At 48.2% G+C, this 71613-nt stretch overlaps 2 protein-coding genes, 1 long non-coding RNA gene and 2 other non-coding genes across 5 annotated transcripts; 2 read left to right on the top strand and 3 right to left on the bottom strand.

Moving 5' to 3' along the window:
• Positions 1-28358: 28358 nt before the first annotated feature.
• On the top strand, positions 28359-29285 carry LOC132251787 (olfactory receptor 14L1-like; the record flags this gene model as incomplete). The annotated part of the gene is made up of 1 exon (XM_059731717.1): positions 28359-29285. A coding segment is annotated over one exon (927 nt), but the record flags the coding sequence as incomplete, so codon positions are not given.
• Positions 29286-42918: 13633 nt separating this feature from the next.
• LOC132251668 (olfactory receptor 14A16-like) lies at positions 42919-43371 on the top strand (the record flags this gene model as incomplete). The annotated part of the gene is made up of 1 exon (XM_059731619.1): positions 42919-43371. A coding segment is annotated over one exon (453 nt), but the record flags the coding sequence as incomplete, so codon positions are not given.
• A 9110-nt stretch (positions 43372-52481) lies between these two features.
• LOC132251380 (uncharacterized) lies at positions 52482-58648 on the bottom strand. Its single transcript, XR_009463351.1, has 5 exons — positions 57824-58648; positions 57657-57732; positions 54249-56796; positions 54068-54152; positions 52482-53445 (listed from the first exon to the last, which is right to left on the bottom strand). It is a non-coding gene; the product is annotated as an uncharacterized LOC132251380 (long non-coding RNA).
• A 9166-nt stretch (positions 58649-67814) lies between these two features.
• Positions 67815-67888, bottom strand: TRNAT-AGU (transfer RNA threonine (anticodon AGU)). Its single transcript has one exon. It is a non-coding gene; the product is annotated as a tRNA-Thr (tRNA).
• A 1414-nt stretch (positions 67889-69302) lies between these two features.
• On the bottom strand, positions 69303-69374 carry TRNAP-AGG (transfer RNA proline (anticodon AGG)). Its single transcript has one exon. It is a non-coding gene; the product is annotated as a tRNA-Pro (tRNA).
• Between the last annotated feature and the right edge of the window lie 2239 nt (positions 69375-71613).

The raw sequence follows: 71613 nt of genomic DNA, 5'->3' as shown, positions 1-71613 counted from the left end.
GGTGGGGGGTGGGGGTCTAGTGGATCATTTTGAATTTTGCTTTTAATGGTCATTGTACTGCTTTCATTCCCAGGGAGTTCATTGAGAAATGCATTTGTATGTCTATTTTATAAATAGTATATCTAGAATAGCTCTGAGTCTCCTAATAACTCTGAAATTATGACTCATCCTCATTCACCACTCACATCACAAGTATCTTTCCCATTCTAAAGCAATAGCTCCTTCCATCCAGTTTCTATTCAAGTTGCTTATGTATCATTTCTTACCCTTTGCTGCCATCTGAGGATCCTTCAAGGCAAGAAAGATATGCTTAATATTATCTATATTTTCTGTCTTTTGTCTGTACTATTTGTCTATGATCAGTTCCCAAAAGCGTCCAGTTGATCTGTCCACATGCCAGACTAGTGGGAGCTCACTACCCACTTGGAGTCGGGAAGGCTTCTTAGTGTTACCGCATCCAAGGGTTTTGCTTTATTCTTATTAATTAATCATCAAACATCGCATGTAGGCCCAAATCCTAGTAACCCTGAACTCAAAGGAAAACTAGCTCTGGTTTCTGTGGGATAAGGTTTTGAAGTCATTGTCTGGGGCTGCAATATTCTCTAAGTATCAAAATGCTTCCCATCACAGGTATCTCTATAAACAGTGATACATTTAACCACACATGATTCATAAGACATGGGAAATATCTTCACTAGGGAGCTACATAGGCTGCATCCCCTGCAATAACTATGAACTCTCTTGTCACAACATTGTGCTATGGTAAAGTGAGGCTACTGTCCCTTTTCATAGATGGAGAAACTGAGGCACAGGCAGATTAAGGGACTCCTGAAAAAGACCAATGGAACTAGAAAGCTTTTAATCAGTTGGTGATCAGGCCTATTGCTTCCACAGAAGCCAAATCTACCTATACCATATGCAGATGTGCCTCCACTGATTGCAGTGCAGCTGGGTCTGATTTACATCCACTGAGGACTTGGCCCATTGATCATAACTTGGCATGGCTAATTTAGACCAGCTGGAGATCTGCCTTGCAGCCATTAAAGCCAAATTTGGTAATCACTACTTAGGAGGTCTGAGTGCATACTTCCTATTAATTTTAATAGGAAAACATCAACCTGTGCATCATGTTCAGAGGTAAATATAATTACTATTGAATTAAAAAGAATAGAGTAAGCTCAGCAGGATGGCATGCTGGCTGAGCAGTTGTGCAGCAAAACAGGATTTCCCAGGTACACATATCATGCTGGGCAGGCCACTAGGGTGAGGAAGGCTATGCAACTATCTAGAAAACATATATGAAATTCTATATAATACTGTTTATGGAGTAATGAGATGCCACAGAAAAAGGAAGCCTTTCACTACCCACAGAGATATAGCAACACCAAAGAATGGACTCCAAAATGGTATCTCACTGATATCAAAGCCCAGATGCACCAGGGATTTGTGCATTGCTACAGAAAAGAAACAACTAGCCGGTGCCGGGGGAGGACCTGGCTATCTTTAAGGCCTAGTGGCTAGGGCATTTTTTGAGAGAATGGGAGACCCAGATTATAGCCCATCCCAAGACATAAAACACTTTAGGAATTAACCTGCCTCATTTTGTACTCTTTGCTTAAAAATGATACCCCCATCCTTCACTCCCTCCCCAGGCAGCCAAGAGGGAGGTACATAGGGCCAGACCAAGCCAAGGGGTATGTGGCTGTGTAGATGGGTATGCTCCCTCCCCCAAAAAGGGGACCTTTGGATCTAGCCTTGGGCATTACTCCAAGTGGACAGAAATGTCTCCACTTTTCTTTCTTTCTTCCCCTTCCCCCAGTCCCCAAATGAACAGGAAAATAGGAAAAGGGCCAGCTGCAAGAATAAGCCTGGAAAGAGGCCTGGGCAGTCAGGACTAGCAAGGGGAACTATCTAGTTTATGATACCCAGTTATACAGACTACGTGGTGATACACTTTTCCTGCCTTACAGCAACCCATAAATACCATAGAAAATGCAACGTGAGATCAAAATATTACTTTTGTAGCATGATGTTTTATCCTGAATAAAAATTGTACCCCTTTGTTTTCCAAAAAAAAACAAATGGCCAATTTTAAGAGGTGCCAAGGTCTTAACTGAGTCATGGCCAAAATGGTAACACTGTAACGCATGTAACAACACTAAGTAAACAGGATGATTTGTCAGATAGATGTTGGAATTTTTTTGAATGTCCCATCCACTCCACTCCTTTCATAACTGTTTGGGGTTTTTTTATGGCAGTCACATACATCTCAAAATGCTCTCTCACTGTTTTACATGTGGGGCACAGAATGGGACAGGTGAGAAATTGCAAAGCTCCTCAAGTCTCAGATAGTCAAAAGTATTTAGGAAGCTAATTTCTGATTTCCCCCAAAATTAGGAGACTAAATACTTTTGACCACCTTGGCCTAAAGCAGTGGTTTTCAGTTTTTCATATGTAGATCCCTAAACCATTTCAAATGGATGTGCTGACCGCTTTGAAAATTTTGAATGGAGGTGCAGAACCCTTTGAATTGTAAGTATAAGTATTCACGTACTTTTGATTGATCAGTCATCTTTAACAGGTTCCTTAGACCCCCAGGGGTCTGCAGACCACAGGCTTAAAACTAGAGTTTTAAGGATTGAATTGTGGTTGAATTATCGAAAGTGACTTAGGACCAGATTTTAAAGATAGGTCGGCACGTAAAGATGCCAAAGGGGGTCGGAGGCACCTCAAGTGAGGTGCCTGACTCCAGTCTGAATGAATAGAAATAGAAGCTTGAGAGCTGTTAGGCCATGAAATGTCTCAATTTGTGCTAGTGATGCAGTACTACAGACCTGATGTTGCTGGGAATGTGCAAGAAGCAAGCAATTTTCTTGGTCTGTAGTTACTTCTCATACCTTCCCTTTGCTCCATGGGTTGATTAACACCTTCCCCTTTTTAAGAGACCACCTCCTTTACCTTATGGGGTTAAATGAAAGTGATTGCCTTACTTCACATTTAGTTTCGCTGTGTCTGTTTTTGAGGAACGGCACTTTGTGCTCAAAATCTTGTCTAATACCTCTCCCAACTATGCAGTTGGTCCAAAAAAAGATAAAACCAAACACATTTTTTATTCTGATTTTTTTCCCCCAAGGATTGTTGGGCAATACTAAAGCCTAAAGACCCCTGTGAGATGCCCAGCATACCTGCCTGTGAGGCCATTTAATTAATAGGAATTTCTACAGCTTCACTCAGATGTCTGAACGTGAGGACATGGGCTCAAGTGATTTGGCTAAAATCACTAAGAATTTCATAGGCAGAGGGAGAAAAATTTGGTGGGAGGGGGCTGAGCATATGTACGTGTCCCCCACCCCACTCTCAGGCAGGAAAGTCTGCAGGGAAAGGAGTGGAGCAATGGCCGGGGGGGGGGGGGAAGGGAGTGGGGCTGGGGCTGGGACCAAGCAGGGATCGGGAAGGAGTGGAGCCCAGCAGAGCCTGGGATCAGGATTGGGGCTGGGGCCCGCTGTGCCCATGTTCCCCCTGTGCCAATGAATCTGCTGCCCCTCGGCCCCACACCAGCCACAGCTGCCTCCCTGCACTAGCCCCGGCCCCTCAGCACCCAGGTGGGGCCCAGAGCTAGGGACCGAATTGGGGCCAGCCTCGGCTGCACCACCGGGCTGGAGGGGATGAAGCCCTTGGAACCCCAGCACCCACCCTGAGTCAAAAGAGGATGGTGTAGCCCTGGCCCCAGCCCGCAGTGGCAGCCTGCCCTGCCCCATCCAGATCTGGGGCCATAGACCCCCCCCCAATGCCTCCCGGGGTGCACATTCCAGCAGGAGCTGCACCCCCCTGGATGAGCCATTCACAGCTCAGTCCTGTGCCCCGTCAGCTGTGCAGTGCCTGCCCCAGCCCCAGCCCCACTTCCTCCCTGCCCCTTCTGCAGCTGCCAGAAGCCCTCACCTGGGCTGCTTTGCGGCCCTACTGCTGCCCCATGTTTGGGGGTCTAAGCCCCATTAGCGCCCCCCCATCCCCCTTCCACCACCTATGGATAGTCTCCTCATTGTGTGCAACTGTTGTTGTTATTACTATTACCATTGAGTACTACTATTACTATTATTAAATCTGAATTTACAAGTATGTAACCAAGCCTAGAAGACCCAGTCCTGCCCCAATTCTGGCCTGTCCAGCCAGCCTAAGGAAGCAGGAACTCAAGAACAATAGCGAAGCTCCTTCGAGGCAGGAGTTTACTGCAGAGCTAATTAGTCTGCTCCGCAGTAAATGCCTTGCATAGACATACCCTGTGCTTGTGCAGTGTGTGTATGCCTGTATGTGTATATGTGTGTGTGTTGCTGCTGCTTGCACCTGGAATAAATTATATCAGTTATATAACGCTGTGTGTGTGTATACATATATTCCTATGTGCACCCAATTCTATTCTGCTGGGGATAACATGGCTAGTTGTGCATTTGTTTCAGGGTACCCAAGAATATGCATGCTATGTCCCTTCAGCATCCTGCTGGAGAAAATGCTGGTGATCTTCAAAAAGCATCTAGATGCCCACCTTCCTGGGGTCATCTGACCCCAGAAGCCTTTCCTGGATGTGCACGGGGGCTGGACCTGATGATCGGTAAGGGGCTGGAAGGGACAACTATGAAAAATGGGATCTTGTATGTGCGCTGTGTATGCATGCATGTGTCTGCTGCCCTCTGTTAGTGGAAAATGTCCAGCTGCATGTGGGTGTGTCACATGAGCACCTAGATAGAGATGCTGAGCCTATTCAGGATGTGCATGTAGGTGACTGCCTCTCTCTGGAAGGAATTATATTGTTCACAATGTGTGATCGAGTGTGCATTGCCTCCTTCTGGAAGGACTGATGCTGCATTTGTAGCACTGTGTGGACATGCACTGTCATTTCCTGGGGGGAATAATACTGCTCACTATGTATATAGGGGTGGGAACAGGCATTCATCCTGACCCATGATGGATGAAGAAAGTTTAGTCCAGCCTCAGTCCTGGATGAGGAGGGCAGCTCCACACAGGCTGGGTATTAGCTGCAACTCTGTCTCTCTGCTCCCCTAGTGTGACTTGCGGATATGCCTGCTATTCCAGGCCTCACGTTACAGGCAGACATGGTAACTCCACTCTTGAACTGACCCAGCACAGCACTTACTAGACCAGACCAGAGTGGTGGTGGGAGGTGGGAGGTGGAAGTGGGGAGTACAGTCTGGGTCCAGGTGAATTATCAGTCACGTGTCCAAGGCAGGAAACATAAGAGAGATGTGACTCCTTACTAAAACACATTAACACAAAAGGGAATCAGGTCCAGGACAGGTGGTTGCTGGTGGCTGCCAACCAGCTGCGACAAGGACCGGGCTTCTGACATTTGGGATGCACAGATTTCAGAAAAAACTGGGCAGGGAAAATCCAGTCCTAAGGTAGCAGAGTGGGCAGAGCAGGATTGAAGGGGATTGTCAAGGCTGGAAAGGCTTGGGGCTAGGCAGAGTAAGTGTGGTAAAGTCAGGAATAAGAGATGTTTTTAGAGCTGGTGATGGGAGAGCCCAGGTCCGGGGAGGAAGAGGGGCTGCAGGTTAGCGGTAAGTAAAATTGCCAGAGCTGTGTGGGGAGAGGGCCTAGGAGCTTTATAGCAGGCTCTGTAGGTTATGTTTAATGCACATTGGCAGAGCTGTGTGTGTATGTGCATGCACAATTGTTTGGGAGCCCAGTGTTGGGTAGCAGGGGGGCCTACAGGTCATGCATGCTGCTCCTGGGCATATATTTATGTCTGGCATGGTGGCACCTTACAGACCAACTGGTTATCTGCCACTGAAGGCTGGAATCCAAGCAGGGTTTTTCGAACGTGACACCTGGGCCTGCCCGCCTGTGCCGACCTCCTGGGAACCTGGGCTGCATTTGTGTGTTGGTGGCACTGCGCCCTGCCCCTCACATTCCTTGCAGACTGTATGAATGGGATTCATTCACAGAATTAATGAATGAAGGCATCACCCTTCCCATGAACTGGCGATCACGGCTTGACACATACTACCTTACCCATCGGGGGCAACTTGACATGCGAGCTGTTCATTTCCTTCCTTCTCAAACTTTAATCTATACTCCCTGACTTCCTTTTCATACCAGCCCCAGAAGACTTCCTCAGACCTGCATTTCCCAAATTACTTTTTATTCTAACAGCTCCCAGTGGGACCCATCAAGAACAATCGATAGCTTTGTTGCTGTCACAGCCCTTAATGCCCAGAGATTTGCCAGATCTCCCTGCAGTGTCCCTGGCTCTTCGTCCCAGCACAGTATTCCTTGGAGCGCCCATTAAAGCGCATGATGTTATAATGATGGATGTGGGCTCCTACAATTCTCTGGAGCAGCAGGTGCTTCACCGTTAATTACAGAGATTTCTTTTTAGAAGGTGTGCTGCTGAGAGAGTTGTTGTTAATGATTATTGGAACTTTTTTTTTTTTAACTGAAAATTTTATTAGTTTTATCCAAATGAAAAAGTAAAGTTAACTTGTTTCAAATGAAATGGACGAGAAAGCTTTCCAAGTAGGGGTCTGTCACTCCAGATCTTTGATTAGATAGATAGAAACAGATGCAACCTGTTGGCCAATATGTTCTTGCCACTTCCCTTGACCAGTGACGAGGGGCTAGGAGTCTTTGCTTGATCTTTAACGCTCTTCTGGGGATGGCTTTGGTAGTGGTTACAGTTGCATTGCAAAACCTGGTTAGGTTCATTTCCCATTTGCTTTGTCTCTAAACAATTAGCTATACCGTCATGAAAACTTTTCTTTACAACTAACAAAACAAACCAACGATATTTAAAAAATGAATGCAGTGCTCCTGACATTGAAAATAGCTGCTCTGCAGCCCCTGCCCAATGAAGTTCACTGTGCATAAAGAATGTGTTCATAAGTCTTGGGTGTAGAGACATGAAGATAGAGAGACAGATAAACAGAGAGAGAGAGAGAGAGAGAGAGAGAGAGAGAGAAAAAGATTTTTTTTTTTACATCATTGCAAACTATTAATAACAAAAAAGTGATGGCCCTCCCAAAGAGCCAAGAATGAAATACTTGTCGGTAATAAAAACACTCATTTGACCAAACATTGAAACCTGAATAGAAACCACTTAATATAGAGAATACAGAATTCTTCAGTATCTGCTTAATGAACTCAAACTGCACAAGAAGTGGGTTTGTTACTTTTCAGAAGATCTATCTATCACTCTTTCTTTCTTCCTCTTTCTGTCTTTTGCTTCCTGGTCTGGGCACATTTGGATCTAAACACTTAGCTTTATAATAAAATGTGGAGTAGTTTGTGTCACGCTGGGCCATGGAAGAGGCACCCTGCAACCTAAGTGGTGCACAGAGGTGCCCATGGCCAAGACCCCATGCAGCAGCTGCCACCTGAAGCCACCGGTTCTCTTGATGATGGTACCCTGCACAGAGTGTGCCAGGGTGTGTTGACTTACCCTGCTCTTGTTGTCACTAGGCATCACTTCCAAGTCATGTCAGGCTATTTTTAATACAATCTCTGCTGCAGTCAGGGCAGGCAGCAAAGACAGGGATGTGGCACACTTTGACCGTGCATGTGAACAGTGCCTTCCCAGACAGGATCTCAAGGCAGATCACCTGAGTTGTAGTTGGGCACAGGGAGGGACAGCAGAGTGCCAGGCCTGCCACTCTCATTGCTGTCCACCACAGGAGAAACAGGCAGTGATAGAGGTGGCCTGTCTAGTGAGCTGCCACTGGGGAGGACTTGTGGTGTGCAGACGTGGGCTTCTAGTAGGGAGGAAGGAGCAGAGTCACCCGTTGCTTTTAGGCAGAATTTGGGGGTGGGTTGGACCCTCCACTGCAGGTCTCTTACTCCCTACCTCTGGCCTGCTTGTGAGAGGTGACAGCCTAGAAATGAGACAGTAAAGCCACTCTGGGGATGTCCTGTCTCTCAGAAATGCTCTTAAGACTGTTTGGAAAGTGGTATGAGCATACACACCATTATAATAACTATGGTATAAGTTCCTACATAAAATAGAGGAGAATGTGGCTCCATTAGGTGTGCGATGGGTGTGAGCCAGTGGTTCTCAGCCCCTACTGTGTGTGTGCAGCTGCCCACTGATAGCTGCTCATCCTTTGCAATTTATATCCATGCCTTGAGTCATGAAGGTTATCACACTGCCTCACGGTGGCTGTTACAAGCCATTTCCCTTGAGGAAATGGTTACCTCTGAACAGACATGGACACACTACACCTTCACCAGTGTAATTACCACTGCTATGTATTTCAACCTGATTGTCCCTGCAGTATTCCTACACAAGATTCAAATAAGTTACACAAATGTAGGGCTGTACATCTTGTGGTTTCTTGTCTACACCAGCATAAGGCAGGGGACTGATCGATGCATCCTACATGTCTGATCCCCATAAAAATTCATCTTTCTAATACACTGCTTCAGGGGTATATGGTAGCACAGTGTGCCAGGCAGAAAGAAGTTATATGTTTCTACAGATCTATGGCTTAATGCAGTAGTTTCCAAACTGTGGTACATGTACCAGTGATAGTGCAAATGGACATGCTGGTTAGATTTTCACCTGAACAAGTCTTATTGTATTTGGTCTAGGGTATAGCAAGGGTTTCCCCTGCCCCCAGCGCCTTTTATTTGTGCTGTTGAGATGCTTGTGCAGAGACTGAGGTGGGAGGGACAAGTCATTAAGAGGGTTCATAGATTTCATAGATTTCTAGGGTCAGAAGGGACCTTGTAGATCATCGAGTCCGACCCCCTGCTCTAGGCAGGAAAGAGCATGGGGGTTGAATAACCCCAGCTAGGTGCCTGTCTAATCTTTTCTTGAACACCTCCAAGGTAGGGGAAAGCACCACCTCCCTTGCAAGCCCATTCCATACTTTGGCAACCCTCACCATAAAGAATTTCTTCCTGATGTCCAATTTAAATCTACTCTCCTTTAGTATGTGGCCATTATTCCTAGTAACCCCCAGGGTCCCAGTGCCAGGTGGGTGAGAGGAAGAAGTGAAAGAAGTATTGTATATGGATGATATCAATGTCATGGTAAGGGACAGACTGTGCTCTACCACTTGTTCTTTGGAACAAGTCTGGAACAGGCCTGGCCATGCCCCCGCGCCTGGCGCTGCAGTAGCAAAGGGGGAGCGCCTGGTGGACCCCAGCTCGGGTCCATGATGGTGAGACAGGGAGGAACGTGTATTTCTTAGCTTGCGGTCGATCTGGTATTCTCATTTCATGAATGAGAAGAGATGATGAGAAGCATGGCACTTTATACCCCTAGGAAAGTGGGTACTTTTTGTCTGTTATCTTGTTTGCATATCATAGTAATATATACCACTTTTCCTCTATAGATCTCTAAGCACCTTACATTCCCATGGGGGACTTCAATCCCCCAGACATCTTCTGGGAGGGCAATACAGCAGTGCACAGGCAATCCAGGACGTTTCTAAAGAGTGCACAACTTGCTACTGCAAGAGTTGGACAGACCAACTAGGGGCCATGCTCTTTTTGACTGGCTGGTCACAAACAGGGAAGAATTGGTGGGGAATGTAGTAGTGCATGGCAACTTGGGCAGCAGCAACCATGATAGGATTGAATTCAGGATCATGAGGAAAGGAAAGGAGAAGAGCAGCACATTAAGGCCCCTAAACTTGAGAAACATAGACTTTGACTACCTCAGGGAACTGATGGACAGGATTCCCTGGGAGGCCAGTCCAAGGCGGGAAAGGAGTATAGGAGAGCTGGCTGTATTTTAAAGAAACCTTATTGAGGGTGCAGGAACAAACCATCCACGTGCACAAGGAGACTAGCAAGTATGGCAGAAGACCAGCTTGGCTTAGCAGAGAACTATTTGGTGAGCTAAGACACAAAAAGAAGGTTATAAGATGTGGAAATGGGGACAAACGACTAGGGAGAAGTATAAGAGCATTGCTCGGGCCTGCAGGGATGAAATCAGAAAGGGCACAATGCCACTGGAGTTGCAGCTAGCTATGAAGATGAAGGATAACAAGAAGGGTTTCTACTAGTACATCAGCAACAAGAAGAAGATCAGGGAAAGTGTGGGCCCACTCCTGAATGGGGGAGGCAACATAGTGACCGATGGTGTGGAAATGGCTGAAATATTCATTGCTTTTTTAACCTCAGTGCTCACAGGCAAGATCAGATCCCAGACTATGGCACCTGGCAGGACAGTTTGGGGAGAAAAAGCAGCTAATAGTGGCAAAAGTACAATTTAGAAACATTTTAGAAAAGCTGGACTTGTACAAGTCCATGGGGCCTGAAACAATGTACCCCAGGGCAGTACCGTAGCAAGGGAGAGGGTGAGTGGGGTGACTGCTCTGGGTGCTGAAGCGAAGGGGAGATAACAAATACTGCCCAGCTGGGGCAAGGCATGGGGTGAAGCTGCAAATGGCTCATTTGGGGCAGCACAAGAAGTGGGGGGACAGCTTCTACCACTGTGCGCTCCCAGGCAAGTCCGGGGGGCATGTGCCCCCTGGATCTGTGCACGGGGTGAGGGCGGGCTGCCTCTGTGGGCTTGCCCAGGTGCCAAATTTCTTTGCTACAGCACTGACCAAGGGTGCTGAGGGAGTTGGCTGATGTGCAGAGCTGTGCAGAGAAACAGTGTTGCCTAGGTATTTGAACATGGCGGCGTCAACCCCAAACTTGTAGTTCTAGAAAGCACTCAACCCACAGGGGTTAGAGGCTGGAGAAGGAGACAGCCCTCCTGAGTTCTCATAGGACCTCTGGATGTCATCTACTCCAGCCCTTTGCTTGACCAGGTTCATTGTTTTCTACAGCAAATCTCTGTCTAGCCTTTTACTCAAAGTGCACAGGCAACACGCATCCTACAAAGGATGGCAAACCCCACTGTGGTCCTTTCCATTTGACCATAACTTGAAATTCCTTTCTGCTTCCTAATATAGGGATCTGTCTGATCCTGACCCTACAGCTAGCGACCTTGGGATATTAGTCCAAGCAGGAGCCATAGCACACTCAGTCAAAATCCAGAGCCTTGGCTGCAGCCAACACCCAGGGTTTCTAAATGTGGAAAAAAAAAAAACAACACAACTGTACCAAAAGGAAGAGAAATGAAAATCTTTCCTGATCCCATGCAGCAAACAGTGAAGACGAGGGGAATGGGAAATAACCAGAGAAGAACATGGATGTAGCTATTCCTAGATCATCCCTGACCAGTGCTTATCCATCCCCTTGAACACCTCCAATGATGGAGATTGCACAACATCCCTAAGCAGTCTAGTCCGCTGCCTCATTGGTCCATCAGTGAAGAAGTTCCTCAGATACCCAATCTAAACTTACTTCACTGGTATTTTGGATTCTCTTTCCTCTCCCCTTCTCTACTCCCCTCTGTCCTGCTTCCCTTCAGCCCTTGCCCCCATGCCTTCAGTTGTCCCATAGTAACATGTCTGTGGACATATTCCCACCTTTCCCCCAATCTGTGGTTGTTATGTGTCACTCTTATCTGTTCATCTACCACATTGTTCCCTCTCTTTCCACACATGCATCCACCTGGGCTTGATGTGCTCTCCTCTATTGCAGTACTTAGTGTATATCTTTACATTTCTGTTTGCTCTTTATTCCTGGCTGACTTCCTGGGGAAGTCTTGGTTAGTCAAAACCCGATAACAAACCAGGGGATTGGCCCCATGTACAAGACAAATGTGATAAATTGTAGACTAATAGAAAATTAGGGCTGGAAGCAGCATCTGGAGGTCTAGCCCCTTGTACAAGGCACGATTATCCCTATCCAAACTACCCTATACAAAACCTTTTCCTAACCTGTTTCTAAAAGTATGCAGTCACCCGGTCACACCACTATAATACATATTGCTCACAGACACCAAAACCACCATAATCTGCCACAGGTAAAACTGGGAGATGAAGACTGTCAGCATCTTGCGGCTGCAAGGGTTTTAAAACACATTTATGAGATGCAAATAAGGCAGCCATGCCCCCTATTCCAGAGGAAGGATCCCCACCCCAACACGCCACTCCAAATCTCTACCAATCTATGCGGTTAGATTCCTTCCTTCTCCCAAATTTGGTGATTGTCACGATGACCCTGAGTGGATAGGGAAAACCCTTTATCCTCGGCTGCAATCAACACCCAGGGCTTCTGAGGAAAGAAGCATCAGGGAAAAGGCGTACCCTGATGTGTAGCAACAGGAGTGGGGGGGAATCCTCCCCAGACCCTTGTTGCAACTATCAATGTCCAGAAACATTGGCCCACTGATAGACACAGCCTGAGTTAGAAGCCAGAGTGAGATCCTCTGACGTGTGGTCAGCAGTAGGTCAAATGAATCATGACGGTAACTTCTGGCTTCACAATCTGTGAATCCAGGGGTGTTTGCCCATGGCCTCTGCTTCTGAGCTGTGCAAGGCTCTAGGGACCGAGTCCCACAAGTCCTTATAAAAGATGCATAGACAGATCACTGCTCTGCAGCTTCAGTCCTTTTATTCCAGTAAAGCTGCAAGTCAGCTACACACAGAGCTCTTCCTCAAGGAGAAATGGTTTTGATCTCCTCCTCTAAGTTCTTTCACAGAGTGAGGGGTGGACAACGCGGTGAAGCCTGTACATCTGGCATCTAGATAGTGCAGTGATGGGGGAACGAGAGACTGGATATAGTAGGATGGTTAGTAAGCAAGCCGTCCTAGCATTCAGGAACCTAATGTAGGAAACTGAAGACAAAACCATTAAGACGAGCACAGTAAGTAATATATTCAAATCAGTATTGTTTGGGTGTTAAGCCAGAGGAACATCTGGAACAGAATTATGAAATATTGTTAAAAATTCTTTAGGAGCTTTATTCTCCATTTAATACAATTTCTACAGTTGGTCAGAAAAGTTAAACAGATATGTACACGTATGAAAAATGGACTATTTCTGTCCTGAAACTATTACCTTTACTACAGTACTATAACTGAGGGGGGCAACCAGGGCAGCAGCCCCAGGCACTGCCTTCGTGGAGGGGAGGAAAATAGCCATGACCACAGGTCGGCAGCGTGGCAGGAAGAGCTGCCCTGTGCATCACAACCTGCCCTGGGCTTGGAGCTGCCCTGCTATCATATCTTCCTTTTCTGAATAACCCCTGAAGTACTAGGAGTAATACAGCTTCTTGGCCACTGTGAATTATTAGCCTCAACAAATGAAAACTGGGTCAATATTTCTGAAGTAGATGCGTTACAAAATGTAGAGCAGAACTAAAGGAACTTGATAGCTCATGCTTGTATATATTTCTGAGATTTGTGGCCAGTTGACAAACAAATGATAAAGCCAAGTGTCAATCTTTGCAGAGTACTTCAATCAAGACTGCTGAAGCGTGGTAATTACCATGCTCCAGCGGACTCCAGCATCACAGGTATCAGTGTCCTGGTGCTGAAAAACATTGGAAGGGTGCCCATTCGATGAGCTTCAGTTCAAAGTCTCTTGGAGCCATTTTTCATCATGGGGATGCTGATACATGTGCTGCTCCAGGTGCTTTTGATTAGAGCAGCCTTTGGAGATGTGCAAATTAGAGTGTCCCCCACCCCGCCTTTGTAGAAGCACATGTATAAATGCCCTATAACACTTGCTGTGTCTATGCTATATGTCCCTGGTAAAATGGAAATACAATGGCGTGGCCTTTTTGCCTTCATAACTTCATGCTCAGCTACTTGTGGGTCAGACTCAGGCACTGACATTCATGAAATGATAGGATTTGAACATCTCCAATGATGGAGATTTCAAAACAGCTCTAATCAATCTAGTCCACTGCCCCATTGGTCCATCAGTGAAGACGTTCTCCTGATACTCAATCTGAACCTACTTCACTGGTGTTTTCGATTTTCTCTCTTCTCCCTTTCTGTACTCCCCTTTGTCCTGCTTCCCTCCAGCCCTTGCCCCCATTCCTTCAGATCTCCAATGTTAGCATGTATGTGGACATCATCCCACTTTTCCCCCAAGCTAAGATCAGTATGTGTCAGCCTCATCTCCTTGTCTCCCACTTGCTACCATGTCACTGGTCCCTCTCTTTCTACCCATGCCTCCAGCTGGGCTTGTGTGCTCTCCTCCACTGCAGTACTTAGGATGAAAGAGCAGACAATCCACTGAAAAATTCTCCATTTTCATAGACGTGGGAAATGCATAAGGTTTAATAAGGGGGCCTAACAAGGTCTCTGCAAAAGCACTAGGACAATAGTTCTACTGCCCACTTTTTTGATGCAATGTGATGATATTCTGAAGTGAGAAAAAAATTTCATGAAAAATGTAGTCACTTTAGAAACCCTTATCTTTCATCAGAAAAATGCCTTTCAATTGAAAATAAGGAGGCCCTCTAAAAATGAAGTTATGCACAATTGCAGACAGAAATAGTGGGGTTTTTCTCTTGCTTCCTCTTCTCCTGACACAGTCATTCCCTTTCCCTCCACAGGCATCCCAAAAGGCACTGTGGATGATGACGTCCAATTGCACTGCGGTGACTGAGTTCCTGCTCCTGGGGTTCTCCGATGCCCTGGGATTGCACATCTTGCACTTGGCCACTTTTCTAACAATATACCTGGCAGCCCTGATTGGCAATCTCCTTGTTATCACGCTCATAGCCGTTGACAGCCACCTCCACACCCCAATGTACTTCTTCCTCCTCAATCTGTCCATCCTCGACATCGGATCCATCTGTCACTGTCCCCAAATCCATGGCCAATGCCATACTTAACACCAGGCTGATTTCCTACTCTGGATGTGTCACCCAAGTTTTTTTCTTCCTCTTCTTCATTACAGCAGACCTTGCCATCCTCACCATCATGGCTTACGACCGATACATCGCCATCTGCAAACCACTGCACTATGCAACAGTGATGAGCAGGAGAGCTTGTCTGCAAATGGCAGCCACAGCCTGGAGCGCTGCTCTTCTGCACTCTGCCCTGCACACAGGGAACACCTTTAGGCTGCCCTTCTACCACTCCAACATTATCAACCAGTTCTTCTGTGAAGTCCCCCAGCTCCTTAGGATCTCTGGCACGGAGGTGTTTACTAGTGAAATTCAGATTATTTTCTCTAGTGCATGTTTAAGTGCTGGTTGTATTGTGTTAATATTTGTGTCTTATATTCAAATATTCACTACTGTACAGAGAATCCCCTCTGAGCAGGGCCAGCATAAAGCAGTTTCCACCTGCCTTCCCCACCTCATTGTTGTCACCTTGCTGGAAAGCACTGGGATGATTGCCTATATGAAGCCCACATCTGGGTCTCCATCAGCTCTGGACCTCATGGTGTCTGTTCTCTATTCCATGATGAATCCGGTCATCTACAGCATGAGAAACAAGGACATCAAAGCAGCACTGTGGAAACTGGTGAGATGGAAGTGGTTTATTCCAAAGAAAAAGTCAGTTATTCTGCAGTGACTGTGGTTTTACAGACCATTTTTATAGGAACAGAATTATTAATACAAACTTACTCCACCAATGTCAGTAGTGGAGCTTTAATAGAAACAATCAACTGTGTTATTCATACAGATTAACTGAACCAATCTCAGTTGTGCTTCTGTAGGTTTACACCATTTAAAATAGTTTATCTAATTTTCAGCTTGTCTCCCTGAACTAGTTGGTCTCTACGATACCACTCTGTCCTAGCTAGTCTTCTTGTATCTGTTCAATTTTATCTTTGATGCTGAGATTGTCATTTGTTAGAGCAGTATTGCAACACCTTGTACATATCTTCAATGTTTGTAAGATTCCCTCATGGAGAAGATCACTGGATCCTTCTCTTTTCTGGATTAAAAAAGTTTTCTTGAGGTTTGACTATTTGGTATCTGGAAGGAGGGTATGAGAAGGTTTACAAGGGAGCAATAATGGTTTTTAGATAGTAGGTGTCAGTCATTACTCAGGTGCTGGGGCTTTCAGTCATGCTTTCCTTGTACGGGTTGTAAAAGAGCGCTAAGGGTTTTACTCCCCACAACGCTGAAGAGATGGAAATGATTTCCTGTAATTGTGTACACACTAGAGCTCCTGTGCACGTCATGACTGCAGTGATGCTGGATTTTGGCTGTCCTTGTATTCCACTATAGGGAAGCTCTAGCTAGTTAAACCTGGGGATTTAGGCAGCTGATTTAAGTATGTCAAGCCCAAATGACGTTCATGCTCCTAGTCCCTAAATCCTTTCAGGACCAGTAGTATCTACTTTAACCTTCCCAACAAGTGGCCTATGCCAGTAACTTCAGTAAAGGAAATAGTGTGGCCTTGTTTAGCATGGATGTGAAAGGAAACCCAATAGAGACCGCAATATGTTACCGTACAACTGCATCAAAACTGGGACTTCTATTCCATGGGAGATCTTGCAAGGTATAAAATGTGTTTTTCTTTCTAATTGGAAAGAATAATCAACATTTCCCAGAATTTCCCAGAAAACAGCATCATCCAAAAGAAAAAGATAGGAGAAAAATATCAGCTCAAGTTATTTACTAATGAGAGTTTAGGAAACTTTCCAGAACTGACACCTAAAAGGGAAATTGTGAAAGTAATGAATAGGGTTATTTTAAGTGATAGTGACTCATACTGTTGAGCAAACATCTTGGACATGCCCCAGTCACCATGAGTTTTCAAAGATCAAGGCCAGTGGCTTTGTAGTCACACAGAGGGATTATTGGGACTCATCCAATACTACTGACTACTACCTCATGCAGCTCATTTGTGTGGACAATCATGATACGGCCGGGGGAGATCCTGAGCAGAACAAATGGGATTACAGGGCTCTGGCTGCAATGGTGAAAGGTTAAGGGTCTCGGGTGGTGTTTTCCTTGATCTTCCCAGTCAAGGGGAAGGGCCCAGGCAGGAGCACATGCATCCTGCAGATGAATGAATGGATGTGCCAATACTGTCTCCAGCAGGGTTTGGATTCAGTGACCATGGGATGTTGCACCTATAAAAAGATTGCAAGGAAGAGATAGGATCTCCCTGACAAAAAGAGGGAAGAGCATCATTGCAGAGAGGCTGCATAACCTAGTGAGGAGGACTTTAAACTAGCTATGCATGGGATGGAAACCAAAGCTATGATGTAAATGTGGAAGTGGGTGAACTGGAGGAAGCACAAACAGAAGGAGACAACAGGGAAAGCCTTCTAATTCCTCTTGAGAAAGTAGGATAATCAGTTATCTCATGTGTCTGTACATGATTGCATGGAGCCTGGGAAAGAAGCAGGAACACCTGGAAGTCTTCACTCAGGTTCATGCTTCACTCAGGTGCCATGCTTCATGGCGCCGTAACATGATTGGAATAACAGAGACTTGGTGGGAGTTCACGTGACTGGAGCACTGTCATGGATGGGTACAAACTGTTCAGGGAGGGCAGGTAGGGGAGAGGAGGAGGAGGAGTTGTGGTATATGGTAAAGAGCCCCATGATTGCTCAGAGCTCCCGTATGAAACTGGAGACCAGGCCTGTTGAAAGTCTCTGCGTTCGAGTTGGCAGGGATCAACAAGGGTGATGTCATGGCAGGGGTCTGCTATAAACCACCAGGCCATGAGCAGGAGGTGCGTGATGTTTTCTTCAGACACTGATCGCAAGCCCTGGTTCTTATGGGGAACTTCTTTCACCCTGACATCTGCTCAGACGGCAATACGGTAGTAAACAGATAATTCAGGTAGTTTTTGGAAAATGTTGCTAAGAACTTCCTGGAGCAAGGGTTGGAGAGACCAAATAGTGTCTCTGTTCTTCTTGATAAGCCGTTCAGACACAGGGAAGAAGTGGTGGGGAATTTGGTAGAGGATGGCAACTGGGGCTGCAGTGCCTACGAGATGATTGCAGGCAGGAACCTGAGGAAAGGAAGGGTGGAGAGAAGTGGAATAGGGAAAACAGACTTTGGCTCCATCAGGGAACTCATGGGCAGGATGCCAGGGGAGGCCAGACAGATGGGGAAGGGGCCCAGGAGAGCTGGCTGTATGTCCTTCCCCTCCTTCCCCCACAAGTCTATCCCCATCTGACTCATCAGTAATCTTCCTTCTGGCTCACAAATGTAGGGACTGGCAGATCCTTGAGAGGACAGGGAAAAAAAAAAAACATTTATCCAGGGCTGCAACCAACACCCAGTGCTGCTTGGAAGGCAGGGTTGTCGGGAGATGGGGGCCCTCACAGTTAGCAAACAGGAAGGGAAAAAAATCCTCTCGTCCCCATGCGGCAACGAGCAAAGCCTAGAAACATCGGCCCACTGATAGACGCAGCCTGTTACAAGCCACAGCGAGATCCTCTGACATGTGGTCAGCAGGAGGTCCAATGGGAGACTACGGACAGTCCTTCTGGCTTCAATATCTGTGAATCCTGCGTGTTTGCCCCTGGGCTCTGCTTCTGAGCTGTGCAGGGCTCTAGGGAAACAGTCCCACAAGACCTCCCAACATATCCATAGACAACTCACTGACTTCGAATTCAGTCCCTCCATTGCAGTACAGCTCCAAGGCAGCTGCACGCCCAGCTCTTCTTCAGGGACTCATCGTTTTGGATCAGCTCCTCTCAGTTCTCCTGCACAGTGAGGAGTGCATGCCCCCGACAAACCTGCACCCCTGGCATCTAGATAGCACAGTGATGGGGGCACAAGAGATTGGAGGTAGGAGTAGATGATCAGTAATCAAGCTGCCCGAGGATTTAACGTAGGAAAATGAAGACAAAAACTTTAAAAAGAGCACAGTAAGTAACATATTGAATTCCATAATGTTTGGGTTTTAATAGAGAGGATCTTTTATACAAATTATAATGAATTATATTTAAAATTATTTCAGAACTTTATTTCCATTTAATAAAATTTTGACAGTTGTCGTAAAATGTATGCATGTCGGTATTCATGTGAAAAATGGCATATTTCTGTTCTGAAATTTTTACCTATTCTACCGTAATGTGAGCGAGCGGGAAAGCAGGACAGCAGACAAAGGAACTGCCTTTGTGGAGGGGGAAAATAGGCATGACCACAGGTCGGCAGCATGGCAGGCAGAGCTGCCCTGTGCATCACAGCCTTCCCTGGCCTTGGAGCTGCCCTGCTAGCAGGTCTCCATCTTTATCAGTAACCCCTGAAGTACCAAGAGTCATCTAGTACGATGACAGCCCATTCTTATATACATTTCTGAGACTTGAAGCCAGTTTGAACACACAGCCTTGTGCACATCCTGCCAGCCATTTGATTGCAATCTTCCCAGGTGACTTGGAGCCCGCACACAGCCAGCATTTTAAGCACTATGACCCTAGGAAAATGAAAACACTATGGGATGACCTTTTTGACTTCTAATTTCTTGCTCAGCTGCTCATGGGTAAGATTCAGGAACCGGCATTCATAAATTGATAGGATCTGGGGTTGTAATGATTCCCTTTTCCCACGTCACATGGACTTGCAATGGACCTGCCCCTGATGTGAACGGACATGGCCCCTTGGACTAGAAAGGAGCTGGAGCGGTTTATGCCAGTGTGACAGTGCACTGACACCTTCTCCACTTTCACAGACGTGGGAAATGTATGAGCATGTATGAGCAATGTGTGAGTGGCAGTGACAAGGTGTCGGCAAACACTCTGATAAAATACTTTTCCTACGCACTTTTTCAATGAAATGCCACAATAATCCAAAAAAATGTTTTAAATTGTGTCATGAAAAATACAGTCACTTTGGGAACACTGATTTCTATCAGAAATCTCCTTTTCAACTGAAAATCAGGTGGACCTCTAAAACAATCAAGTCAAGGAAAATTGTGGCTAGGAAAATGGTGTTCTTTCTCCTATTTCCTCTACTCCTGACAAGAGTTGTTCCCTTTCCCTCCACAGGCATCCCAAAAGGCACTGTGGATGAAGATGTCCAATTGCACCGCGGTGACTGAGTTCCTGCTCCTGGGGTTCTCCGATGCCCTGGGATTGCACATCTTGCACTTGGCCACTTTTCTAATAATATACCTGGCAGCCCTGATTGGCAATCTCCTTGTTATCATGCTCATAGCCGTTGACAGCCACCTCCACACCCCAATGTACTTCTTCCTCCTCAACCTGTCCATCCTCGACATCGGATCGATCTCTGTCGCTGTTCCCAAATCCATGGCCAATGCCATACTGAACACCAGGGTGATTTCCTACCCTGGATGTGTCACCCAAGTTTTTTTCTTCCTCTTCTTCATTATAGCAGACTTCACCATCCTCACCATCATGGCTTACGACCGATACATCGCCATCTGCAAACCACTGCACTATGAGACAGTGATGAACAGGAGAGCTTGTCTGCAAATGGCAGCCACAGCCTGGAGCGCGGCTCTTGTGTACTCTGCCCTGCACACGGGGAACACCTTTAGGCTGCCCTTCTGCCACTCCAACATCGTCAACCAGTTCTTCTGTGAAGTCCCCCAGCTCCTTAGGATCTCTTTCTCAGAGGTGTTTACTAGTGAAATTCAGATAATTATCTTTAGTGCATGTTTAGGTCTTGTTTGCATTGGATTTATATTTGTGTCTTATATTCAGATATTCACTACTGTACTGAGAATCCCCTCTGAGCAGGGCCGGCATAAAGCAGTTTCCACCTGTCTTCCCCACCTCTTGGTTGTCACCTTGATGGCTAGCACTGGGATGATTGCCCATATGAAACCCACATCTGGGTCCCCATCAACTCTGGACCTCATGTTGTCTGTTCTCTATTCTATGATCCCTCCAATGATGAATCCGGTCATCTACAGCATGAGAAACAAGGACATCAAAGCAGCACTGTGGAAACTGGTGCGATGGAAGTAGTTTATTCCAAAGAAACTGTCAGTTATTCTGCAGTAACTGTCATTTCATTGAAAATTTTTATAGAAACTGAGCTGTTTTATAACTAGTCCACTCCACCGGTGTCAGTAGTGGAGATTTATAGAAACAACCAACTGTGTTATTCATACAGATTTAGTTAACTAATGTCATATGTGTTTCTTTAGGTTTACACCATTTTAAATAACGTTTCTATCTAATTTTCACCCTATATCTCACTGAACTAGTTAGTCTCTAAGATACCACCCTGTTCTCAGTAATCTTTTTGTATCTGTTAAATTATATCTTTTTTGCTGATATTGTCATTTCTTAGTGCACTGTTGCAACAGCTTTCATGTACCTTAAACATTTATTAGGTGCCTTGGTGGAGAATATCACTGGATCTTTCTCTCTTCTGGGTTTCAAATCATAAAGAATAATCCGCATTTCCCAGAATGCCCCGGAGGACACCATTCTCCAAAAGACAAAAAAAAGAAGAAGAAAAATATCAGGTCCAGTTAATTACTTCTGAGACTTTAGGTAACTGTCCAGAATGGACACCCAAAAGGGAATTTTGAAAGGTATGAATCAGTTAGTTTGACTCCTACTGTTGGGCAATTTGAAGCTAGTTCAGGCAACATGGTTTTCATACAAGAAACAGAAGCAAGGAGAAGTCTTTATCCTTCTGAAAGGCAGAGAGGTGGCACAATCTCCTTCTTTGGAGGGTCTTAAGACTTGCCTGGACCAAGCCATGGTTGGCATGACCCAACCGGAGACAGTCTTTCTTTGACTGCAGGTATAGAGATTTGTCTGACCCAGAGTGGTAGGGCAAGAGTCTCTAGCTCATGATCTTGGGGCTTTAGTTTGAGCAGGAGCTGCAGCATATCATTCAAAATCCCCAACCTTGATTTCAGCCAACACCCCATGCTGGACTAGATGACACCCTGAAGTCCCATCCATCCCTACTTTTCTATGCTTCTATCATTATATGAGAGGAGTGGTGTTGTAACACTCTGAGGGATGTTTTCCTGTAGCTAACGCTGCTCTAAACCAATGACTAATCATTGGGAAGGGCCCAGATGGGAGCAGATGCATCCTGCAGATCACTGCATGCTATGCAGATACTGTCTCCAGCAGGGTTTGGATTCAGTGACCATGGTATATTTCACCAATAAAAAGATAGCAAGGCAGAGATGGGATCTCCCTGAGAAAAAGAGGGAGTTATTTACTTCTGAAGGATTAGGTAACTGTCCAGAATTGACACCCAAAAGGGAAATTTTGAAAGTAATGAATTGGTTTATTTTGACTGACAATGACTCCTACTGTTGGGCAATTTGAAGCTAGTTCAGGAAATGTGCTTCTCACACAAGAAACTCAAGCAAGGGGAAGTCTGCATTGAGCTGAAAGGCAGAGAGGTAGAACAATCTCCTTCCTTGGAGGTTCTTAAGCCTGGGCTAGACCAAACTGTGGTTGGCATAATCCAAGTGGAGATTTTGCTTTAAGTTTTGCTTTTAGTCGGGGTTGGACTAGATGACCTCCCTAGGTCCCATCCATCCCTAATTTTCTATGCTTCTATTATTGTATGAGAGGAGTGGTGTTGTAAAACTCTGAGGGATGTTTTCCCTGTAGCTAACGCTGCTCTAAACCAATGACTAATCTTCGGGTCATAGAAAATTAGGGTTGGAATGGACCTCAAGAGATCACCTTGTCCAACACACTCCTCAAATCAGGGCCACTCGCATCTTGGTCATCTCACTCAAGACTTTGTATAGCGGGGTCTTAAAAACCACCAAGGATGGAGCTTCCACGACCTCTCTGGGTAGCCTCTTCCAGTGCTTTACTACCCTCCGGATAAGATTTTTTTTCCTAATATCTAAACTGAACCAGAGACCACTTCTCCTTGTTCATTCATCTGCCAGCACTGAGAAAAATTGGGCTCCATCCTCTTTGTAACCACCTTTGAGGGAGTTGAAGGCTGCTCTTAAACATCATCTTGGTCTTCTCTTTCCAAAATAAATAAGCCCTTTTCCTTCAGCCTCTCCTTTTACCTCATGTAACCTGACCCCTTATCCATTTTTCCTGCCCTCCAGTAGACTCTCTCCAGTCTGTCTAAATCCTTTCCATAGTGGGAGGCCCAAAGCTGGACACCGTACTCGAGATGTGCTCTCACCAGTGCCAAACATGGGGGAAGAATCACTTCCTTTGATCTTGTGGTTATGCTCCTGGTAAAGCAGCACAATTGCCATTGGCCTTCTTTGCAACAAGGGCACAGCATTGGCTCATATTCACTTTCTGATCCACTTTAACCCCTAGGTCCTGCTACTTAGCCAGTCAGTCCCCAGTCTGTACCAGTGCATAGGATTGTTCCATGGTACGTGCAGGATGTTGCACTTGTCGTTACTGAACCTCATGAAACTGTGTTTGGTCCAATCCTCCAATTTGTTGAGGTATCTCTGAATCATAGCCCTGCCCTCAAGCATATCTATTACTGCCCCCAGCTTGGTGTTACCTGCAGACTTGCTCAGGGTGCACTCTCTGCCATCTTCCCAGTTGTCGGCAATGACATTGAACACAACTGGTTCCAGACCCAACCACTGGAGCACTCCACTTAATTCTGGCTGCCAGATAGACATTGAGCCATTGATTATTATCCCTTCACTTGTATCCTCAAGCCAGTTTTCTATCTACCTCACAGTCCATTCATCACCCCCATACTTCCTTGGCTTGCTTGTTAGAATACTGTAGTACACCGAACTGTCATAGACTGTTATAAAAGGCCTTGTGAAGGAGACAATATATCATGTCCAGTGCTCTCTTTGCATGCACAGTGGCACTCATGTTGGTCATGCAAGACTTGTCCTTGGTGTACGCATGCTGACTGTTCCTAATCACATTTGTCTCCTCCAAGTCCTTAGATATTGATTCCTTGAGGACCTGCTTCATGACTGTTTTACAGACTGAGGTGTGGCTGACCTGTGTGTAACTTCCCAGATCCTCCTTCTCCCCTTCTTCACTTTCTTCAAGTTGGGCAGTAGTTTTGCCCTTTTCAAATACCTTGGACATGCCCCAGTCACCATGAGTTTTCAAAGATAAAGGCCAGTGGCTCTGTAGTCACACAGAGGGATTACTGGGACTCATCAAGCCCTCTGACTACTACCTCATGCAGCTCATTTATGTGGACAAGAATGGTACGGCCAGGGGTGATCCTGAGCAGAACAAATGGGATTACAGGGCTCTGGGTGCAATGGTGAAGGGTTAAAGGTCTCGGGTGGTGTTTTCCTTCATCTTCCCAGTCAAAGGGAAGGGCCCAGGCAGGAGAAGATACATCCTGCAGATCAATGCATGGCTGTGCAGATACTGTCTCCAGCAGGTTTTGGATTCAGTGACCATGGCATGTTACACCAATAAAAAGATAGCAAGGCAGAGATGGGATCTCCCTGACAAAAAGAGGGAAGAGCATCATTGCAGACAGACTACCTAACCTAGTGAGGAGGGCTTGAAACTAGCTATGCCCTGGGATGGGAACCAAAGCTATGATGTAAATGTGGAAGTGGGTGAACTGGAGGAAGCAGAAGCGGAAGGGGACAACAGGAGAAGCCTTCTAATTCTTCTTGAGAAAGTAGGATAATCAGATAGTTATCTCACGTATCTGTACATGACTGCATGGAGGCTGGGAAAGAAGCAAGATGAACTGGAAGTCTTCACTCGGTCATGGCACCATGACATGATTGGAATAACAGAGACTTGGTGGGAGTTCACATGACTGGAGCACTGCCATGGACGGGTATAAACTGTTCAGGAAGGGCAGGCAGGGGAGAAGAGGAAGAGGATTTGTGCTATATTGTAAAGAGCCCCATGATTGTTCTGAGCTCCAGTATGCAACTGGAGACCAGGCCTGTTGAAAGTCTCTGTGTTCGGGTTTGCAGGGGTCAAGAAGGGAGATGTCACGGCGGGGGTCTGCTATAAACCACCAGGCCATGACCCAGGAGGTGCATGATGTTTTCTTCAGACACCTAAGAGAAGTTTCCTGATCACAAGCCCTGGTTCTCATGGGGAACTTCTTTCACCCTGACATCTGCTCAGAGGGCAATATGGTCGTACACAGGCAATTCTGGAAGTATTTGGAAAACGTTGCTGACAACTTCCTGGAGCAAGGGTTGGAGAGACCAACTAGGGGCTGTGTTCTTCCTGATATGCCACTCAGACACCGGGAAGAAGTGGTGGGGAATTTAGAAGAGGATGGCAACTGGGGTAGCAGTGCCTATGAGGTGATCGTGGGCAGGATCCTGAGGAAAGAAAGGTTGGAGAGGAGTGGAATAGGGAAAACAGACTTTGACTCTATCAGGGAACTCCTGGCTGGATGCCCTGGGAGGCCAGTCTGAGGGGGAAGGGTCCCAGAGAGCTGGCTTTGTTTTAAGGAAACCTTACTGAGGACACCAAGACAAATCACCCCAATGAACATGGAAGCAAGCAGGCATGGCAGAAGACCAGCATGGCTCAGCAGGGAACTCTTCAGTGACCACCAAAGGAAGCTGCAAGAAGAGGACACTTAGATCAATGACTAGGGAGGAGTATGAGAGTATTTCTCAGGCCTGCAGGGATGAAATCAGGAAGGGCAAAGAGAGCTGAAGTTTCTGCTAGTTCGGGACATGAGGGGTAACAAGAAGGCTTGTCCAAGTATGTCACCAACAAGAGGAAGATGAAGGGAAGTATGGGTTCCTAGCTGAATGGGGGAGGCAAGCTTGTGACGGATGATGTGGAAATGGCTGAAGTGCTCAATGCCTTTTCTACCTCAGTCTTCACAGGGAAGGTCAGCTCCCAGACTACTGCACCGGGCAGCGCAGTTTGGAGAGCAAGTGAGCAGCCAACACTGGCAAGAGATCAGTTTAAGAGCTACTTAGAAAAGCTGCATGTGTACAAGTCCGAGGGGCAGGACACAATGCACCTGAAGTGCGGAGGGGCACTGGCTGATATCCAGAGGTGTGCAGAAAAGAGCAGGCTTCCTCAGGTATATGAATGAGGTGGGGGAAGTCCCAAACTTGTAGTTGTAGAAAGCACTCAGACCACAAATGTTAGAAGCTGGAGAAGGAGACGGCCCTCCTCCCTTCTCACAGAATCAGGGGAAGTAGACCTAGAAGGGACACTGGGATGTCATCTACTCTAGGGCTAAGGGCATAAATGATGGCCTACAATCAGTGGAAGTAAGGGGCTGTCATCAAGGGGGATGACACCTCCGTTGCTCGGGACTGCAGGGAGGTGGTTTGGAAGGCCAAGGCAGAGATGGAGCGAGGGCTGGTGACCAGAATTAAGGATAACAAAAAGTACTTTTTCAAGTCCATAGGGAGTGAGAAGAAGGCACCGGATAACGTGGGGCTCCTACAGGACTGGCTTGGCAATCGAAACCTGGACAAGGACCAGGGGATGGCCCCTTGCACAACACAAATGTAATAAATTGTAGACTAATAGAAAATTAGCGCTGGAATGAGCGTCTGGAGGTCTAGCCCCCTGTACAAGGCACGATTATCCCTATCCAAACTACCCCACACAAACCCTTTTTCTAACCTGATTCTGAAAGCATGCAGTCACCCTGTCACACCACTAGAACACAGGTTGTACAAAGAAGGCAGCACCCCCGCCCCATTACAGAGAAAGGCCCTTCATCCCCCACGGGTCTCTACCCATGTGTCTCTACAGTAAACTTCCTTCCTGCTCCCAAATGTGGTGATTGGCAGGTCCCTGGGCAAACAAGGAAAACCCTTTATCCTGGGCTGCAGCCAAACCCCCGTGCTGCTGAGGAAGGCAGGGTTGTCGGGGGAGGGGGGCCCTGCCAGCATGAGCAACAGAAGAGAGGGAAAAATTATTCCCGTCCCCACGCTGTAATTAGCAAAGCCTAGACACATCGGCCCACTGATAGATGTGCCTGTTACAAGCCACAGTGAGATCCTCTGACACGTGGTCAGCAGTAGGTCCAATGAGAGACTCTGGACAGTCCTTCTGGCTTCAAGATCTCTGAATCTCACATGTTTGCCCATGGGCTCTGCTTCGGAGCTGTGCAGGGCTCTAGGGAAACAGTCCCACGAGACCTCCCAACATATCCATAGACAACTCACTGACTGCGACTTCAGTCCCTTCATTGCAGTACAACTCCAAGTCAGCTGCACGCCCAGCTCTTCATCAGGGACTCATCATTTTGAATCAAGTCCTCTCGGTTCTCCCGCACAGTGAGGAGTGCACGCCCCCGACAAACCTGCACCCCTGGCATCTAGATAGCACAGTGATGGGGGCACAAGAGATTGGAGGTAGGAGTAGATGATCAGTAATCAATCTGCCCTAGGATTTAGTATAGGAAACTGAAGACAAAACCATTAAAAAGAGCACAGTAAGTAATATATTCAATTCCATAATGTTTGGGTTTTACAAGACAGGATCATTTATACAAATTATAATGAATTAAATTTAAAATTATTTAAGAATTTATTTTCCATTTAATAAAATTTTGACAGTGGTCATAAAAAGTATGCATATCGGTATTCATGTGAAAAAGGGATATTTCTGTCGTGAAATTTTTACCTATTCTACCATAATGTAACTGAGTGGGGAACCAGGACAGCAGCCCAGGACATTGCCTTTGTGGAGGGGGGAAATAGCCATGACCACAGGTCGGCAGCATGGCAGGCAGAGCTGCCCTGTGCATTGCAACCTGCCCTGGGCTTGGAGCTGCCCTGCTAGCATGTCTCCATCTTTATCAATAACCACGAGTGCCAAGTGCCAAAAGTCATCTAGTTTGCTGGCCACTGAAGATTTTCAAACTAAAGAAATAAAGAAAAGGTCAAATATCAATGAAGCAGATGAGTTACAAAATGTTAGGGAACATTAAGGGACGATGATAGCCCATGCTTATATATATTTCTGAGACTTGAAGCCAGTTCGAACACACAGCCTTGTGCACATCGTGCCAGCCATTAGATTGCAAACTTCCCAGGTGTCTTAGAGCCCACACACAGCCAGCATCTTAAGCTCTATGTCCCTAGGAAAATGGAAATACTATGGGATGACCTTTTTGACTTCTAATTTCTTGCTCAGCTGCCCATGGGTAAGATTCAGGAACTGGCATTCATAAGTTGATAGGATCTGGGGTTGTAATGATTCCCTTTTCCCATGTCACATGGACATGCAATGGATCTGCACTTCTTGTGAACAGACATGGCCCCATGGACTAGAAAGGAGCTGGAGCAGTTTATGCCAGTGTGACAATGCACTGACACCTTCTCCACTTTCACAGACATGGGAAATGTATGAGCACTAGTGAGTGGCAGTGACAGGGTGTGACAGGGTGACAGGGCAAAAGCTCTGATAAAATACTTTTCCTGCCCACTTTTTCAATAAAATGCCACAATTATACAATTTTTCTTTTTAATGTATCATGAAAAACATTGTCCTTTGGGAACCCTGATTTCTATCAGAAAACTCCTTTTCAACTGAAAATCAGGTGGACCTCTAAAACAATCAAGTCAAGGAGAATAATGGCCAGGAAAATGGTGTTTTTTTTTCTGACACAGTCATTCCCTTTCCCTCCACAGGCATCCAAAGTGGCAAAGTGGATGATGACGTCCAATTGCACCGCGGTGACTGAGTTCCTGCTCCTGGGGTTCTCCGATGCCCTGGGATTGCACATCTTGCACTTGGCCACTTTTCTAACAATATACCTGGCAGCCCTGATTGGCAATCTCCTTGTTATCACGCTCATAGCCGTTGATAGCCACCTCCACACCCCGATGTACTTCTTCCTCCTCAATCTGTCCATCCTCGACATTGGATCCATCTCTGTCATTGTCCCCAAATCCACGGCCAATGCCATTCTGAACACCAGGCTGACTTCCTATTCTGGATGTGTCACCCAAGTTTTTTTTGTCGCCTTTTTCATTCCAGCAGACCTCGCCATCCTCACCGTCATGGCTTACGACCGATACATCGCCATCTGCAAACCACTGCACTATGCAACAGTGATGAACAGGAGAGCTTGTCTGCAAATGGCAGCCATGGGCTGGAGTGCTGCTCTTCTGAACTCTGCCCTGCACACGGGGAACACCTTTAGGCTGCCATTCTGCCACTCCAACATCGTCAACCAGTTCTTCTGTGAAGTCCCCCAGCTCCTTAGGATCTCTGGCTCGGAGGTGTTTACTAGTGAAATTCAGATCCTTATCTTTGGTGCATGTTTAGTTCTTGTTTGCATTGCGTTTATATTTGTGTCTTATATTCAGATATTCACTACTGTACTGAGAATCCCCTCTGAGCAGGGCCGGCACAAAGCAGTTTCCACCTGCCTTCCCCACCTCATTGTTGTCACCTTGATGGCTAGCACTGGTGTGATTGCTTATATGAAGCCTACATCTGGGTCCCCATCAGCTCTGGACCTCATGCTGTCTGTTCTCTATTCTGTGATCCCACCGGTGATGAATCCGGTCATCTACAGCATGAGAAACAAGGACATCAAAGCACCACTGTGGAAACTGCTGAGATGGAAGTGGTTTATTGTGACAAAGATGTCACTTATTCTCCAGTGATTGTGGTTCCACTGAACATCTTAATAGAAACTGAGCTGTTTTAATACTAATTAACTCCACCAGTGTCTATAGTGGAGTTATTATAGAAACAATCAGCTGTGTTATTCATACAGATCTAGTTAACTAATCTCATTTGTGTTTCATTAGGTTTACACCATTTTAAATAACCTCTCTATCTAATTTTTCCCTATATCTCACTGAACTAGTTAGTCTCTAAGGTACCACTCTGTTCTCAGTAATCTTTTTGTATTTGTTAAATTTTATCTTTGATGCTGATATTGTCATTTGTTAGTGCACTGTTGCAACGGTTTTTATATACCTTAAATATTTATAAGATGCCTTGGTGGAGAAAATCACTGGATGTTTGTCTTGTCTGGGTTAAGAAGTTTTCTTGAGGTTTGATTTTTTGAGATCTGGAAGGAGTGTATGAGAAGGTTTAAAAGGGAGTGATAATGGTTTTTAGATAGTAGGTGTCAGTCATTACTTAGGGGCTGGTTCTTTCAGTCATGCTTTCCTTGTACGGGTTTTGTAAGAGTGCTAATGGTTTTCTTCCCCACAAGACTGAAGAGATGGAAACGATTTCCTGTAGGTGTGTACACACTAGAGCTCCTGTGCACGTCATGACTGTACTGATACTGCATTTTGGCTGTCCTTGTATTCCACTATAGGGAACCTGTAGATAGGTAAATCTAGGGATTTAGGCAGCTGATTTAAGTATATCAAGCCCAAATGATGTTCTCACTACTAGTCCCTTAATCCTTTCAGGACCAGTAGCATCTACTTTCACCTTCCCAAGAAGCAGCCTATGCCAAGAATTTCAATAATGCAAATAGTCTGACTTTGTTTAGAATGGATGTGAAAGGAAACTCAGTAGAGACCCCTATCTGTTGCTGTAGAACTGTATTGAAATTGGGACTTGTATTCCTTGGGAGATCCTGTCACGGTATGAAATGTGTTTTTTTTTTTCAAATCAGAGAGAATAATCCACATTTCCCAGAATGCCCCGGAGGACAGCATCCTCCAAAAGAAAAAAAAAATAGCTGAAGTTTAGGTAACTGTCCAGAATTGACACCCAAAAGGGAATTTTGAAAGGTATGAATCAGTTAGTTTGACTGATAGAGACTCCTACTGTTGGGCAATTTGAAGCTAGTTCTGGCAACGTGGTGTTCATACAAGAAACAGAAGCAAGGAGAAGTCTGCGTCGAGCTGAAAGGCAGAGAGGTGGCACAATCTCCATCTTTGGAGGGTCTTAAGACTGGGCTAGACCAAGCCATGGTTGGCATGAGCCAACTGGAGACAGTCTTTCTTTGACTGCAGGTATAGGGATTTGTCTGACCCAGACTGGTGGGGCAAGACTCCCTAGCTCATGATCTCGGGGCTTTAGTTTGAGCAGGAGCTTTGGCATATCATTCAAAATCCCCAAACTTGATTTCAGCCAACACCCAATGCTGGACTAGATGACACCCTGAAGTCCCATCCACCCCTAATTTTCTATGCTTCTATCATTATATGAGAGCAGTGGTGTTGTAAAACTCTGAGGGATGTTTTCCCTGTAGCTAACACTGCTCTAAACCAATGACTGATCTTAGGGTCATAGAAAATTAGGATTGGAACGGACCTCAGGAGATCACCTTGTCCAACACACTCCTCAAAGCAGGGCTGCTCTAAATGTCATCATGTCACTCAAGGCTTTGTCTATCTGGGTGTTCAAAACCTCCAAGGATGGAGCTTCTACCACCCCTCTGGGTAGCCTGTTCCAGTGCTTTACCACCCTCCTAATAAGATTTTTTTTTCCCTAATATCTAAACTGAACTCAAGACCATTGCTCCTTGTTCAATCATCTGCTATCATGGAAAACAACGGCGCTCCATCCTCTTTGTAACCACCCCTGAGGGAGATGCAGGCTGCTATTAAACACCATGTTGGTCTTCTCTTCACCAAACTAAATGAGCCCAGTTCCTTCAGCCTCTCCTCATAACTCATGTAACCTGGTCCCTTAATGATTTTTCCTGCCCTCCAATAGACTCTCTCCTGTCTGTCTACATCCTTTCAGTAGTGGGAGGCACAAAGCTGGACACAGTCCTCCAGATGTGCTCTCACCAGTGCCAAACATGGGGAAGAATCACTTCCTTTGATCTTGTGGTTATGCTCCTGCTAATGCAGCACAATTGCCATTGGCCTTCTTTGCAACAAGGGCACAGTGTTGGCTCATATTCACCTTCTGATCCACTTTAACCCCTAGGTCCTGCTACTTAGCCAGTCAGTCCCCAGTTTGTACCAATGCATAGGATTGTTCCATGCTACATGCAGGATTTTGCTCTTGTTGTTACTGAAGCTCATGAGATTGCATTTCGTTCAATCCTCCAATTTGTCGAGGTCTCTCTGAATCATCGCCCTGCCCTCAAACATATCTATTACTCCTCCCAGCTTGGTGTCATCAGCAGACTTGCTGAGGGTGTGCTGTATGCCATCTTCCCAGTTGTCAACAACAGTATTGAAAATAAACTGGTTCTGGACCCAAACCCTGTAGCCACTCCACTTGATACTGGATGCCAGATAGACGTGGAGGAAGGGGTTGGGGGTGGGGGGAAACCTGGTTCTTACCTATGTAACCATGAGTTGAAATTCCTTCCTGATCCCAATTGTGGGGTTTTGTCTGACCTAGACTGGTGGGGCAGACTGTCTAGCTCATGATCTTGGGGGTTTAGTCTGACAGGAGCTTTGGCATATCAGTCAAAATCCCAAACTTTGATTTCAGTTACCACCCAATGCTTCTAAAGGTAGAAGAAACCCCCCACCCCATGACACATGTAGCAAAAAGAGTGGGGAGAAAATCCTTCCTTATCTCGGGCAGAAAACAGCAAAGACCAGAGGAATTGGAAATAACCAGAGACAAACATGGATGTAGCAATTCCTAGATAATGCCTGACCAATGCTAATCCATCCCCTTGAACACCTCCAATGATTGAGATTGTACAACATCCTTAATCAGTCTAGTCCACTGCCCCATTGGTCCATCAGTGAAGACATTCTCCTGATAACGAATCTGAACCTACTTTATTGGTGTTTTGGATTTTCTCTCTTCTCCCCGTATCTACTCCCCTTTGTCCTGCTTCCCTCTGGCCCTTGCCCCCATTTCTTCACATCTCCAATGTTAACATGTATGTGGACATCATTGCACTTTTCCCCCAAGCTAAGGTCAGTATGTGTCAGCCTCATCTGTTCATCTACCACTTGCTCCCATGTCCTTGGTCCCTCTCTTTCTACCCATGCACCCACCTAGGCTGGTGTGCTCTCCTCCGTGGCAGTACTTAGGAAGAAAGAGCAGACGGGTCTCTAAAGAGGAACACCATCTCACTTCCTAGGGAAGTCTTAGTTAGAGTCCAAACCTGGGAGCTGAGCAGTGGACGGTCCCATGTACAAAGCAAGTGTGATAAATAACAGACTAATACAAAAGTAGGACTGGAAGCAGCTCTGGAGGTCAGCCCCCTAGTCAATGCATCATCTTACCTATGCAAGCTATCCCTTATGAAACCTTGTTTAAACTGTTTCTAAAACGATGCAGACACCCTGTCACACCACTAGAAGGGATATTGCCCACAGTCACTAAAACTACCAAAATTTCCTGCAGGGAAAAGAGGGAGATGAAGACTGTCAGCATCCTGCTCCTGCAAGTGTTTTTAATCACATTCAAGATATAGAAATAAGCCACCAGCCCACTCCACCCCATTACAGAGAAAGGACCCTCATCCCCCATAAGTCTCTACCCATGTGTCTCTACAGTAAACTTCCTTCCTGCTCCCAAATGTGGTGATTGGCAGGTCCCTGGGCGGACACGGAAAACCCTTTATGCTGGGCTGCAGCCCACACCCCATGCTGCTGAGGAAGGCAGGGTTGTCAGGAGAGGGGGGTCCTGACACTGTTAGCAACAGGAGAGGGGAAAAATTATTCCCAACCCAATGTTGCAAAGCCTAGCCACATTGGCCCACTGATAGATGCAGCCTGTTACAAGCCACAGCGAGATCCTCTGACATGTGGTCAGCGCTAGGTCCAATGGGAGACTAAAGACAGTCCTTCTGGCTTCAATATCTGTGAATCCCGCGTGTTTGCCCCTGGGCTCTGCTTCTGAGCTGTGCAGGGCTCTAGGGAAACAGTCCCACAAGACCTCCCAACATACACATAGACAACTCACTGACTGCGACTTCAGTCCCTTCATTACCGTACAGCTTCAAGGCAGCTGGACGCCCAGCTCTTCTTCAGGGACTCATCGTTTTGCATCAACTCCTCTCAGTTGTCCTTCTCAGCGAGGAGTGCACGCCGCCAAGAACTGTGTATCCCTGGCATCTAGATAGCACAGTGATGGGGGGCGAGAGATTGGAGGCAGGAGTTAAATGGTCAGTAATCAAGCTGCCCTAGGATTTAATGTGGGAAACTGAAGACAAAATCATTAAAACAAACACAGTAAGTAATTTATTCAACTCCATAATGTTTGGATTTTAATAGAGAAGATCTTTTATAGAAATTATAATGAATTATTTAAAATCATTTCAGAACTTTATTCTCCATTTGATAACATCTCTACAGTTCTTAGAAAAAGTAAGCAAAGAACTAGTCTCATGAAAAATAGCAGACTTCTGTCCTGAAATGTTTCCCATTTCTACAGTAATGTATGTGAGCGGGGAAGCAGGACAGCAGCCATGCCCTGTGCATCACAACCTGCCCTGGGCGTGGAGCTGCCCTGCTAGCATGTCTCCCTCTTTATCAGTAACCCCTGAAGTGCCAAGAGTCATCTACTTTGCTGGCCACTGAAGATTTTCAGAATAAACTAATAAAGAAAAGGTCAAATAAATTTGAAATACCTGACTTATAAAATATAGAGACCATGCAGGGATTTTGACAGCCCATGCTTATATATATTTCTGAAACTTGAAGCCAGTTTGAACACACAGCCTTGTGCACATCCTGCCAGCCATTTGATTGCAATCTTTCCAGATGACTTAGACCATAAGATGCTGGCTGTGTCTAGGCTCTATGTCCCTAGGAAAATGGAAATACTATGGGATGACCTTTTTGATTTCATAATTAAATGCTCAGCTGCCCATGGGTAAGATTCAGGCACCGACATTCATATAATGATAGGATCTGGGGTTGTAATTATTCCCTTTTCCCACATCACATGGACTTGCAATGGACCTTCACCTCACGTGAACTGACATGGCCCCTTGGACTAGAAAGGAGCTGGAGCGGTTTATGTCAGTGTGATAATCCACTGACAACTACTCCATTTTCACAGACGTGGGAAATGTCACTGACACTCACTAGTGCTCATACAAGGTGTCTACAAAAGCTCTGATAAAATATTTTACCTGTTTGCTTTTTGGCTGCAATGTCTCTATAATCTGATTTTTTTTTTTAAAGTATCATGAAAAACTTTGTCACTTTGGGAACCCTGATTGTTATCACATAACTCCCTTTGAACTGAAAATAAAGCAGAACTCTAAAAAAATCAAGTCATAGACAATTATGCATAAGAAATATGGGTTTATTTGTCTTTCTTCCTCTTCTCCTGACACAGTCATTCCCTTTCCCTCCACAGGCATCCAAAGTGGCAAAGTGGATGATGACGTCCAATTGCACCGCGGTGACTGAGTTCCTACTCCTGGGGTTCTCCGATGCCCTGGGATTGCACGTCTTGCACTTGGTCACTTTTCTAACAATATACCTGGCAGCCCTGATTGGCAATCTCCTTGTTATCACGCTCATAGCCGTGGACAGCCACCTCCACACCCCGATGTACTTCTTCCTCCTCAATCTGTCCATCCTCGACATCGGATCCATCTCTGTCATTGTCCCCAAATCCATGGCCAATGCCATACTGAACACCAGGCTGATTTCCTATTCTGGATGTGTCACCCAAGTGTTTTTCTTCCTCTTCTTCCTTCCAGCAGACCTCGCCATCCTCACCATCATGGCTTACGACCGATACATCGCCATCTGCAAACCACTGCACTATGAGACAGTGATGAACAGGAGAGCTTGTCTGCGAATGGCAGCCATGGGCTGGAGCACTGCTCTTCTGTACTCTGCCCTGCACACGGGGAACACCTTTAGGCTGCCCTTCTGCCACTCCAACATCGTCAACCAGTTCTTCTGTGAAGTCCCCCAGCTCCTTAGGATCTCTGGCTCGGAGGTGTTTACCAGTGAAATTCAGATCCTTATCTTTGGTGTATGTTTAGGTCTTGTTTGCATCGCGTTTATATTTGTGTCTTATATTCAGATATTCACTACTGTACTGAGAATCCCCTCTGAGCAGGGCCGGCATAAAGCAGTTTCCACCTGCCTTCCCCACATCTTTGTTGTCACCTTGCTGGTTAGCACTGGGACGATTGCCCATATGAAGCCCACATCTGGGTCCCCATCAGCTCTGGACCTCGTGGTGTCTGTTCTCTATTCCATGATCCCACCAATGATGAATCCGGTCATCTACAGCATGAGAAACAAGGACATCAAAGCAGCTCTGTGGAAACTGGTGCGATGGAGGTGGTTTATTCCAACAAAGATGTCAGTTATTCTCTAGTGACTGTGGTTCCACTGAACATCTTTATAGAAACAACCAACTGTGTTATTATTACAAATTAATTCCACCGATTCCCATTTTGTTGCTTTAGCACTACACTATATAAAATAATCTCTGTATTTAATTTGAAGCTTATGTCTCCCTGAACTAGTTAGTCTGTAAGATGCTGCTCAGCCCTAGTTACTGTCTTGGTGTCTGTTGAAATTCAGCTTTGATGCTGATAGTGTCATTTGTTACTGCACTGTTGCAACAGCTTGTACATAACTTCTGTATCTCAAAAAATCCCTCTTGGAGAATATCGTGAGATCTTTCTCCTTTTTGTGTTACAATATTTTCTTGAGGTTCGCCTATCTGGGATCTGGAAGGAGGGTCGGAGAAGGTTTAAAGTGGATTGATAATAGTTTTTAGATAGGATGTGTCAGTGAGCACACTGGTGCTGGGAGTCTTAATCATGATTTCCTTGTACAGGTTTTGCAAGGGAGCTAATGGTCTTCCACACCATGCTGAAGGGTTGGAAATGATTTCTTCTAAGTGTCTTCTCACTTGAGCTTCTATACAAATCATGACTGTCGTGATGCTGGATTTAGGTTGCTTTCTATTTCACCCCCTGAAACAGTAGATAGGTGAGCCTGGGGATTTTGGGAGGTGATTTAACTATGTCAAGCCAAAATGGCTTTCGAGCCGCCAGTCCCTCAATCCATTATCCCTTCCAACAAGCAGCCTATCCTATGAAGTCCACTAATTCCAGGAGCATGGCCTTTCTTAGAAATGATGAAGCAGCAAACTCAGTGGAGACCTGAATCTGGTACTGTACAACTCCATGGAAATTGGGATTGCTGTTCCACCCCAAATCCTGCAAAATATGAACTGTGTTTTGCTTTCAAATCAGATAGAATAATCAACATTCCCCAGTGAAAAAAGAGTTTCTACCAAAAAAAAAAAGTAGAATAAAAAGTTTCTCCTCCAAGACAATACTGCTAGCAATTTAGAAAGCTGTCCAGAATTGACACTCAAAAGGGCAATTTTCAGAGTAAGGAATTGGATTGTTTTGACTGATATGGACACACAGTTTCAGTTTCCTAGTAGCTCGGGTCAGGAGGGACCTGAACAGATCATCTCGCCTGACACCCTGCCACAGGCAGGAATGAATGCTGGGTTCACAAGACCCCAGACAGGTCATCATCCAACCTCCTCTTGAATTTGTCCAAGGTAGGGGCGAGGACCACTTCCCTGGGAAGTTGGTTCCAGATTGTGACCACCCTTTTGATCTCCAACCTAAACCTGTTTTCCATCAGCTTATGACCATTGTTCCTCGTCAACTCAGGTGGTGCTGGGGAGAACAGGGCTCTGCCTATTTGCTGTTGATCCCCCCTGATGAGCTTGTAGGCAGCCACCAGGTGCCCCCTCGGCCTCCTCTTGCTGAGGCTGAACAGGTTCAGGTCCCTCAGCCTCTCCTCGTAGGGCCTGTCCTGCTGCCCTCTCACCAAGTGGGTGGCCCTCCTCTGAACCCTCTCCAGGCTGGCCTGAAGTATGGCGCCCAGTACTGGACGCAGTACTCCACCTGTGGCCTGACCAAAGGCGCATAGAGGGGGAGCATCCCCTCTCTGGACCGGCTTGAGATGCACCTTTGGATGCATGACAAGGTATGGCTGTCCTTGCTGGCTGTGGTCTGGCATCGGTGGCTCATGTTCGTCTTGGAGTCAATAATGACTCCAAGATCCCTTTCCACCTCTGTGCTTTCAAGAAGGAAATTCCCCAGCCTGTGTGTATGCTGTGGACTCCTTTCTCCCCAGGTGCAGCACCCTGCATGTGTCTACGTTGAACCCCATCCTATTCTCACCTGCCCACTTTTGTAGTCTGTCTAAATCTAGTTGCAGCCTCTCTCTCCCTTCGAAGTGTGTCCACCTCGCCCCACATCTTAGTGTCATCAGCAAACTTGGAGAGCGTGCTTTCCACCCCCTCGTCCAATTTGGGCAATTTGCAGCTAGTTTTGGCAATGTAGTTTACATACAAGAAATAGAAGAAAGGGAAATCCTATTGAGAGCTGAAATGGAGAGAGGCTGTGGAATTGCCAACCTTGAAGGTTTTTAACACCTGGATGGACAAAGTCATGGTTGGCACGATCCAATTGGAGATGGTCCTTCTTTCAGCAAGGGGTTGAACTAGAAGACCTCCTTAAATTCCTTCTAAGTGTAATTGTCTACGTTGTCTTTCTATGCACTTGTCCTTACTGAACCTCATGATATTTCTTTTGGTCCAATCATCCAGTTTGTTGAGGTGTCTCTGAATCCTAGCCCTACCCTCCAGCATATCTACTACTCCCCCCAGCTTGGTGTCACCTTCAAACTTGATGAGGAGTGACTCCATCACATCTTTCAGGTCTTTGATGAAAATATTGAAATAGGCCCCAGGCCCAACCCTAGGGACAGTCCACTGGATATCACCTGTCACCTAGACAGTGACCCATTGATTCCTACCCTCTGAGCTGAACCAATCAGCCATTTTCAATCCACCTCACAGTCCATTCAATCCATACTTCCTTGGCTTGCTTGTAACAATATTGTTGGAGACTGTATCCAAAGGCTTGCTGAAGTCCAGGTATAGAGCATTCAGAGCTCTCCCTACATCCATAGGGGCAGTCATCTCTTCCCTCAGATTGGTCAGGCATGATTTGCCCTTAGTGACTCCATGCTGACTGTTCCTCATTACCTTTGTCTCCTCCAAGTGCTTCCAAACAGATTTCTGGAGGACCCACTCCATGATTTCTCCAGGAATGAGGTGAGGACAACTGTTCTGTAGTTCCCCAGATCCTTCTTCTTCCCTTTCTTAAAGATGGGCACTATCCCTGCCCTTTTCCAAATATCCAGGACTAAAACCCAAAAACAAACGTAAAAGAAGTGGAAATGTGGAGAAATGGCAAGGGAGGAGGGTAAGAGTATTACTCATTCCAGCTGGGATGAAATCAGGAAGGGCAAAGTGCTGTTGGAGTTGCAGGTAGCCAGGGATGAGGAAGGAAACAAGATGAATTTTGACAAGTATGTCAGCAACCAGAGGAAGATCAGGGAAAGCGTTGGTGCCCTGTTGAGTGGTGGAAGCAACAGAGTGACTGATGATGTGGAAATGGCTGAAGTGCTCAACGCCTTTTTTGACTTCAGTCTTCACACGCAAGGTCAGCCCCCAGACTGTTGCACTTGGCAGCACATTTTGAGGGAGAAGATGAGCAGCCAATACTGGCAAAAGTTCAGTTGAGGGTCTATTTAGAAAAGCTGGACCTGTACAAGTCCATGGGGCCAGAAACAAATGCACCTGAGGGTGCAGAGGGGGTTGGCTGATGTGCAGAGCTGTGCAAAGAAACAGGCTTCCTCAGGTGTTTGAATGGAGAGGTGGCAGTCCTAAACGTGTAGTTGTAGAAAGTGCCCAAACCGCAGGTGTTGGAAGCTGGAGAAGGAGATGGCCCTCCTGAGTTCCCCTACAATCAGAGAAAAATAGAGCTAGAAGGGGCCCCTGGATGTCATCTACTCCAACCCTCTGCTTGAAGAAGGACCATTGCTATCCAAAGGCAAAACCTGTCTAAAATGTTACTAAAAGTGCACAGCAACCCCCTTCCATTGGAGGATGGGAAACCCTGCCATGGTCCTCGCCATCTGACCATAAATTGAAATTACTCCCTGATCCCAAATACAGGGATTCATCTGACCCTGAGTGGAGGGTCCTGATACCCAATCTAAACCTACTTTTACTGGTGTTTTGGATTCACTCGCTTCCCCCCTTCTCTTCTCCCCTCTGTCCTGCTTCCCCCAGCCCTTGACCCCATTCCTTCACATCTCCCATAGTACCATGTAAATGGACATCATCCCACCTTTCCCCCCAGCTCCAGTCATTTTGTGCCACCCTCATCTGCTTGTCTACCACATGCTGCCATGCCATTGTACCCTCTCTTTCCACACCTGCATCCTCCTGGGCTTGTGGGCTCTCCTCCATTATAATCCTTAGGAAGAAAAAGCAAAGAGAACTGGAAAGATGAACACCATCTCACTCCCAGGAGACGTCTTAGTTAGAGTCCACATTGGACAATAGACCCAGGGATGGTCCCATGTACAAGTCAAATGTGATAAATCACAGAGTAGCACAAATGTAGGACTGGAAGCAGCTCTGGAGGGTGGTCCAGCCTCCTGCTCAAGGCAGCATCTTCCCTATCCAAACTATCACATATGTAACCTTATTTAAACTGGTTTTAAAACCATGCAGACACCCTGTCACACCACTACAATGTATATTGCCCACAGACACTATAACCACTGAAATCTGCCACAGGTAAAAGAGGGAGATGAAGACTGTCCGTGTCCAGCTGCTGCAAGGGGTTTAAAACACCTTCAGGAGATGCACATAAAGCAGGCATGCCCTGTAGTACAGAGCAAGGACCCCCATCTCCCCACAAGTCTCCACCCATGCCACTCTGCAGTAAAATGCCCTCCTGCTCCCAAACGTGGTGACTGGCATGACTATGAGTGGCCCAGGGGCAGGGAGGGTAGACCTTTTAGGTGTGGCTAAATACTGCCAATTAGCAGCCAGTACTGACTGCTTGTGAGAAAAGCAGGGCTGTGGGGTGAGGTGAAGCTCGACACTTGTAGCAACGGGAGGGAGGAAAAATCCTTACCAGCCCCATGCGGCTATTAGCAAAGCCCAGAAACATTGGCCCACGGATAGAAACGGCCTAAGTTAGAAGCCAGAGTGAAGTCCTCTGACGTGTGATCAGCAATAGGTCAAATGAGAGAATCATGACAGTCTTTCTTGGCTTCAAAATTACAGATTTCATAGACGTTAGGGCTGGAAGGGACCTTGTCAGATCATTGGGTCCAGCCCCTTGCCCAAGGGGCAAAGGTAGGGGCAAAGGATCCCAGCTTGGTAAGCATCCAAATGTTTCTTAAAGGTGATCAGAGCTGGTGCTTGCACCACCTCGGGGGGAGTCTATTCCAGTGACTCGGTGAATCCGTGTCTAATCAGTGAATCCAGGGGTGTTTGTCCCTGGCCTCTGCTTGTGAGCTGTGCAAGGCTCTAGGGACCGAGTCCCATGAGCTCTTAGGAAAGATGCATAGAGAAAACACTGCGCTGATGCTTCGGTCCTTTTATTCCAGCAAGGCTCCATGTGAGCTACACCCAGAGCTCTTTCTCAGAGAGAAATCATTTCGATCTCCCCCTCTCCGTTCTCTCGTGGAGTGAGGGGTGGATGACTGCGAAACCCATGCCCCTGGCATCTCGATAGTGCAGTGATAGGGGGACAAGGGATTAGATACAGTAGAAGACAGTCAGTAACCAAACCGTCCTGGCGTTCAAGGATCTAATGTAGGAAACCGAAGACAAAACCATTAAGATGAGCACAGTAAGTAAAATATTCAATTCAACAAAGTTTGGGTATTGAGGCAGAGGAACATTTGGAACAGAAATATAAATTACAATTAAGAATTGTTTGAGAGTCTTATTCTCCATGTAATAAAATTTCTTCAGTTTGTCAGACAAGTAAATATGTTTAAAAAAAAATGCAGATTTTCCATTTTCTACACTAGTATAACTGAGGTGAGCGACCAGGGCAGGAGCCCCAGGCAATGCCTTTGCAGAAGGGTGCAGAATTAGAGCTCTCATCTGCATCTCAACGTCCCTGGGCTTGGAGCAGCCCTGCTAACATGTCTTCCTTTTTATCAATAATCCCAGAAGTACTAAGGATAATTTAGTTTCTTGCCCACAGAGGGATTTCAGCTTCAGCAAATAAAGAAAAGATGATCTTTTCAGATGATCAATCATGATCAATTTTTTTTTTAAATAGATGAGTTACAATACTTGAAGCAAAACTGGGGTCTTGATAGCCCATGCATATACATATTTGTGAGACTGGTTTGCAATCAAGTGGCTGGCAGGACGTGAACAAAGCTGTGTGAAATCTTCCCAGATGACTCAGAGCTTAAGACATTGGCTGTGTCCATACTATATGTGTCTAGGAAAATGGAAATACAATGGCGTGGCCTTTTTGACTTCATACCTTCATGAGCAGCTCCTTGTGGGTCAGACTCAGGCACCAGCATTCATGAAATGGGCTTGTAATTGTTCTCTTTTCCGAAGCTTTCTCATGGATCGGACCTGAACCTGATGGCGACTGACAGCTCCTTGGACTGCGGAGGACCTAGGCCAGTTTATGCCAGTGTGACAGTGTGTCAGTGCACTGACCAATGCCAGTGTGACAGTTTATGCCAGTGTGTCAGTGCACTGACCAATGCCAGTGTGAAAGTTTATGCCAGCTTATGCCAGTGCACTGACAAATTCTGCATTTTCACAGACATGAGAAATGTGTCCGCTCTAGTCGGTGCCAGTGACAGGGTCTCCACAACAGCACTGGCAAAATAACTTTGCTGCCCACTTTTGGATGAAATGCCACAATATTCGGAAGTGACAAAAACAGTTTCTTAACAATTTTGTTACTTTAGGGGCCTTAATTTTTCATTTAACCTCCCCCCCCCCCGCCCAAACTGCCTTTCAACTGAAAATCAAGTGGCACTATTAAAAAAAATAAGACATGCATGACTGTGGACAGGAAAGCTGGGGTTATTCTCTTGTCTGCTTGTGTCCTCACCACAGTCATTCCCTTTCCCTCCACAGGCATCCCAAAAGGCACTGTGGATGATGACGTCCAATTGCACCGCCGTGACTGAGTTCCTACTGCTGGGGTTCTCCGATGCCCTGGGATTGCACATCTTGCACTTGGCCACTTTTCTAATAATATACCTGGCAGCCCTGGTTGGCAATCTCCTTGTTATCATGCTCATAGCCATTGACAGCCACCTCCACACCCCGATGTACTTCTTCCTCCTCAATCTGTCCATCCTCGACATCGGATCCATTTCTGTCATTGTCCCCAAATCCATGGCCAATGCCATACTGAACACCAGGCTGATTTCCTATTCTGGATGTGTCACCCAAGTTTTTTTTGTTGCCTTTTTCATTCCAGCAGACCTCGCCATCCTCACCGTCATGGCTTACGACCGATACATCGCCATCTGCAAACCACTGCACTACGCGACAGTGATGAACAGGAACGCTTGTCTGCAAATGGCAGCCACGGCCTGGAGCGCTGTTCTTCTGTACTCTGCCCTGCACACGGGGAACACCTTTAGGCTGCCCTTCTGCCACTCCAACATCGTCAACCAGTTCTTCTGTGAAATCCCTCAGCTCCTTAGGATCTCTTTCTCAGAGGTGTTTAGTAGTGAAATTCAGATTCTTATTTTTAGTGCATGTTTAGGTCTTGTTTGCATTGCGTTTATATTTGTGTCTTATATTCAGATATTCACTACTGTACTGAGAATCCCCTCTGAGCAGGGCCGGCATAAAGCGGTTTCCACCTGTCTTCCCCACCTCATTGTTGTCGCCTTGATGGTTAGCACTAGTATGATTGCTTATATGAAGCCCACATCTGGGTCCCCATCAGCTCTGGACCTCATGCTGTCTGTTCTCTATTCCATGATCCCTCCAATGATGAATCCGGTCATCTACAGCATGAGAAACAAGGACATCAAAGCAGCTTTGTGGAAACTGGTGAGATAGAAGTGGTTTATTGTGACAAAGATGTCAGTTATTCTCCAGTGACTGTGCTTCTATGGAACAACTTTATAGAAACAATCAACTGTGTTATTAATACAAATTAATTGAACCAATGCCAGTTGTGTTCCTTTAGTTTTAAATAGCTTCTGTATCTAATTTTAAGCTTGTGTCTCCCTGAGCTAGTTGGTCTCTAAATGCTGCTCTGCCCTAGTTATTGTATTTGTATCTGTTGAATTTTAGCTTTGATGCTGATCCTGTCATTTGTTACTGCACTGTTGCAACATCTTTTACATACCTCCTATATCTCCTTTAATCCCTAGTGGAGAATGTGACTGTTTCTTTCTCTGTTTGGGGTTAAAAAGTAGGGCCTGGATGATTGGACTGTGAGGTGGATAGAAAACTGGCTGTATGGTTCAGGTGAAGGAGTAATAATCAATGGCTCAATGTAGCTGGCAGCCAGTATCAAGTGGAGTTCCCCAGATGTTGGGCCTTGAACCAGTTTTGTTCAATATCATGATTGACGACTGGGAAGATGGCATAAAATGCACCCACAGCAAGTTTGCAGAGGACACCGTGCTGCGGGGAGCAGTAGACACGCTGCAGTGTAGTGCTAGTGTTCAGAGTGAACTAGAGCAATTGGAGGATTGGACCAAAAGAAATCTCATGAGGTTCAACAAGGACAAGTGCAAACTCCTTCGGACGGAGCAGGCTGGTGCTGCTTTGAGCAGGGGGTTGGACTAGATGTGACCTCCTGAGGTCCCTGCCAACTCTAACTTTCTATGACTCCATGATTCTGTGACATCATCTTGTGGTAGGACACTGGGTGCCTGCCACTTTAAGGGCCGAGCCAAGCAGCCAGCAGGTGCTTAATTGTGGCAGCCATTTTAGATCCTTGGCTGCCTATATAAACAGGGCAGTTTGCTGCCAGCAGGCAAGGCAGTAACATTGCCTGGCTGCAAGGCTGCTTGGAGCATCTTGGAGATAAGGGAGGAGCTGTAGGGGATGGTTTGGAGGCTCCTGGTCCTGGGTGTGATCTTAAACTGCACCCTGCCGGGTGTGGGTGGCCTGGTGGGGCTCTGAGTGGTGTGGGAGCCCCCAGGAGATACCAGGCTAGTTGCCCTTCACTGGGGAGGTGAGTAGGCGTGCCTAAGCCCCAGCCTTCACCTTCAGTTGGGCCATATGGCATCAATGTAGGGTAGGCCAGGGCAGCCTCCTACGTTAATTAAGGATTTAATTAATTAGCAACAAGGCATGGCGGGTGAGACAGGTGGGCAGCGTGCCCAGAGGCAGGTGGGAAACTAGCCCTGTGGCTAGCTAGGCACTCCCACTTTGCCACACATCTATATACACTACCACATGACTCTGGGGCACAGATACTTGATCCGTAAGGTGCTGGAACATAATGGCTGCCTATGGAGCCCAGATGGCATGTGTTTTAAACTTAAAGCATCCCTAGGATGTGGCAAAATGTTCTCTTGAGCCTTTCCTCCTAAGGTACTTACCAATAGCCCTTAGAAGAAGGTTAGAGAAAATTGAATAGGACCAGTACATAGCCACTTTAGATTGATCTAACATGTTCTGACACCTTCAGCCCAGGTCACTGGATACAAGTTAAACTTTTTCCAAATATTGCTATTTCATTTTCCCATCTGAAGCCTTAAAATAGTATCAGTAAGGGAAGTAGTATGGAAAACTGTGAGGCACAGGTGAGAGAACATTTTGGGAACGGCCAGCTCAGTTAGTCTTCCTTATGCTGACTCAACCTAACTTAACACCATTAAAGGCCTGCTAAAATGACTGTGATGCAGGATAAAAGGATTCAAACTTAACAGGAGGTCTACACTGTGTATGGTACCACTATGGGGCCAACCCAAGGTTTTTGGGTTGCCTAACTGGTTATTTTTGTGTGTAACCAAATGAAATATTTCCGTTGATCTCTAATGCTAATACTTGTTTTCTCAAGTATGTCATGATTGGTTTTGAGGAAATGAAAACATCCCTTGATGGTTGCTGTTTCTCTAATCACTAAGCCATTGTAGAGGTGTCATACATGACAATATAATTATTTTGGAGTTGAGCCTCGTTTTTGGAGCAGGGTTTCAGTCTTTGAACTGCGCATGAGGAGTGAATTGTGCCCCCCCCCCCCCCGGCCAGACCTTTTTTCTGAGTACAAGATTGGTTATCTTTAAACATTTCAAACAATTAAACTGAATTTAGGAGTCAAAAAGGAATGGCGTGTACTACCGCCTCCCAGAGATCATACAACAACCACGCAAGTGTCATTGTGGCAGGTTACTGCATGTTTGTAATTGCCCCTTGGTTGCCCTTTTCTTTCTCCTCCTTTTTCTGGCAGAAAGCTAACCTTTTTAGGAGCCCTCTCTAACAGGAAGCCTGATCAGTTGTTAAATGAAGTGCTCCTACTAAAACTATACATGCTTCCTGATTTCCTGAGTTATAAATATAGAAAAGAGGGTGAGAAAAAAGGAAAGGAAAAAACAAAGAAGGAAATGAATGGAGTAATCACATTGAATACGATGTTGGAATTTTTGTGATTAATATGACAAATAATGATGAGTAGAAAAAAGAGTGCACAAAAGACTAGCTCAACTACAGTCACTGAGGGTGAACTTCTTTTCCCTTCCTGGGTATGTAGGCAACCTGATTTGGTGATATAAATGACAGATGGGGCTGTCTAAGGGCAAAAAATGCTGCTCAGACACAGGTTGGCATTTATTCGTGGATGTGTAGCTCTCCATGCATGGCCAAATAGTGGTGCAGATTGGACAGGTGCAAGAGTAGCTCAGGCCTATGTGCACACCCCTTGTGCACGCATAACGGCTTCAGACACTTGTCTGTCTTTGAGTCCGTAGAGGAGAGGCTCTGGCACTCATACAGGGAGCTTGAGTTCCTGGTTTCTAGGCCTTCCTTGGTCATGGGGGATTTGGACCCTGGTTTCACCAGTCTCTCATTGCACTACTATAACTATTATAAAAGCCATTCCCAATGCTACTTTTCAAGATGAGCTGCTAATACAGTGATTGATAAAGATGGATAGCGGGCACAATATGGGATAAAGCTTCCACCTCAGTTGGAGCAAAGTTGTCAGCTATAATCTAGGGCCTTCCCCACTCAGGCTAGCGGCCATCTCTCCAGATCACGCACTCTGGCTTGTTCTCTTTCTTCTTACTCGAGGTATTTCCTACATGGCTGCCCAAGGGGCCATATTTAAAAAGGAGTACTGGGGAAAGGGCTGGACAGTGTCTGGCCCTTGGTGTAGTGGTTAGACTACTGTTGTAGGGGGTCAGTGATGCCCAGATCCGAACACCCTCTTCTTGAGGAGGACCCAAGATCTCTGGCTGCCCTTGTAAGTGCCCTAGCCACTCAAGTATTTAAGTGTAATGATGGGGGCTCTTGCACACGTTTTGTTGCTGGTTCATATGCCCAGTTTGTGAGTATATAGTCATGCATAGTCGTCCACACACCCCAGGTACAGCATGCCAGCTTGCACATAAGTGGCATTTTTGGCCTTAGGTGCCCATGTAGGCAACCCAGTTGGTCCTGTGCAAAGTTGATGACATTTCACGCTGAAACATTGAGAAAAGTGGCCATTACTTCACCTCCATACGTAGATTCTAGTTCAGCCTGCCCGAGTCCCTGAAAAAACAGCAATTGCAAAAGGTGAGTGACGCTTCCTCCTCCTCATGTGTTTTTGGTCACAGAGTACCATTTGACTGGAAGACTGAGTCACAAAAAAACCCATGTAATATGGCTTATCAGGTACTTGAGGAGGATGTCTTAGAATCATACTTAGACACCCAGGCTAGGGACAAAAGTTGCACACAAACCGGTATACGTGATCAGAAACTGGTTCAGATCTGTAACTCGGTAGATGTTCAGTGCACATCAGCTGCTTTCAGCATGGCTGAACCCAATTTAAGATGAAACTGGATGGATGCAGACTTAATTGTCTTGCTTACCAGGTCAATCTTAGACTAACTTGCAAAGATTGAATGGATTTGGCCTTGGGCTTTTTGACTGTCTGTACTTTGTCCCAGGCACATTAGATAGACTAGGCACCCGATAGGTGAACTAGAAACTACCCTGGGTGCTTTCGCATTCAGAGATCTGATTTGGTTTCCAGTGACATGATTCTCTTACATTTCAGGACAAAGGGAGTTCGACATTTCAAGTGTGTTTCTGTTGGGGCCTTAACTCTGAATAAAATCGCCCTCTCCAATGACTAGGGACTTCATAAGGACTGTTACACACATTTCCTGTGCAGTTATAACTGTAATTATGATTGTTAACTCCCTTTCAAAACAATACTATTATTGTCAAACTCCAGATCACTAATTCTAATGTCCCTGATGCATTGCATTCCAGGAGATCTTGCTCTTTCACATAACTGATTCAGTTCGAAGGAAAGTGAGACCTTTCTTTTCTTTCTGACGGATACCAGACAGATGGGACCTGGAACTCAGGACGGGAGCCCATCCTTTACATTTCACTTTGTAATTTTTAGCTTCTGTTACCAAGAAGGTGGAAGAGTGCTTGGGGGGGGGGGGAAAACGAGTGCGAGTTCGATTGTATGTCGAGCCTTGAACATGTGGGTGTCTGAACAGGGTTTCAGTGTGGATTTTACTTGGCAATCTCTGCCTAAGTTTTGTTTTCACTTGCATGAATGGAAAAACTGAATCTACTGCCATGGCTTTCATGTGGCTTGCTTAGGAGTTGCAACTCTTCAACTAGGATAAAGTCTATCCATGTAGGAGGGCAAGCTGACAGAGGGATCTTGTTGATTTTATGTGATGTTGAGATCTTCTCTGTTTCCAGATGTTGGTGATGGATTTGCTTGTGCAAGAAGAACTCGCATCTAACAAATAATTTTTGGAAGCGAGCTTGTGGAATAGAGGGAAAACTGTTTTATTTTGTGGGAACTTTTTCAAACTATCCCCCTTCCCCCTGCCAATAAAGACAGTAGCAAATAGATATTTGAAAACATTTAGCTGCATATGAATGCTCACAATTCCCTTAAAAAAGCGCTGAAATCTGTGTGGACACTGCAGTCTCTTAGAATTGAACCCCGCCATGTTATTTTTAAAGTGGATATTTTAGGGAACAAAGGGATGTTTCTTGACAATGTAACTCGGACACAGCTCCTGTTCTTTGTATTGCTTTTTCTCTTGTATCTTGCTTGTGGAATAAAGGGAAAACTGTTTTATTTTGTGGGAACTTTCTCAAACTATCCCCCTTCCCCCTGCCAATAAAGAAAGTAGCAAATAAATATTTGAAAACATTTAGTCATATATGAATGCTCACAATTCCCTTAAAAAAGCGCTGAAATCTGTGTGGACACAACCCCTGTTCTTTGTATTGTTTTTTCTCTTGTATCTTGCCATCCTGGCTAGGAGCGCCCTCCTCCTGCTCACAATTTTTGCTGACCAGAGCCTTCTCACCCCCATGCACTTCTTTTCTTGGAAATCTACCTTTCCTTGAAATTTGCTATGCAGCCAGTATAGTGCCCAAGACGTTAGCCAGATAATTCTTCCAGCGGTGCTCCTGACAGCCTGCTTGATGCACCTGTAGCCGCACACATGGCATGATGTCTCCATCGCGTAGGGAAAGCAATGCTGCAGCTGGAATCATGTCTAGAGGCCCCAGAGAAATTCAGATGCCTTGACTTGCAGATCTAATAGCAGGATTGAAGGATAAATCTTTTGTTCATAGATTGTTTCAAGGCAACCATGACCATCAGCTCCCTGCTTAACAAAGATCAGATGATTCCACTGAGCAAATTCTGCGTACTGTAAAAAAACATATTTATTGTGTATTGCATAGAAATTGGTTGTATACGTGTTAACAACTCTTATACAGCTGTTTGGAGGTCCATTAGTAATGAAAGGAAATGAAACACATTTTTTTTTATAATTATGTAGATGCTATTACTGAGTTATGTGATAAAAAGTTGAAACTCTTCTGTGACTTTAAAAAAAGTAGATAAATATTGCTCTGATGGTCCACCTATTTCCTTGCACATGTATGATCGAATGTCATTTGAAACCTCTGTGTCTAGCTGAACACGTCCATGTATGTCAAGACTGCAGGAACATTTTGATGTGAACTTGGAGAAAAGCATGAAACCATGTACAGAGCAGCCTGAAGAGCAGGGTGTTACCCTGGGAGCGGGAGCCTCCAGAAAGGAGTCTTTATTTCCTTCCTTCTGGCCCCAGACTCCACCAGGGAAGGGGCAGACGAACCCACAACTCCAAGTGCCTGGAGAAGTCCCATAAGCACCAGGTGATGCGCTGGACAGGCCTGGGGAGATCTTCATCGCTCCTGGTGAAGCTCGTTCAGTAGCTAGAAAGGACTGCAAGAGTCCAAGCGCCTTGCGTTCATCTGATTCAACAGAAAAGCAACAAAAAAAAAATAGACAACCCTTATTGATAATGATGAAACTGCTTATTTGGGCCCGTCCAAATGATAGAGTTAAAGAAAAAGGGGGGGGGGCGGGGCTTGGAGCACATTGAAGTGTGAAAGAAAAGTTGCTTTTCATGAAAGTTTTTTTTTTCCATTTTCTTGTACCATCTACACGTTTCCCGGAGCCTGACAAAGGGACTTTGATCCCAAAAGCCTGCAGAAAAGGACGATTTTCTTACCATTTTCCAGTTGGTCTAATAAAAGGTTTCATTTTGGAACCACGAGTTCTGGTTTTTGTAGTTCTTTTTCTATTGGCATTTTGTCCTACCTTTCTGAATGAAAAGTAAGTCTCATTAGTATTTTAACCTTTCCTCTCCCATCAACCTGGAAACAAAGTTTGAAATACTGGAATTTACAGTGAGATGTCTATTCCATTTCCTAATCAGCTTTACATTTACTTTTCAGCGGTTGGATGCATGTGGATATCTGGTTTCCAAAGGAGATCTGTAGGAGACACAATTATCAGTGGGGATGCAGCCCACTGTACCCAGAATTAAATATGCACCTCTGTCTTCAACTCATTTATAAGCCTCAGTGTGGAGAGTGTTGTATTTCCTTGGTTCCTATTTAATTTTCTTTCAGTCTGCACATGATCAGCTGGGTGTCATGGGTTCAAATCCCACCCTTGCATGGTGAGCGGGTCTCTGGGGCCAGTTCTTTACTCGCAGGGCTCCCTGACTCTTCCATTGCTGTGGCCAGAGGCGCTGAGTCAAGAGGCCACATGCACCCTCTGGAAGATGCTCTCCGCTTTCCCCAATATCTCCCACCCCCATCTTTCATACCACGAGGCCAGAATGACTCGCAGCTGTTTGAACTCCACTGGTCCGCTCCGAATCAGGCCCAGAAAATACTCTTATTTGCTATCACGTGGAATTTGCTCCAGGACAGTGGCATCCTCCAGCACTAAATAAAATGGAACTGGAAACCTTGGCTAGTTTGTGAGGATTTATTTCATGGTTCCCCCAATTTTTTACCTTGTTTCCTGTCTCCTGTGCTGTTGGCGGGTCTAGCAGAGGAGCAGGAAGACGGCAACTTCACTGATGAATGCAGCAAAGGAGAGGCAGGGAAGTGCATCAGCCCAAATGCAGAGCCCCTCAAAGCCCTTGCTCCTAACCAGAGCCAGCTGTATCCAACCAGCACGGTTACAAGCCTCTGAAAGAGCCGTTGTCCCTCTTTGGCTCTGACCACAAGTGTCCTGCTTGGCCGGATGCAAACCCAGTTAGCTACCAGCTCTTGGGGGCCCCCAGCACTTCCCTTCCTCCTGCTGGGCATCCCCTAGACCCAAACTGCAGCTGTGCAGCTCATATGAAACCAGCAGAAATTGCTGCAAGCCCTTCTCCCGCTCAGCGCACAGGATTGGACTCACTCGGGGGCAAAGCTCACCTTGATGTCAGGGTGCAGCTGAGCCTGGTTCTGGGGGGCTCGCACAGAGCTTCAGCAGCACCGATCCCGACCCAGAGCCTTTCCGGTGTTGATGTCTCACCTGGCCGCTGCCGGGTCACAGCTTGGCCTGAGCCCCCAAATCGAAGCACCCTGCCCATGGCACCAGTAGAGAACGCAGCACTGATGGTTTGCACTGGGCTGAATGCTTGCAGCAGGGATTGGGGCTCCCGGCCTGCGGCACTGTGGCTGGCCCTGCACCCCTCACCCTCGACAAGAGTAGGAGGCGTTCTGAGCCCAGCTGGAGGGGACTAGTAGCCGCCCACAGCCTTGGTGTTGGAGGGGCTGAGCTTGGGGGAGTTGTGAACTCTGCACTGGCAGAGACCCAGACATCTCTAGGCCATGTCCTTGCCCCAATAGTCCTCAGTCCCAGTGGTCCTAAAAGGGGGCACAGCACCCTGTTAGACTATCACCCCTTCAATACCCTGTGCATCCAGTCCTGGGGCATGTTGCAGAAGCAGTTTTTGAAGGTAACAGCACTGAACTGCTCCTTGCCTCACTCCCTTCTTGTCCTTAAGGAAACATCCCAAAAGGGATACTGCACCACCCCCCATCCCACAGAGCCAGGACTGATCATGCCCCAAGTGCAGGTCATAGCTGTGGAGGATGCTGAGCCCTACAAACCCCCAGTGCCTGCTTGGCAGCTGCATCTCTGCCTTAGCATCCTACGGCAGCATAATCCAAACCCAGCCAGTTAGTTGGTAGCTCAGGGAGAGCTGGGACCTTGGTCCTTAAGATGCATCCTCAGGCCCATTTTGTTCTGTATTGAAAAGCACCCACACCATGCCATTAGAAATAAAGAGCAGGACGTGTACTCAAGGCATTCAGAGAAAATGGTCTGAAGCAAATGGACTAAAAGAACACCAAGAAGCTCACACAGTTTTCTAAGCATTTTCTTTTTATTGGGACCATTTTTTTCTTTGGAGACAAGGGACAGCTGAACTTCAACAGATCGCACCCAAGCACCACAATTTCACCGTACATTACTTTTTATTTTCTCAAATAAATCAGGACTGATTTCCTACAGTGCATTTACAGTTGTCAATTGGTGACTAGGCATCACCTGTCATATTATTTGACCATTTTTAAATCAGAACAGGACATATTTTTATTCAACAAGACAGATCAGATCGGTAGACAAAATGAAAAAGTTTATTATTCCTCCAGCCAGCTCACAACAGGAAAGGGTAATGGCCAAGTCCTCTCAGTGTAGAAGAGCACCAGGCACAAGGTGAAAAGGTTTTTTATACTGTTTATTCTTCGATTGTGCACATCCGGTTTGACACTAAGCACGCCAACTACCGCTAGGATCATTTGGACACAGATCTTCATGTATGGGGATGGAGATGAACCCTTTCAAACACGCATGGAGCTTCAATTTACAGACGCAACCAAATTGCACCACAAACAGCCTCAAACTGGCCCCACAACCTACGGCTAAAGCAAGCTACCGCCAAGCCATTAACCGAACTGAGCGCACACCTGCATTTCCACACCAACACTGACAACCCAACCCAGAAAACCCTACACGCTACCTTCGGTCACATCTATTTTGATCAACTCCTAAACTAGCAACAGCAAACAACCTGCAAAAACCTAGACCGCCACATATCAATACGCACAACTAGCACACCTCCTCAACCTCACTGCCTACAAATCGCGGCCAACCAAATACGCACAACGCCTCGACCTCACTGCCTACAAATCGCGGCCAACCAAATACGCACAACGCCTCAACCTCACTGCCTACAAATCGCAGCCAACCAAATACGCACAACGCCTCAACCTCGCTGCCTACAAATCGCGGCCAACCAAATACGCACAATGCCTCAACCTCACTGCCTACAAATAGGGCCAACCCAAGACCGAGTCCATGGTGCAACTTGAAGAATGCAGCAGCTTGCTCCTACTGAGTGTTTGAAAGTGTAGAGATGCACATGACAGTCTCCATCTGTACTTATCTAAGCATATATTAAACATGTGCCTCTCTTCCTCCTGCCCACACCAACCCACACTTGTTGTTTCTGAGCTTTCTTGTCCTGCTTTCTGTTCCTTCTTCTCCAGCTGCTCTTCAGGGACCTGCAATAGTACACAAGACAGAAGTGGAGTTGGCTGGCAATGAACTGCACACACCACTAAAAATATACACGAACGTAGCTCACGGTGCCCATTATACTCTTGAGCTTGGTGACCTTTTGAAAGAAGCAGGGTGTGACCGGCTTCCTGCTTACAGGGAGGTCCCACTGCTCCAAGGCTCCCTCAGCCACATTTTGGCTCTTACGTGACTGCGAGCTAGTGGCAGGGCGGTCACTGTGTCCAGAGTCCCTTTCCTTCGCACCCTTTTCCCTAGCTGGCTTTCCTCCCACCTCACCCAGTCCCAGTCCCAGTCCTCCACCCTGTCCCAGTCTTTGTCCTTGCAGTGCTGGAAAGACTTGGTGGTGCAGGGGGAATTCAATGCAGCCTGAGTGCATATCGAGCAGCTGCAGCTTCTCTCTTTTCAGCCCTGCTGTGAAGGGGTTCCTGCAGCCTCCCTGCAATCCCTAGGTAACCCCTCTGCCCAACCGCACAAAGTAGCCTAAGATTTGGAGAAAGCAGGGCAGGAGACCTGTGCCTTGCTTAGAAGCCAACAGACCCTGGACGTCCTGGCACTCCAAGCTTTCCACGGCTCACATACCCCAAGTCTTTACCCAAACTCTCTCACCTCTGTCTCCCGGTGGGCTGGCACTGTTTTCTGTCCTGGTTACAGGTTAACTGCTATTTGTCTGTTGTCTTCTCTGCTTCTTCCTCTAGAGGCAAAAAGGACAAGACAGAAACGGGGTGTCAATCAGCACGATGGAAGATGGGTCTGCAGGCCCCAATTTCTCTCCCTCTCTTATCCTTACCTGGGCCTGTGGCCACTGTCCTCTATCCGTGGAAAGTGGGGAAGGCAGACATCTGTGGTCTGGGCTGCCGACACCTGGGCCAGCCAGGAGCAGAGCGCGAAGGGCCAGGACTCTGGACAGAAGTGCTAGGACGGCACCATGAAGGTTACCACAGACACCGGCAACCCTGCTTACAGGGCGGTGCTCCCTGCACACAGCTGGCTGCGGGGCATGAAGCCCAGAGAAAACCTGTAAAGCCCTGAATGCCAGCTGACGGGTGCCCCAATCAGGGCTCAAAGCAGCCTCGTGTCTGGGGACACAAAGGCCATTACTTCAGCCACCCAACGTGGCTGCTACAGAGCCCAAAGGGCTAAAGGAGGCCTCCTCCTGCAAGGTCAGAGGGGTTGGGGGGGCACAGCCCTGTTTACAGGGTGCGAGAGGAGACCATCTCAATGGTGCCAGGAGCAGCAGAGCAGAGACCTGGACCCGAGTTACAGGAAGGTCACAAAGCCTCACGGGTCCCAGTGCACCCAGTATCCTCCACAAGCCTGCAACCTTCCCTGCAGTCTGTGGGGATCATCTGTGGCCAACCTCACCGAGTGGGACGAGACCCAACCCGGAGAAGCAAGGGGGCCTGGACCCTGCTTACAGGCTGCAGGCCGGGGGCGGGGGCGCAGAGCAAGGGCTGGCCAAGTGCCAGGGCACTCGTCCCCAGGGACTCGGCTGGGGAACACGTGGCTGTCTCTCAAGGAGGGCAGGAACTGCAATCGAGCTACCAAGTGCCCAAAGGACCCCAAAAAGAGGGGGCCTAAGGCCTGTACCCCGAACTACAGGGAGGCCATGTGCCCAAAAGTATTAGAGAGGGGGCCTAATGCTCCCTGAGACCAAAAGGCCTGGATATCCGTCCCCCTAGGTATGGAGGTGGGAGGAGAAGGCTACGAGGACGCATCTCGCCCCTTTTCCAGCACTGGGAAGAAAACAAAGTACGCTGCAGCGATTTTAACAACAAAAAGAAAATAACAAACGCTTTCACTCCCAGGCGCTCCTCTCTCTCGTTCTCCACACTCTCACAAGGGTAAAAAGTGTTCCCAGGCTGGAAAGGAGCTCGATGCTGCAAACTGCTTGACCTCGAGCCTTACACTGAAAATCCTCCTCCGCTCCCAGGGGGCGACAAGGCTGAGACCGGCGCCCTCGTTACAGGGCCCGGCCCGCCTGGCTAGTCAGGCTGCCCACGGCGGGCAAAAGGGAGAGGACCACAGCCCTGCTTACAGGAGGGGCCGTCAGGCCTGGCAAAAGACAGGACTGTCCCCAAAGGCATGTAGAGACCTGAACCCTGCTTACAGGGCAGGCCACAGCTCTGCAGAACCTAAGTGTCCAACAGGATGCACAGGACTCGTACCCTCATTACAGGGCACAGTCCGTGTGACTAGCCACACTGCCCAAGAGGGGCAAAAGGGAAAGGCCCATAGCCCTGGTTACAAGGAGGGCCACAGCCAGCCAAAAGACGGAGCTGTCCCCAAAGGCACATTGAGACCTGGACCCTGCTTACAGGGTGGTCCACTGCTCTGCGCAATCTAGCCGTCCACCAAGAGACACGGGACTCACACCCTCGTTACAGGGCATGGTCCGTCTCACTTGCCACACTGCCCAAAACAGGCAAAAGGGAAAGGCCCACAGCCCTGCTTACAGAGGGGGCGGTCAGGCCTGGCAAAGGACAGGGCTGTGCCCAAAGGCACATAGAGACCTGGGCCCTGTTTACAGGGTGGTGCACAGCTCTGCACAATTTAGCCCTCCACCAAGAAACGTGGGACTCGCACCCTCCTTACAGGGTGGCCCAGCTGTCTGGATGTGGAGTGCCAGGCATAGATGCATGAAAAAGGACAGGTGCCTGGACACAAGGATCAGAGAGGAGGCCACAGGCTTCAACCCAGACCACGGGAAGGTCATCAAGCTCTGGGGTCTAAGGAGTTTGCCGTCACCCCACGAGACTCGGCTCCAGTATGCGAGGCTGCCCTGCAGCACAGCGCTGCAGACTGCTCCGGCTGTCTATGCCAGTGGAAAGAGGCTATGTCCATCCTGCTTACAGGGGCTCCTCTCCGACTGGCTGGGAACAGCAGTGGACTTTGACTCCCAATTACAGGACGTCCAATGCTAGGAACATTCAAACTGCCTGTCATTCTTACACGGTAAGACGCACCATGCACCCTACTCACAGGAGGCTGCTCCCCTGGCAGTCATGTCTGGCAGCTGGCCCGGGCCCCGCTTACAGGGCAGCCCCACTGCGCAAGACCACTGACTAGATCCACACTCTTTACAAAGGAGGTGGCGGTGACACACGCCTTGCTTACAGGGTTGTCCACTTCCACCCAACTGCCGCACAAGCGCAACAGGATCAAACGCACAAGCTCGTTACTGCGTTACAGAGAGCTCATGCAGACAAAATTTGACTAATACATGACTGATACTTAAAGGCAGGGAGATCACTCTGTCCAGAGTCCTTTCCCTTCGCATCCCATTTTCCTGGCTTTCCGCCCTGGTGTGGTTCGCCCGCTGCTCGTCCATCTGGCACCTGCAAAAAGGAAAAAGCAAAGAAATAAGGACTCACCCCCGACAAAGAAACAGAGACACAGTCTGGGTGTAAAGCATGGGGTCAGAGACTGAGACAGGGAGTTGTAATGTCTGTTTGGTCCTTCCCTGCCACCCCTGTGCAGCCGTCTTCTGTTTGACAGCGGGGTGAGAAGGAATCTCCTTGTTCAGCTCCCAAAGACTAGCTCAGCTGGAAATGGAAAGCCATGGGCCACAAGCCGACAGGCCCAACTCGTACCACATCACAAGACTGGCACAGCACAAGGCACCTGCAATCCTACTTACAGGATGGTGCCCCCCCGCTCCCCGCAAACACCAGCTGCCATGGCACAAGGCTGACCAAACGCTGGTTGCTCAGGCGGTGCGGTTCAAGGAAACAAGCATCCGCACACGTGGAGGACAATGGGCAGAAACTACAACTTCCTCGACAGCAAAGTCAAACCCCTGAAAGGACCAAAAAAACATTCAAAACACCTGCATTCAAGTTGGGGACGTAACCAAACCCCAGGTAACAGCAGTGAGTGGGGGAAGGAACGACTGCCCGCTTTCAGCTACCAGACCGAACCCAAGTGACAGCAAGCTCACAACGCCCAGTGTCCTAAAGAGCTTGCTGCCTTGGAAAAGCAAAGCGGACATGACATGCCTCTGGTTTACAAGATCCTCAGTACTTCACCTAAAACTTATCCGCGTATGACAACATCAGGAGCTAAGATACGAATCCTGCTCCTAAGAAGGTGCCAACAAACCAGACTTCCAAGGCCCCCCCAATCCCAAGGCCTATGGCTTGGCAAAGGGACCAAAAATAAATGAAGAAAAAAAGGGGCCGCATCAGAACTCCCTTACCTTTGCATGGTTTTCCTCCCTCCTTGTCCGCTGACTCCTGCTTGTGCGCCATCTTTCCAGCTGCTCCTATCAGGGCCTATAGTAAACACAGGCAGACACTGCATTTAACTCGCCATGTTGAAAAACACGTCTATGGGCTGCAACTTCTCTCCCACTTTAAGCCATACCTGAATCTGGTGCCGATCTGTCCTCTATCCGTGGAGATGGGGGACGTCAGATGTCTGTGGTCTGGGCTGCCGACATCTGGGCCAGCCAGGAGCAGAGCGCAATGGGCCAGGACTCTGGACAGAAGTGCTAGGACGGCACCATGAAGGTGGCCACAGACACCGGCAACCCTGCTTACAGGGCGGTGCTCGCTGCACACAGCTGGCTGCGGGGCATGAAGCCCAGAGAAAACCTGTAAAGCCCTGAATGCCAGCTGACGGGTGCCTCAGGTGGTCTCAATCAGGGCTCAAAGCAGCCCTGTGTCTGGGGACACAAAGGTTATGGCTTCAGCCACCTATCATGATGGGCACAGAGCCCAAAGGGCTAAAGGAGGCCTCCTCCCACAAGGTCAGAGGGGTTGGGCGGGGCGCAGCCCTGTTTACAGGGTGTGAGAGGAGACCATCTCAATGGTGCCAGGAGCAGCAGAGCAGAGACCTGGACCCGAGTTACAGGAAGGTCACGAAGCGTCAGGGGTCCCAGCGCACCCAGTTTCCTCCACAAGCCTGCAACCTTCCCTGCAGTCTGTGGGGATCATCTGTGGCCAACCTCACCGAGTGGGACGAGACCCAACCCGGAGAAGCAAGGGGGCCTGGACCCTGCTTACAGGCTGCAGGCCGGGGGCGGGGGCGCAGAGCAAGGGCTGGCCAAGTGCCAGGGTACTCGTCCCCAGGGACTCAGCTGGGGAACACGTGGCTGTCTCTCAAGGAGGGCAGGAACTGCAATCGAGCTACCAAGTGCCCAAAGGACCCCAAAAAGAGGGGGCCTAAGGCCTGTACCACAAACTACAGGGAGGCTGTGTGCCCAAAATTATTAGAGAGGGGGCCTAATGCTCCCCAAGACCAAAAGGCCTGGAAATCCGTCCCCCTAGGTATGGAGGTGGGAGGAGAAGGCTACGAGGACGCATCTCGCCCCTTTTCCAGCACTGGGAAGAAAACAAAGTACGCTGCAGCGATTTTAACAACAAAAAGAAAATAACAAACGCTTTCGCTCCCAGGCGCTCCTCTCTCTAGCTCTCCACACTCTCACAAGGGTAAAAAGTGTTCCCAGGCTGGAAAGGAGCTCGATGCTGCAAACTGCTTGACCTCGAGCCTTACACTGAAAATCCTCCTCCGCTCCCAGGGGGCGACAAGGCTGAGACCGGCGCCCTCGTTACAGGGCCCGGCCCGCCTGGCTAGTCAGGCTGCCCACGGCAGGCAAAAGGGAGAGGACCACAGCCCTACTTACAGGGGGGGCCACCAGGCCAGGCAAAGGACAGGGCTGTCCCCAAAGGGACATAGAGAGCTGGACCCTGCTTACAGGGATGTCCACTGCTCTGCGCTATTTAGCCTTCCACCAGGGGCACGGGACTTGCACCCTTGTTACAGGGCGGCCCAGGGGTCCAGACGTGGAGTCAGACACAGATGCATGAAAAAGGACAGGTGCCTGGACACAGGGGGAGAGGAGGCCACAGATTTCAACCCAGACCATGGGAAAGTCATCAAGTTCTGGGGTCTAAAGAGTTGGCTGTCACCCCATGAGGCTCAGCTCTGGTGTGCAAGGCCGCCCTGCGGCACAACAGTGCAAACTGCTCCGGCTACCTAAGGCCAGTGGAAGGAGGCTACGTCCACTCTGCTTACAGGGGCTCCTCTTCGACTGGCCAGGAATAGCAGTGGATTTTGACTCCCAATTACAGGATGTCCAGCGCTAGACATTTTTTCTCATGTTAGAAAGCAGCACGCACCCCACTTACGGGTTGCTGTGCAACTGGCAGCCAAGTCTGACAGCTGGCCTCGACTCTGATGACAGGGTGGGGCTGTGCTGTGCAAGACCAGTAACCAGATCCGCGGCCTTTACAAACATGGTGGTGGTGACACACCTCGATTACAGGGTTGTCCGCCTTCCACCTGACTGCTGCAAAAATGCAACAACATCAAGGGCAGAGAGTCGTTTCTGAGTTACAAAGAGCTCGCCCAAAGGCTCACAAAGCCGAAATTTGGCTAAGACATGATCGAGACCTGAAGGCAGGGATGCCACTCTGTCCAGAGTCCCTTTCCTTCACATCCTGTTTCTCTGACTGGCTTTTCTCCTACCTCGCCTCTTCCCCGCTGCTTTCCCCATCCGCGTCTCCTTCCCGTTCTTCCGAGGCCTGCAAGAACAGAGACCGAGATGGGCTATAAGTGAACAGAGCCAGAGCATACATCTAGCAACCGTAACCCTTAATGCGCTTAGTATCCTCTGGAAACTTGCAACCTCCCCCATAATGCACAGGCAATACAATACCTCTGGCCAACCTCAGAAAGTAGCCTCAGACAAGCAATAAAGGCAGGGTACCTGAACCTTGCTCCCAGACTAGGGGCACAGGAAATCCCACCCCAAACCTTCCAAATCCCAGGGTGTGCAACTTAGCAATGAAACCTGGGGAATGGACACTCCCCGTGTCCAATTTCTCTTACCTTTACCTCCTGTTTGGCTGGCCTGGCCTTCTTCCCTCCTGGTCAGCTCACTGCTGCTCGCCTGCCATCCCGTCTGCTTGTCTTTCCTGGGGCGATGTGCATCGACCCTCAAAGGGGACCGGTCTCGCAGGATTCGGGGCTGCAGCCTCAGGTGGCCGGTCCAGGCAAGTGATGTCTTCCATCAATCCCTTTTCAGCAAGGGATTCAGCATCCTGGACGACCAGCTCCGACACACTCAGCACACACTCAGGACACACACAGTGGTTACAAGGGAACCACTGCAGAAATTAAAGGGGGCAGTGGGCGGGGAAACTTGGATGCGAAATAACAGGAGAGAAGAGGAGAGAAACAGCGCAGCGGGGAAGGATGAACTTGGAGGTGAAAGGCACCAGACACCAAGGAGGTGCCTGGCAGATCAATTTTATTTGTCCATTAAATAGCAGGCCGGCTCACACCTGCTTTTGCGTTGTCTTCTCTGCTGGTTTTCTTCGGCGGCACCCCCTGTGCTCTTGCTTCCCCATGGGATGGCCTTGAGAGGGCACAAGCCCCCTCAAGTGACCACCAGTGCTTGACCGCCCACAGAGCTAGGCAGCACCACACCGTAGCTCGGGCTTGGGGGTGTGAAAGACTGTCAGTGCTTGACCCGTTTGCGAGCAGGGCAGCACCACACCACAGCTCGGCAAGATGACCCCGAGAGCAGACAGCGGCGACCTCCAGGCCCTCGCCCACTGCAGCCCCAAGTGGTGCCTTAAGGAGGGGCCGCGGGCCAAGCCTTTTGGACAGAGAAGACCATTTGGCTGTGGGGCCGGTGTTACTCCAATCTCCAGGCAAGACTACAGGCTGGTTTATTTTAGGTGCTGATGGATGGGCCCACTTTAGTGATCAAGTGCTCCCATCTCAGCTCATTTCCGGCTTGTGGCACTCTCTGTAGGTAGATGGCTGAATACTCCCAGTTGGACCGGGATAGCACAGCACCTCCCCTTGCAGGCGGAGGGGAAAATGTGCCACGTCCTATTGAATTCTCATCGTGCTTTCTCTTTTCTGGCCACAAAGAGGCAGCAAAGGCTCATGTGAAACTCCACTGCTCCTTGTTCTGTTATCTGCCCCCACTGGGAACAGCCCAGCTCCATCCTCATTGCAACCCCCTGCAGGGAGCTGAAGCTGAGCGGCAAGGACAATTCTGCTGCTGCTTGAAGGCACCTTGCAAAGAGAACAGGTTTGTGCATGCACCAGTTGAGAAGGGAATTGTTCTTGGGGAAAAAATTCACCAGAAGCCTTTATTTTATTGCTTTTACTCTCAGTTGCAGGAAGGGATCTTGCTGCCGCTTTGGCTGTGCATACTTATGTCCAGGAGAATACCCACAGGCCCTCCTCACCCAGTACAGAGGTAACGAGGGTCCTTCATCCGTTCTTCTCCCAGCTGCCAATGCAATTGGTGCATCCGAGGCAGGCTGTGGGCAAGTTGGGGGTCAGGGGGATGGTGGGAAAATGTGCCACCATGGCTAATTTCTGCTTCCAAACCCCTGAGATGTCTCTGCCCACGTTGGGGGCCAGACAGACCAGTCTCCATGTCCCAGAGTCTGATCAGCACCAGGTCAAGAGCTGCAGCCGAGAGCGGTGTCATCAAAAGAGTTTGCTAGCCTGGTGGGGAGAGTGCTGGCTTGGAGGCTAGGAATCATGGGTTCAATTCCCACCTTGGTATAATGAGCAAGTATCCTTTGTAAATTGGTGTCTGGGGTGAGTTCTTTACTCCTGGAGCCCCTGACTCTTTCATTGCTGTGGCCAGAGGCATCGAGATAAGAGGCGCACCCGACAGGTGTCCAGGAAGGAGAGCTTGCTGGCCTTGTGGCTGAGGTGCTGCCTTGAGACACTGGTGGCATGGGTTCTAGTCCTGTGTGTGTCTGGGCCTGGTGAGTGAGCCCAAGACCCATGGCCTGGGTGCCCCCCTAGCTGTGCTGTTTGAGCACACAGCAGCTGGGGTTGGCTGCTGCTCAGCATGACTTTGTTGTTGCAGGACCTTTTGGAGGTCACAGAGAGGTCGCCCAGGTCTGGGGGGCGTCTGGTTTTGGCACTCCAAATGTACATGTCCAGTGTACAGTCGTCCACTTCCGCATTACTGATTACGTATATGTCTTTTAGTCTCAAAAAACCAGGAGTCTCAAAACCAGACTAGTAGTACTTCTACAGTCACATGGACAACTGTACACTGGACATGTACACCGGGAGTGCCAAAACCAGACGCCCCCAGACACCCCCCCCCCCCCGGGCGACCTCTCCGTGACCTCCAAAAGGTCCTGCGACAACAAAATCATGCTGAGCAGCAGCATGGAGCCAACCCCAGCTGCTGTGCGCTCAAACAGCACAGCTAGGGGGCACCCAGGCCATGGGTCTTGGGCTCACTCAGGATCACTCACCAGCCCAGACACACACAGGACTAGAACCCATACCTCCAGTGTCTCAAGGCAGCGCCTCACCCACAAGGCCAGCAAGCTCTCCTTCCTAGAGACCTGTCGGGTGCGCCTCTTATCTCGATGCCTCTGGCCGCAGCAATGAAAGAGTCAGAGGCCCTGAGTGTAAAGAACTGGCCCCATAGATGGGCTTACAAAGGGTACTCAATCACAATGACAGGGTGGGATTTGAACCCATAACACCAAGCTTCTAAACCAGCACCTCACCCACAAGGACAACAAGCTCTCCTTCAAGGAGACCTGTCGGGTGCGCCTCTTGACTTGGTGCCTCTGGCCACAGCAATGAAAGAGTCTGGGCCCCAGTAGTAAAGAACTGGCCCCAGAGACCAGCTTATCCATTCCAGGGTGGGATTTGAACCCATGACACCAAGCCTTTAAACCAGCACTCTCCCCACCACACTAGCAACCTCTCCTAGCCAGCAAGCTCTGGGCCGCACCTCTTGACCCTGTGCCTCCGGCCCCAGCAATTAAAGGGACAGCAAGCTGGCTGCGCTGCAGTACTCACAGTGCCAGGGCTCGGGCAGAGGTGCAAGTGCAGCCAAATCAGGTGGAGAGAGAGAGAGAGAGAGAGAAATAGTGCAGGGTTTTTTTTATCTCTATATTGCGCTCTCTCTCTCTCTCTCTCTCTGTGACACAGGAGGGAGACAGCTGGAGAGACCAAGGGTGCGCCACAGGCCTTGCGCCCCGGCCCTCCCCGGGAGCTGGTTAAATACAGGGTTGTGTTCCTGTATTAATGCGGACCCTAGGACCATCTTAGACTCCTCTCAAACTTCCCTTGCTTTACGTAGCCAAGGGGTCATCATCACTGCACCCGCTTGAAGCGGGGACCTGTTACATGGAGCACCTGGTGCGTGGAAGAGGGGTGCAGACTGAGACTCAGGGCAGAGCCACAACAAAAAAGGACCTTGGGCAGGTAAAGTGGGGCTTCGGTTGCAAGCCGGGAGCCTGAATCCAATACTGTTACCCAAAAACTTCGACTCGGCTGGTGCCCAACCCTGAAGGTGACCAGACATCAGGGCCTCCTCTATCTCGGACCTTAAGGCTTCCCCGATGGCAACAGCTGCGTCTCAGTGAAGGCCAAAAAGTTTCCCAATCTTACCCGATCAGCAACCAGGCGCCCAACTCGCCTAAACCCGTCAGCATTCAGAATATAAGCCTATCTCCCCAGCCAGCCCCACCGCCCCCACGGAGCAGCGCCGGCTCACGCCGTCCCGCACCTCTTCTCCAGCCCTACAAACACCACGTCCCGCAGGCCGGGCCTGCCACCTCCGCGGCTCCCGGCTCAGCCCTGCCCCGAGCAGGGTTGGCTTTCCCCTGCGGGCTGCCAGGTAGAGCCGGCACCACGGGACGGCAGCACTGAGCAGGGGTTTTTCTTTCGGTACATTTTTTGTTTTTTGATGTGGATCAGCCAAAAGCAAAAGCAGCTTTGTATCCTATGTCAGTCAGAAGCCTCCACTTGGTCAAATGCATTTTTGTTTCAACTGTTTGAAAATATTCATTCCCTCCCTCCAGCCAAACATGCTGGGAAACATGCTGACCGTCACTGACTCACCATTTCCCCAATAATTAAAATAAGTAATATGGCTGAAAATAAATTCAAAATGAATTTAAAAATTATATATTTTTAAAATATAATGGCAGTGAGAAAATGTGTCTGGCTCCCTCCCAACTCAGTGGCCCCTCAGGGATGAAAATCGGGAGACATGGCTGAAAGCCCGTGGACATTACATTGAACAGGCATGGGGAGGGGCAGAAACCACAGCTGGACTTCAGGGACTTGTGAAAACCTGGAGGTGACTGGGTATGGACACAGGCATTGTCCTTCTCGCAAGGGGACAAGCGTATCTTCCCCCCTGCCGTGACCCAGCCCGGTACAGAAAGAGCACCCATCATGCTAGTAGAAGTAGCAAGACTCATACCAGAGCCATTCAGAGACTACGGTCTGAAACACTGGAACTAAAAAACACCAAGAAGCTGACAAGTTAGTCCTAAGTATTTTACTTTTATTGGGACCAGTTTCTTTTTTTAGACAAGGATCGGCTGGACTTCCACAGATCATACCAAAGCATCACTCCTTCACTGTACCTTATTTTCAGTTCCTCACAGAATCGGGACTGATTTCCTACAGTGCATTAGCAATTGTGAAATGATGACTAGGCACCATCTGTTACAGTCTTTTACCACTTGTTTAATGCAAATGTTTCCTGTTGTGACTTACAAGTAAGACCATGGACTGGATCAGTAGATGGAATGAAAAAGTTTATTCCTTCAGCCAGCCTCAGTAGGAAGGATAATGGCTGAATCTTCTCAATGTAGACACACACCAGCCACAAGGTGAAAAGTTTTTTATACCATTGAGTATTCGACTGCGTACATCTTAGGTCCGCTTGTTCCTACTGGTTAGACAACGACGTCAATTAACTTTATGATCGTTTAGACACAGGACAAGATCTTCGTCCCTGTGGAGCTAGAGATTAACACTTTCAAGCACCCATGGAGCCTTCACTTCCAGACGCAAACGAACTGCACCACAGACAGCCTCAAATTGGCCCCGCAACCTCCAGCCGAAGCAGCTACAGCCAAGCCACGAACAGAACCGAGCACAAACCTGCGTTTCTACGCTACCACTGAGACCCGCTCAACAAGAAAAACCTACACGCTGCCTTCACAGTCGCATCTATTTGGACCAACCGCTTAACTAGCAAAGCCAAACAACCCACAAAACCCTCGACTGCCGCATATCAGTACGCACAACCGGCACAATGCCTCAGCCTCGCCACGCACAGTCGGGGCCAACCCAAGACCAAATGCACGGTGCAACTTGAAGCGTGGGGCTGCTTGCTCCTAATGGGTGTTTGGAAGTGGAGAGATGCACACCGTCTCCATCAGGACTCGTCTAAACATGCATTAACAATTCCCCTCCCTCCCTCCCGCCCACCCCAACCCACACTATTTGTTCCCCAGTTTCTTTTCCTGCTTCCGTTCGCTCTTGTCCAGCTGCCCTTGAGGGACCTGCAATAGTACACAAGACAGAAGTCCAGCTGACTGGCAATGAATTGCACACCCCCATACCATATAAAATAACGTAGCTCATGCCGCCTACTGTACTCTCAAGCTTGGTGTCCTTTCAAAACAAGGGGGGTGTGACATACATCCGGTTTCCTAAATGAGGAGTACCCCGCTAGCACTCACCCGTGTATGACAACAGGAGGACCTCAGGCACGAATCCTGTGTATAAGGGGGTCCCACTGCTCCAAACCTTCCACGACATGTTCATCACAAGGTCGACAACTTGGGGATGCAACTTGCAGAGAGGACAGACACCGTGTCCAAACTCCTTTACCTTCCCTCCGGGTGGGCTGGCGTGGGTCTCTTCCCTCCTTGGTGGCTAACTCCTGCTTGCCTGTCATTTCCCTGCTTCTCCTTCTGGGGCCTTAAATCCAATGCCTGTCTGTTTTCTAAGTCAGCACGTGAGAGGACGAGACTACAGGCGACCTCTGCTACTGCTATCGCCTTGTGTCTACTGCCTTTTCCCCAGACCTCTGCCACTGCTATAGCCTTGTCTCCACTGCCTTTTCTCCTGATCTCTGCCACAGCTATCACCTTATCAGGAGAAAAGGCAGTGGAGACAAGGTGATAGCAGTAGCAGAGGTCAGGAGAAAAGGCAGTGGCAATCAGGCGATAGCAGTGGCAGAGATCAGGAGAAAAGGCAGGGGAGACAAGGCGATAGCTGTGGCAGAGGTCAGGAGAAAAGGCAGCGGAGACAAGCCGATAGCTGTGGCAGAGGTCAGGGGAAAAGGCAGCGGAGACAAGGCGATAGCAATAGCAGATGTCAGGAGAAAAGGCAGTGGAAACAAGGTGATAGCAGTAGCAGAGGTCATGGGAAAAGGCAATGGAGATCAGGCTATAGCAGTAGCATAGATCAGGAGAAAAGGCAGTAGACACAAGGCGATAGCAGTAGCAGAGGTCAGGAGAAAAGGCAGTGGCAATCAGGCGATAGCGGTGGCAGAAATCAGGAGAAAAGGCAGAGGAGACAAGGCGATAGCTGTGGCAGGCCATGGTTAGAATAGAACAGAGCAAGGGTGAAAAGGACCCTTGGCTTGGGGGACCAAGGAGACGGGCAAGGAGGTGCCTAAACCTCCCTGCTCTGGGACATGCACCGGCTGCACCAGGGAAATGGCGCCAGCTGCCTCTGGAGCTGGATAAAAGGGGATGCTCAGCACAACAAGCTCCAGGGCCAGGCTGCCCAGGCACAGCACCAACCAGGGCTCATCTGGGAGTTAAACCCAGGATCTCTCACATCCTAAGTAGGAATCATGCTCCTAGACCAACAAGTCACATGCCTAGCATTGCTCACCTTTACCCTGCAAGAGTCCATGTGACCCCTGAGCACCTGAGCAGCAGCTGCACCACAGGCAGGCCCTGCTGGCCTTGGCCTCATGCTGCAGAAGGGGGAGCAGACAGTGCAGGGGAAGCAGCAGCCACCCTCACTGCTGGGGTCTGGGGGTGGAGCAGCCCTCCCAGGGTGGGCACAGGATCTGCAGACAGTCATAGAGGGCTGCACCAGCATGCTGCAGACTGCTGTGGGACAAGAAAACAGGTGGCCAGGGAGCCTCATGTGGGACTACCTTTTAAAGAGTGATCCTAGCACGCACGCAGCTGTGGCTGGAGCCTCCACCTCCTGCTAGCTACGGCAGGGAGGCAGAGCAGGGCCAGAGGAGGCCTGGGGCAGGCTGCTCCCATAAGGAGGAAATCTCTTCCAAATGGATGCATGTGTAGACAACATCCCAGGGCTGGCTCACTGCACAGGACATCACTGAGAAGTAAACCCAAATAGCATTAATTGCATGTGTAGGCAGCCCCTGTGACTTATGAGGAACGACTTGTGACTGAGTACAATGATCTGATGAGGTTTGAATAATGATTGGTTTTAGAGTCCAGAGTTCCAAAATTTAGCCCATGAACTGCCTTAAAGCAATAAAATAGTGAGATTTGAACTCCTAAGCCCAGGCCTCTACACCCTGAGCTACAGAGCCATGCCAAGTGCAAGACATAGGCCCTGCTGGGATTTGAACCCAGGATCTCCTATTTACTAGACAGGTGCTTTAGCCAACTAAGCCACAGGGCCTCCTCTCCTTGGGTCAAAATCATGGGCATTTCAGCAGTGTCATTCAGGGTTTATGTCAGGATATCAGTTTAGCTCATTTGTTTCCCTACAGGAGCCTAATGATCAGGGTTTTCCATTTCCCTCGGAAAAAAATGGAGTAAATTGTGAATTTACCTTTTACCGGAGGCAAATGTGGATTTCTCATTTTACCAGGGAAGCCCGTGAATTTTGCAGTTTTGCCATAAGCTCCCTGCAGGCTAGCACAGTTCATATTTGCCAGGAGCTGGCAGGGAGCTGGAGGAGGGCGGTACATGCACATGGCCCCAGGCAGCCCAGAAAGCAGGTCCTGATGCAGGGTGTAGGAAAGGGGCGGTATTGAGCCCCCATAGGGAGGAAAGGAGTAATAGGGGTAGTTGGGAAGGCGGGGGCTGGGGCTGCCCCACTGTTCCCTGCCATGCTGGGCCGTGCCCACTGGGCTGTGCCGGTCCCAGGGTAGGGGAGCAGGGTGGGAGCCGGCACCCACCATGTGGATAGATCTGGGGGGTGCAGGTCTCCCCTGCTACCCGGGGAGTGCGTGCAGAGCCAGAGAGCTGCCACCCCCTCCGCCCAAGGACACAACCTGCCCTGCGCTCAGATCTGGCGGGCACGGGTTCCCCCTGCCCCCTGGGCGTGCATGCAGCAACGGAGAACCAGCCTCCCGTGCCCAAGCCCACAGCAGGCAGGCAGCAGCGGGGAGCCGGGCTGCAGAAGCTGTGACCTCCTGCCTCCTTGCCCAACTCACAAGCTTCTCCTCTTCTCCTTCCCTCTTCTCCTCTTCACACACCACACCAGGTAACAAGGCCACACACCTTGCCACAAGAACGACTTCAACCGGGGAACTTCAAACTGGGCAGTCAATGCTCTACCAGCTGAGTGACACCGCTTCTAGGAAAGAAAGAGCATCCCTCTTGGCTCAAGACCGTCAAGCAGGCCAGCGAGCAAGTGAAAATGGTAGCAGCCAAGCATTTCTATCGGCTTCACCGCGTGGTGGAGCTTGCACACGGCCCCTCCAACTGGGCTCCAGCCCCTGGCACAGGTACCGCCTGCCACATCTCCACACCGCAGGTTCTGCACCAACCAAACTGTGCCCTGAAGATGCCTTGCTCAAGGACATTCTTCTCAGACGACAGCTCCCTCACCCACACAAAAGTACTCACCTGCCCCGGTGGCAGGCACTGCCTTCTGAAAACCCCCACAGCCCAACTTGATGCCTCGATGGCCACCGTCACCCAATACTATGATTTTGGGGGGAGCAAGGAGGTGTCTAAATCTCCCTGCTCTGGGCCACACACCAGCTGCACCAGGGAAATGGCCTCACCTGCCTCTGGAGTTAGATGAAAATGCTGCTCAGCACACCAGGCTCCAAGGACAAGTGGTACAGGCACAGTGCTAAGCAGGGCTCATCTGGGAGTTGAACCCAGGACCTCCCACACCCTAAGTGGGAATCATACCCCTAGACCAACGAGCCAGATACCTATAAGCACTAACCCTGCCCTGCTGCATTTCAGACCCTGCGACACGGGCCCCTCTTGTGCCATGGAAGCGCTGCCGGATGTCCGAGCTCAGGCTTCCAAGCTGTCTTTCCTTGGTGGCTCTTCCCACCATGGCAAGCTCTGAAGAGTTGCTCTCCCCTTTGGGCAGAAGGCCAGAAGGTCCTGTGCAGCCAGGCAGGACTTGAAGGGGAAGCAAAATGCCAGTGGCCGGTAGCCCCAAGAGATGCACTGGGAGGTCAGGCTTGGGGTGGGCAGGAACGACCCAAGTGGGAACGAGGGCCCCGGCTCAAGACGGGTGTAGTTGCACCAGGCCCTGCCTTCTGAAAACCCACATGGCCCTGCTTGTTGCCACGATCGCCACCGTCCCCCACCAGTTTGGGGAGCCAAGGAGATGGGCAAGGAGGAGGAGGAGGAGGTGATGCTGGGTGGGCAATCCCCACTCCCTTGCAGCGCTGCCAGCCCCGGGGACCCGCAGCTGCCCCGCATCCCCGCCCCAGCGCTGCATTACACACACGAGCCTCCACTTGGTTCCTTCTCCCCACTTCCCAGTCCCTGAATCCCTGTTCCTCAGTCCCAGTGTCTTATTCCCAGCTCCCAGTCCCTCATTCTGTTTCCAGTCCCTTATTCATTCCCAGTTTCTTATCTCCAGTTTCCATTTCCTTAATCCCCCATTCCTTAGTCCCAATTCCTTATCCCCACTTTCCAGTTCCTTATTCCCAGATCCCAGTTCCATATTCCCAGTTTGCAGTTCCTTATTCCCAGTTTCTTAATCCCCATTCCTTACTCCCAGTTTCTTATTCCCAGCTCCTTATTTCCACTTTTCAGTCCCTTGCTTCCCATTCCTTATCCCCATTTAACAGTTCCTTAATCCCCGTTGCTCAGTCCCAGTTTCTTATTTCCAACTCCCAGTTCCTCATTCCCAGTTTCCAGTCCCTTATTCGTTCCCAGTTTCTTATCCCCAGTTGCCAGTTCCTTAATCCCCCATTCCTTAGTCCCAGTTTTTTAGTCCCAGTTTCCAGTCCCTTATTTTCCCTTCCTTATCTCCACTTTCCAGTTCCTTATTCCCAGCTCCCAGTCCCTTATTCCCAGTTTCTTATCCCCAGTTTCCAGTTCCTTAATCCCTGATTCCTTAGTCCCAGTTTCTTGTTCCCAGATCCCAGTTCCTTAGCCCCAGTTTCCAGTCCTTTATTTGCCCATCCTTATCCCCACTTTCCAGTTCCTTAATCCCTCTTGCTCAGTCCCAGTTTGTTATTCCCAACTCCCAGTTCCTCGTTCCCAGTTTCCAGTCCCTTATTTTCCCTTCCTTATCCTCTTTCATTTCCTTATTCCCAGCTCCCAGTCCCTTATTCCCAGTTTCTTATCCCCAGTTTCCAGTTCCTTATTTCCTGTTCCTTATCCCCAGTTTCCAGTTCTTTATTCCCAGCTCCCAGTTCTTTATTCCTAGTTCCTTATTCCCAGTTTCCAGTCCCTTATTTCCAGTTTCTTGTCCCTATTCCTTAATCCTTGTTCCTTACTCTCAGTTGTTTATTCCCAGTTTCTTATTCCCAGTTCCAAATGCCTTTTCCCCAGTTTTCAGCTCCTTATTCCCAGCTCCCAGTTCCTTATTCCCCGTTCCTTACTCCCAGTTCCCAGTTCCTTCTTCCTGATTCCTTATTCCCGTGTCCTTCTTCCTGGTTCTTTATCCCCAGTTTCCAATTCCTTATTCCCAGTTCCTTATTTCCAGCTCCAAATTCCTTATTCCCAGTTCCTTTTTCAAAGCCAATCTGTAGCTAACAAAAGCTTGGTAATCATGAATTAAATATTGTAGAGAGAGAGAATGCCAACTTCAGCCTCATTGCAGGCAGCAGGGATGGTGGCAGGGGCCCTGGTTTAGGGAGCAACATGGCAGTGAGAATCCCTTTGTAGTGGGTGGAAACAGTTAATCCTCTGGTTTTGGGTCCCTGGCAGGATGTGGTTTGGTTAGATTAATTTATGTCCTCCTCCCCACTCCCCACAATCATCCTTTATGCCTCACTTTCCCTGGTGGCGTCTCTCATTGTGATACCATGGGGGAAAACAGCTTAACATTGCCCTGAACCAGTCCTGAAAGGGGGATTTGGGGTTCTGGGTTTTTTTTCTCCATTTGCTAGAGAAATGGTCATCAAGAACAAACTGTTTGCATCTAAAGAAATTGCTTATCTCATTGCTTAGGTCATCAAGAACAAACCACTTTCA

Source organism: Alligator mississippiensis, chromosome 7 (assembly GCF_030867095.1).
Source record: "Alligator mississippiensis isolate rAllMis1 chromosome 7, rAllMis1, whole genome shotgun sequence".
In the NCBI taxonomy this organism is placed as follows: domain Eukaryota; kingdom Metazoa; phylum Chordata; order Crocodylia; family Alligatoridae; genus Alligator; species Alligator mississippiensis.
This window is presented reverse-complemented; position numbering and strand designations above follow the sequence as displayed.